Source organism: Pan paniscus, chromosome 5, assembly GCF_029289425.2.
Source record: "Pan paniscus chromosome 5, NHGRI_mPanPan1-v2.0_pri, whole genome shotgun sequence".
In the NCBI taxonomy this organism is placed as follows: Eukaryota; Metazoa; Chordata; class Mammalia; order Primates; family Hominidae; genus Pan; species Pan paniscus.
Genome location: NC_073254.2, coordinates 38,567,023 through 38,639,111, shown reverse-complemented (window position 1 = coordinate 38,639,111; position 72,089 = coordinate 38,567,023). Strand labels below are relative to the sequence as shown.

Below are 72,089 nucleotides of genomic sequence, written 5' to 3'. Positions count from 1 at the left end.
GTCCATTCAACAACTATCAGCTCCAAGGGAACAGGCCTGCTCAGGTCTGGGAAGCAGGCTCTATGATGTGTACATAGAGTCTCAGGTCTCAGGTACTAGGATTGTATCTAGAAGTATTGGCTCCGGTGGGCATGTTCTCCTGGTTCTTTACAGACTATGGATATGGGAAGGGCATGGCTGGAGAAGGAGTAGACTAAGGCCTTTTAAAGGGCAGGGCCTAAAATAAGGAACCCGTTTGCTCAAAGACAGTATTCGTGACAATCAACCAAGCACCAGAATTTGGTTGAAATAATACAGGTGGAGTTAGTTTGAGTTAAATGACTTAATTTACATAAATCATTAAGAAGGGTATCTGGCATGTGTAGGTACTGTATAGGCGTTAGCTATACTGTTATTAGTGTTGAGAAAACCAACCTAGGTTTTGGCTTATGGGATATTTTGAATATACTTTGCAAAAACAGAATGTGATGGTTTGGATATTTGCCCCCTCCAAATCTCATGTTGAAATTTGATCCCACTGTTGGAGCTGAGATCTAGTGGGAGGTGTTTGGGTTATGGGGGCGGATCTCATGACCACCTTGGTGCCATCCTTGCGGTAATGAGTGAGTTCTCTCTCTATTAGTTCCTGCGAAATCTAATTGTTAAAAAGAGCCTAGCACCTTCTTCCCCTCAGTCTTCCTCCTCTCTTGTCATGTGATGCCTACTCCCCTTCACCTTCTGCCATGAATGGAAGCTCCCTGAAGCCCACATACTGACACCATGCTTCTTGTACCACCTCCAGAACAATAGGTGAAATAAACCTCTTTTCTTTCTAAATTACCCAGCTTCAGGTATTTTTTTTATAGCAATGTAAAACAGACCGACACATAGAGATTGCTTGCAAAAAGACAAAGATTAAATAAAATTTTAGTACTGGTTATGTACAGATTTTTGTTCCAATGTCATAATATACCACTTAAATTATGCTGTTTACTTTGAGGTGTGGGCTCCCAGGTTTAGTAGCTTCCTGTCATGCCTGTGGTCTGTCAAATGTGTGTTTTCCCACAAGATGGAGGCACAGCCCATGTCTCTGGGTCAGTGCCTGTGTTGGTCAGTTCTCAGTAGCTAATGTCTTATACTAGGTTTGTTTTACCATCTTACAAATATGTAGCATTGGTCAGGAGAAGAAATTGATGAGAGTGTGGATAAAACAGTCTAAATTCATCAACACTGCTGGAAAAACTACTCAGAAGGCACATGCTTTAAGTGGTTGGTTAGTTTGTTTACTTTTTAAAGATTGGCTATGACTTGACCTTATAGTGTTTACTGATCTATTGTTTAGACTTCATGTCCAGAGGAATGGTTGGCTTACTTATGGTAAAAATAATTTTACTTCTGGTTCCATGAGTTATAATCTTATTACTCTTAATTGATTCTGTTAAGGTAATCTTAATGTAATCTATTTTGGGTATCCTTTAATCATATTGGCATGCTAGCTATCTCAAAAAAACAAATGATGAATTGACATACAAAACTTCAGCAGTGATGTGGCAACATTTTCCCTCTTAATCACCTTGGCATCATTGAGTTCCACATGAATTCAGGGCAGGACTGATGGGATCTCTCTGAGTTAACAAATCAAAGTGCCAAGTTGGGCTCGTTTTTTACTTCTGAATGCCAGGAAGCTTGTCCGAAAATCCTAAAATAGCAAAGGGCTCCAGAATGAATCATCTCAATTTATTTTAGGCTTTCAATTCCCACAGAGTAATCTTACGATTCAGTTCATCTAGTTTGAGAGAAGTCTAGCCAGTGGGGCTGTGACAAATCAGTGTAGGAAACTTGATAATGTTAAGAGAGAGTTGGTAAAAGCAAACTTTTAATTTTAGAACAAGATCCTCTTTATGGATGGGCTAAGCGCGTTGCCATTCAAGCAGTAATAGGCCGAATCTAGGTCCAACACAGGGGGATCCGTAATGAAAAGCTGCAGGATTAATTATGTCATATTGATCCATAGATGGCTGTTTCATTCATAGAAATAAAAAATAGAAGGATAATTGAGTAGCAGCAGAAAATGCATTCAAATTATGAAAATACTTTTCTTCTAAGAAAATAACACAATTTGGGAGGAAAACACCTGGTTTCTTTCTTCTGTCTTTGATTCATTCCTGTTTAAACTGGTGCTGCCTTCCTGCTTCCTCATTAATAAGTCTCCTTGTTTCCGGTGGAGGAGAAAAAACGAACCTTTCCTTTATCATTACAGAAAAGCATACTATTGATGTATGTGTTCTCCCCTCTCATTTGTCATGAATTTGTGATGAGAAAGAAGCTCCCATTGCCCCGTTTGTGTAAACATATGGGAGAATGACCATGGATTTTTAAGACCCTCATTTTGCAAGAATATTAACAGAGTTATCACTCTCGGTCATTCCTCTGGAAAATGTCATTTAAAAAATCCACACATAATATGATGGTGTCCTGAGATAAAAAATTGAACTGAGGCTCTTGATTCAGAATTAAGACCAATTTAGGAAAAGCTGTGAAGTGGATAGAATTTTTCTTTGGGGAGATGCTCTGCTCTTGGGGCACATGACAGTGCCCAGTTCACTTGGGCTAATTTGGCTCCTCTGAAATATCTCAGCCTCCTGAATTTTTCCTTTCCCCTTGTTGCCCCCATGAATACTTGTCCATCTTGTTGTCCATTCCCTCGGCACTGTTTCAAGGAGGCAGCCATTTAAACTGAGAACTTATGCTGATGGAATTCAGATGCAAGGAGGCTCATAAGGAGCCACTCCTTCATTTTATTTATTTATTTATTTTCAAGAGAATTAAATCGTTTATTTATTACACATGATAATGGATGATACACAAGCTTCATTCCCATCTATAATTTTATCTGGTACCATGATTCGATTTAGATATATTGCATAGAATGTGTCAACAATCATTTTTATGACCAATAATTCCATGATTTTGCTTGGGTAATCCATTTTAATGGTGAACTTCAGGTCACAGTAGTAACTATCAATTCAACTACACCAAGGTTTCTGAAGACAATGGCTTCTCCACCCAAGCAGATTGTATATAAATTCCAAATAGAATCTGGCATCACCCTAAAGGAATTCTAATTTCACACTGTTGGGGGAAATTTTCCAAGATGGCTTCAGAGTAGACTAACTTTACACAGCACATTAAAAAAAAAGACATTTATTCAGCGTCATGATGAGACTATTACATTTAGCAATCAACAGCATGGGTGCAAAAAAAAATCTACATTAAAACCCTTTGTTGGAATGCTATACATTTTTCATAGAACAGAAACCAAAATAACCTGTTATACAAGTAGTCACAAATACAGTCCTCAAATTTTTTGCCCATATACATGAGTATTTGTCTAAAACTTGTCTTCTTTGTAGCAGCTAGGCCCTGCCACCACTGTACTTGGCTGAGTTCGCAAATCTGTTGTAACCTGTAGCTTCCCTGTCACTTCTCTTGCTCTCCTCTCCTGCTAAGCTTTGTTTCCTAATTAAAATCTGCAGCTACCGCCATAGCTACTGCTGCTACTGGAACTGCCATAGCCACCTTGGTTATGTGGTTTGGCAAAGTATTGGCCTCCACCACCATAGGGGCCAGAGTTTCTGCCTCCAAAGTTTCCTCCCTTCGTGGGTCCAAAATTTAAAGGCTGGTTGTTGTAATTGCCAAAATCATTGTAGCTTCCACCGCCTCCAAAATTGCTTCAATCATTACCATATCCATTATAGCCATCCCCACTGCCATCATATCCACCACCACCACGGCTGCCACCAAAGGCCCCACAACCACGGAAGTTTCCTCCACGACCAAAGTTGTCATTCCCACCGAAACCACTTCTAAGACCACCAGCAAAGTTTCCAGAACCACTTCGACCTCTTTGGCTGGATGAAGCACTAACCATCTCTTGCTTTGACAGGGCTTTCCTAACTTCACAGCTGTGGCCATTCACAGTGTGGTATTTCTGAATGACAGTCCTATCCATGGAGTCATGGTCCCCAAAGGTTACAAAGGCAAAGCCCCTTTTCTTGCCACTGCTTCAGTCAGTCATGATTTCAATCACTTCAATTTTTCCATACTGTTCAAAACAATCTCTTAGGTGATCATTTTATAGAAGAGAAATTGATTTCAATAGAAGTTAATGTGTGCAAGACTTCACTACTACATAGAGAAAGCCTCGGAGCTGGAGCCTGGGTCTAGCCTATGTTCTCACAGCACCTTTAATCTTTCTGAATTGCAGTGGCTGCTAATCCCTTTCTCAAGGACATTTACATTTTAAGAAGGGCAATTCCGGAGAACACATTCATAGACGATGAAGAAATAATGACTGGAATGGCAGTAACATCAGAGGCATCAAGAAGCTTGTATGGGTGTTCTTTTAGGAAAGAAAAGAGGTTTTGGAGTACAGGCTTTTGGAGGCCTTCAAATCCATACTGCTTGGTGACTGTAAGATCTTCCTGACCCACCGCTGGCCGCAGGTAGAAGCTCCCTAGTCCTTGCCATTTGTCCTCAAGAAGCACCTTGGGACCAGTTCGCTCATCCTTCTTCTAATTAAAATGACAATCTCGTACCTTACTTTCCAGACAATTAAAATTGAATAAGGCAACATTTTCTTTCTAAATTTCCATTGCTCCTCAAAGTTTTGTTAACTAAAATACTTGTTCTTTGGAGAAAATTTGAAAATTACATAAGAGTTGAAAGAAAAAACAAAAAGACATCACCCACATACCTGTCAAAGCAAATCACCATGGCTAGGCACAGTGGCTCATGCCTGTAATCCCAAACACTTTGAGAAGCGGAGGCAGAAGGATTGCTTGAGGCCAGAAGTTCAAGACCAGCCTGGGCAACATAATGAGACTCCATCTCTACAAAAAATTTAAAAATTTGTCAGGCTTAGAAGCATGTGCCTAAAGTCTCAGCTACCTGGGGGGCTGAGGCAGGAGGCTGAGCCCAGGAATTCGAGGCTGCGGTGAGGTATGATTGTGCCATTGCACTCCAGCTTTGGTGATAGAATGAGGCCCTGTTTAAAATAAAATAAAATAAAATAAAATAAAATAAAATAGATAAAGAGGTGGTGCTGGAGCAATTGAACATTCATAAAGCAAAAAAAAAAAAAAAAAAAAAAAAAAGAAAAAAAAGAAAAAAGAAAAAAGCCAACAATAACCAGTAACTGTATTTTGCCTTTTTAAAATTACTTTTGCAAGTTAAAGACTAATAGTAATATTTTTCTTTCTTTTTCTTTTTTTGACAACTTTTTTGAATATAAAAGTAACATATGCCCATTGAAGAAAAACTGAAGAAAGCAGAGACGTATAAAGAATAAAATATATCATTAATAAGTTTGCACCTAGCACTAGCCTGAGTGACCTGTTTCTTTCTAGTCTCTTAACAAAAAATTTGTATTTCCCCATTTCACTTCTTCATCATAAGTTAACCAGCATAAAGCTAGAAGGAGTTACTAATGTCTTTCACTAGGGTGAAATAAAAACCTTTCAATGAGTTGTTAAATCTGTTTCAATTTGAGGCAAGGCTGGAAACAGGTGAGCTCTCTTTCAAAAGGAGACTTCTGCCCAGACTTTCTCCTGTAATAGTTCTTATTTAAAGCCTGTGACAGAATATTCTGAACATGGCAAAGTTGCGTTCTAAAATGTCAAGAATAATTGTAGCTTCTTTCAGCTGGGTCTCTTTTTGTCCTTTTCAGAATGCCTAGAGATGTGGCAAGCAGAGTCTGTGGTCATAGGTGGGACACTCGGTGACATATAACCTGAGGGACTCTCTTATAGAAATGATGCTCATGGCTTGAGTGCACTCCAAGGACCCAAGCCAATTACCGCTCACCATTTCTGAGCACATTCTATTGTTAATCCTGGAACACCAGTGGCTTAAGTGCTCCTTCCTTTTTTTTTTGCCTGCATCTCTTCCTTCTGAGGGACAAAGTGCAGTCTGAGAACACAGCATCTCTAATGGGGCAGCCTGATCACTCTTTTCGAAATGTACCTTCTGCACAATTTATGCTCTCAAACTGGGGTACACTTGTTTATCTAATGGAATCATTTATAATCTTCATTTCCTGCTCATGGCAGCTCACAGGGGATGCTCTCTCAGAGCTCAGTGGCAATTGCTTTGTCTACTCTTTGGCACTGATTTTTACTGAAGGAAATAATAAAGCTTAAGACATGTGGCCATTGTCCCTACACCTGCATGGTCTCCATGGAAAATCACATATCCTCCATGTATTTCCCCCACCTTCTTAAATTTCCAAGGAGTGCATTGCAATGGAGAGGAATCTCTATTTTCTCTCCACTCAGTGCCATAGGGAATTTTGCAAAATTTAACCCAACTCAGTGGCAATCAAAACTCCCGTTCGCCTTCTGCAGATAGCTTGCTGGCATCAGCTTTCAGGCCACAGAAATGAACAGATGTTCATTCAGACATCAGCAGACTCCTGAGTGGCCACAGCCGGGTGTGTCTACCTTGGATGGAATGTCAGATGCTTTCACCTTGTTTCCATGTTAGTGGCAGGAGTGAGCCCTCTCTGAATCATGCTAGGATAATAATAACCTGTCCCAAGTGTTCTGAACAGGGAGTACTTGGACTCAGTTGGGACAATCCATCATTTTCAAAAAGTGTATCATTTCTGATCGTTCCCCTGACAGCCCCACCTCCTCCACTAAGTTGACTTTCTCTTTTCTCTGGTGAAGAATGAAAAAACACTATGGTAAAGTGTCAGTGACAGATAAAGTGAAGGGCAATAATTTCTGACATTTGCTGCCAGGATCACCAGCCAAGTGACTTAGTCTAGGCCAATGCTGAATATTCTCTTCTTGCTAAGAAAGGAGTGATGGGTCCCAGTACATTTGACATGTACGGGCTTTGACACACATCTCTTCTCCCCAAGAGCCAGTGACATGAGCAGCCCTGGTTTTGGATGGTTGACTCTCAACGAATCTTGCATTTCACTCTCGCTATGCTTTCTACAAACTTTTATTTATTAATTTATTTATGTCTCTTGTCTGTCTCTCCATCTATTTTAAAATCTACCATTGGATTTATATAAATTCACCCAAATAATTAAAGTATGGTGAACATGTAGGCGTGATCTGAATGCTTTGTAAAATTGCCTTCTTGTTAAATGAAGTCAGACAGGAGCCTTCATTTCTTGTTTCATAGAACTGTAAATTCATCTCTCATGCCCTCTGTGGCCTGGCTTCCCTAACTCTTTAACGAAACAGATGATGCCTGTAAAATTTGTCAAGAGGAATGAAACTGACTTCGGTGAGCTGCTCCCTGTCACCTGTGGCCTAGGTTGGATTGGAGACAGGGTGTCCCTGGGTGAGTAAAACCAGCTCCTGGCTTTGCTCATGAGTACTTAATATAATTTTATTTTGTATTTTCAAAACATGATTCTCTGCCATAAATATCAGCCATGTTAATTTTTTCAGGTTTATTTCAGTTGTGTATTAAATTGTAAATCTCTCTTTTCAGAAATACAAAGAGGGGGGCAGATAGAGTGTCCAACACATGCCTGGATGTGTTGTTAGCATATTGACAAGTGTCTGAGGGTCTAGAAACAAAGTGATATTTAGGAGCAAATAGAGCTAGCCAGTAAAGTGAGCAGTAGCTTGGTGGTTCTGATCAATCTGAAATGGACAATCTGATCAAATGGATAATCTGCTTAATGCAGATGCTAAATTGTTTTTTTCCCTTGGTGACAGCAGATCCATAGTCCTTCTCAATGGAATAGGGAGATACTTGCCCTGGTGATTTAGATAATTGCATCCACTATTCAGTTTCACCTTCCCTGGGACAGTACGTAAGATATTCACCCCCTTTGTAAAACATAAAGTCTAAGTATTAGAAATTATTATCTGTGTGACTAATCCAGGAATATTTCAAAAGAAAATCCATTGACTATTATTATTAAGGGTCCTGATACAAGGCATTTTTAATCCTTATTTATAGCAGAAATTAGCATTCCAAAGCTCATGTTTTGTTAATATGATAGCTTTATTGTTGTGTAATTCACATACTTTACAATTCAACATTTAAAATGTACAATTCAACGGCTTTTAGTAAATTTGCTGAATTAGGCAATAATTATCACAATCAATTGTAGAGCATTCTCAACATCCTAAAAAGAAACCCCCTACCCAGGTTATTCCCTGTTCTCCCCACATTGCTTCTACCCCTGAAGCCCCTGCTCCTGGCTCAGCCCCTGGCAACACTAATTTACTTTCCGTGTCTGTGGATTTGCCTAATCTGAATATTTCATATGTGGTTGATTCTTGAGCAATGTGGAGGTTATGGGTGTCAATCTCCTATGCAGTTGAAAATCTGTATATAACTTTTGACTCACCCAAAACTTAAGTACTAATAGCCTACTGTTGACTGGAAGCTCTACTGATAACATAAACATATTTGTATGTTACATTGTTATATAATATGTTCTTACAATAAAGCAAGCTAGAAAAAAATGTTATTAAGATAAAGAAGAGAAAATATCATTACTGTTCATTAGGTGGAAGTGAATCATCAGAAAGGTCTTCATCCACATTGTCTTCACCTTGAGTAGGCTGAGGAGGAGGAGAAGATGAGGGGTTGGTCTTGCTGTCTCTGGGGTGGCAGAGGTGGAGGAGGGGGAAGGGGAAGCAGGAGGGACAGGTACATTTGTTGTAACTTTTATTGAAAATAACCTGTCTATGAGTTCAAACCTGTGTTGGTCAGCTGTAAATGGAATCATATAGTATGTGCTCTTTTGTTACTGACTTCTTTCACAAAGCATAATGTTTTCAAGGTTCACCTATGTTTAGCATGTATATATACCCTTTATTTAGCCATCACTAGATATTCTTGATTATTTACATTAAGTTTTTAGTTCCACACTGATATGGTTTGGCTGTGTCCCTACCCAAATCTCATCTTGAATTGTAACTCCCACAATTCCTACGTGTTGTGGGAGGAACCCAGTTGGAGGTAATTGAACCATGGGGGCAGATGTTTCCTGGGCTGTTCTCGTGATAGTGAATAAGTCTCATGAGATCTGATGGTTTTAAAAATGGTAGTTTCTCTGCACAAGCTCTCTCTTTGCCTGTCACCATCCATGTAAGACGTGACTTGCTCCTCCTTGCCTTCTGCCATGTTGTGAGGCCTCCCCAGCCATGTGAAACTGTAAGTCCATTAAACCTCTTTTTCTTCCCAGTCTTGGGTATTTCTTTATCAGCAGCATGAACACAGACTAATACACACACAGTCTCACGTAAATAATCCTGACTATATTGTTCTTCTGTAAGTTTTTTTTTACTTTTTAAATTTTGAAAACATTACTTCTTTTGAGAGATTAAAAACAATATTTTTAAAAATATCAGAATTATACTGGAATTACCCTTAAATATTTACTTAATACAAAAAATATTAATTTCTAAATATTTTTTAGATTTATTCACCCATTGTCTTTTTAAAAACATTGCTATATATTCCTTTTATTTTAATTTTTAAAATTATTTTTTGTTTTGTTTCAGTAGTTTTTGGGGAACAGGTGGTTTTTGGTTATATGGATAACCATAAATAGTTTAAACCATATTAGTTTAATTAGGTCCCATCTGTTTATTTTTGCTTTTTTTTGCATTTGCTTTTGGGTTTTTGGACACGAATTCTTTGCCTAAGCCAACATCTAGAAGAGTTTTTTTGATGTTGTCTTCTAGACTTTTTATAGTTTTAGGTCTTAGGTTTAATTCTTTAGTCCATCTTGAGTTGATTTTTATATAAGGTGAGAGATGAGGATCCAGTTTCATTCTTCTCCATGTGGCTTACCAATTATCCCAGGGTCAATTGTTGAATAGGGTGTCCTTTCCCCACTTCATACTTTTGTTTGCTTTGTTTGCTTAGTGGTGATTTCTGAGATTTTGGTGCACTTGTCACCCAAGTGGTGTACATGGTACTCAATGTGTAGTCCTTTATTCCTCACCCCCCTCCCACCCTTTCCCCCATGTCTCCAAAGTCCATTATATCATTCTTAGGCCTTTGCATCCTCATACCTTAGCTTCCACTTACAAGTTAGAGCACATGATATTTGTTTTTCCATTTCTGAATTACTTCACTTAGAACGATTGTCTCCAGTTCCATCCAGGTTGCTGTAAATGCCATTATTTCATTTGTTTTTATGGCTGAGTAGTATTCCATGGTGTGTGTGTGTGTGTGTGTGTGTGTGTGTGTATACATGCAATATATATGTAATATATATATTTGCAATATATATGTAATATATATTTGCAATATATATGTAATATATATATTTGCAATATATATTTTGCAAATATATATTGTAAATTGTGCTGCTATAAACATGCATGTGCAGTGTCATCTTTATATAATGACTTCTTTTCCTCTGGGTAGATACCCAGTACTGGGATTGCTGGATCAAATGGTAGTTATACTTTTAGTTCTTTAAGAAATATCTGTATTGTTTTCTATAGTGGTTGTACTAGTTTACATTCCCACCAGCAGTGGAATAGTGTTCCCTTTTCACCACATCTTTGCCAATATCTATTATTTTTTTATTATTTATTTATTTATTTATTTATTTATTTTTTTTGAGACGGAGTCTTACTCTGTCGCCCAGGCTGGAGTGCAGTGGCGCGATCTTGGCTCACTATTTTTGCATTTTTAAATCATGGCCATTCTTGCAGGAGTAAGGTGATATCTCAATGTGGTTTTAATTTGCATTTTTCTGATTATTACTGATGTTGAGCATTTTTTTTTCATATGATTCTTGGGCATTTGTATATCTTCTTTTGAGAATTGTCTATTCACGTCCTTTGCCCACTTTTTGATGGGATTGTTTTTTGCTTGCTGATTTGTGTGAGTTCCTCATGGATTCTGGAAATTAGATCTTTGTCAGATGCATAATTTATGAGTATTTTTTGCCTGAGCTGTGGGTCACCTATTTACTCTGCTGATTATTTCTTTTGCTCTGCAGAAACTTTTTAGTTTAATTAGGTCTCATCTATTTATTTTTGGTTTTGTCGCATTTGCTTTTGGGTTTTTGGACATGAATTCTTTGCCTAAGCCAACATCTAGAAGAATTTTTTTGATATTGTCTTCTAGACTTTTTATCGTTTTAGGTCTTAGATTTAATTCTTTGGTCCATCTTGAGTTGATTTTTATATAAGGTGAGAGATGAGGATCCAGTTTCATTCTTCTCCATGTGGCTTGCCAGTTATCCCAGGGTCAATTTTTGAATAGGGTGTCCTTTCCCCACTTCATACTTTTCTTACTTTGTCGAAGATAGTTGGCTGTAAGTATTCGGCTTTATTTCTCTATTCTGTTCCATTGGTCTACGTGCCTATTTTTATACCAGTACCATGCTGTTTTGGTAACTATAGCCTTGCGGTATAGTTTGAAGTCACGTAATGTGATGCCTCCAGATTTCTTCCTTTTGCTTAGCCTTGCTTTGGCTATGTGGGCTCTTTTTTGGTTACATGTGAATTTTAGGATTGTTTTTTCTAGTTTTGTGAAGAATGATGATGATATTTTGGTGGGAATTGCATTTGCATTGAATCTGTAGATTACTTTTGTCAGTATGGCCATTTTCACAATATTGATTCTACCCATCCATGAGCATGAGATGTGTTTCTATTTGTCTGTGTCATCTATGATTTCCCTCAGCAATGTTTTATAGTTTTTCATGTAGAGATCTCCACTTCCTTGGTTACATATATTCCTAAGTATTTTATTTATTTATTTATTTATTTATTTATTTCACAGTCGTTGTAAAAGGGATTGAATTCTTGATTTGACTCCCAGCTTGGTCAATGTTGATGTATAGCAGTGCTACTAATTTGCATACATGGATTTTGTATCCTGAAACCTTATGGAATTCATTTATCAGACCTAGGAGCTTTTTGGATGAGTCTTTAGAGTTTTCTAGGTATATGATCATATCATTGATGAACTGCAACAGTTTGACTTCCTGTTTACTAATCTGGATGCCCTTTAATTCTTTCTCTTGTCTGATTACTCTGGCTAGTATATTCTTTATAAATCTGAAGTTCGAATTAGAAACATTTAACTTCTCAGGAGAGTGTTTATATGCTTTGGTTACTTCAAAAACTTCACTGGTTTAGGTAAAACTTAGTAGTTTCCCAAATTTGGAGAGGTTATCCCAGCAGAACAGACTCCCCAAAGAATTTGTAGCCTACTCATCTAAAAGTTTGTGGAGGCTCTTTTTTTCTATAAGAAGTAAATAAAAAGAGGTATACCAAAATTATAGTTTGGAGATTAGAATAATTTCCTTTTCTATTGGCATATTTTTCTTTTTGTGCCTTCTCTGATGTTCACTTCTGGTTAATACAATGACCATTGGTACACAGAAGCCATGATAATTGTAACCATAGACTTCAGGCTTCACAGAAAGACCAAAGCTGTTTGAAGGTACTGACTTCCTGGTCCACTTATCAAATTTTAGAAGACTATATGTTACATTCAACAGTGCAATTAAATGACTACAAAGAACAAATGACCAACACACTGAAGCTGAAATTTCATGCAAACAAATCCAGTCTGTTTATCCTTATTTGCATCTGCTTTTATTTGAGTCCTTCCCAGGCATCTTTTTGAACAAACAGTGAATAAGTGGGATGAGAGGAGAATAAACACCCTCCAACCAGATCCATACCTGATTATAGCTAAGTCTAATATTAGACCTGTAAAGATCAGGCCAGTTAAAATGAAAATCATAGAATTGGAATAGAAAATTCTGATTATGAAACCAGGTGAGCTCAAAAAGGCTTTCTTTAACATTATTACAGGATGTAGAACTGTAATTAAAATAAGGAGCCAATGTAATAGGGCCAGTACTTAATTATGTTAGCACTGGATAAGTAATTAATAGGAAAATATGCACACTGTGCATGTTATCTTTTATGTGAAGATTTGTGGGACCATCTAATTCATGGTGAACCAAAGAGTTCATGGATCCACAGAAGGCTACATTGTATTGCTTGGTATAAAATCTAACTGGGCAGTTTAAAATTTATGACTGCCAGCACGATATGCTTCTAGGAAATGAAAGTGGTGTGTATTGTTACACAAAGATTGTTTTATAAGATACCTGGTGTATCCTCCATATGTAGAGTGACTTTCTTTCCTATGTTTTCTTTTTTACTTCAATATAGAATAGAGAGAATAAATACATTATTGTAATTTTTTGAACTCTACAATAAACGTTTAAGTTTAGTATAGATTAAGAAGTAAAAAGTGTGTCTCTATTTCCTTCAGTTCTGCCCTGATCTTAGTTATTTCTTGCCTTCTGCTAGCTTTTGAATGTGCTTGCTCTTGCTTCTCTAGTTCTTTTAATTGTGATGTTAGGGTGTCAATTTTAGATCTTTCCTGCTTTCTCTTGTGGGCATTTAGTGCTATAAATTTCCCTCTACACACTGCTTTGAATGTGTCCCAGGGATTCTGGTATGTTGTGTCTTTGTTCTCGTTGGTTTCAAAGAACATCTTTATTTCTGCCTTCATTTTGTTATGTACCCAGTAGTCATTCAGGAGCAGGTTGTTCAGTTTCCATGTAGTTGAGCGGTTTTGAGTGAGTTTCTTAATCCTAAGTTCTAGTTTGATTGCACTGTGGTCTGAGAGACAGTTTGTTATAATTTCTGATCTTTTACATTTGCTGAGGAGTGCTTTACTTCCAACCATGTGGTCAGTTTTGGAATAGGTGTGGTGTGGTGCTGAAAAGAATGTATATTCTGTTGATCTGGGGTGGAGAGTTCTGTAGATGTCTATTAGGTCCCCTTGGTGCAGAGCCAAGTTCAATTCTTGGATATCTTTGTTAACTTTCTGTCTCGTTGATCTGTCTAATGTTGACAGTGGAGTGTTAAAGTCTCCCATTATTATTGTGTGGGAGTCTAAGTCTCTTTGTAGGTCTCTAAGGACTTGCTTTATGAATCTGGCTAGTCATATGTAGAAAGATGAAACTGGATCCCTTCCTTACACCTTATACAAAAATTAATTCAAGATGGATTAAAGACTTAAACGTTAGACCTAAAACCATAAAACCCTAGAAGAAAACCTAGGCAATACCATTCAGGACATAGGCATGGGCAAGGACTTCATGTCTAAAACACAAAAAGCAATGGCAACAAAAGCCAAAATTGACAAATGGGATCTAATTAAACTAAAGAGCTTCTGCACAGCAAAAGAAACTACCATCAGAGTGAACAGGCAACCTACAGAATGGGAGAAAATTTTCGCAATCTACTCATCTGACAAAGGGCTAGTATCCAGAATCTACAACGAACTCAAACAAATTTACAAGAAAAAAAACAAACAACCCCATCAAAAAGTGGGCAAAGGATATGAACAGACCCTTCTCGCAAGAAGACATTTATGCAGCCCAAAGACACATGAAAAAATGCTCATCATCACTGGCTATCAGAGAAATGCAAATCAAAACCACAATGAAATACCATCTCACACCAGTGAGAATGGCGATCATTAAAAAGTCAGGAAACAACAGGTGCTGGAGAGGATGTGGAGAAATAGGAACACTTTTACACTGTTGGTAGGACTGTATACTAGTTCAACCATTGTGGAAGTCAGTGTGGCGATTCCTCAGGGATCTAGAACAGAAATACCATTTGACCCAGCAATCCCATTACTGGGTATATACCCAAAGGACTATAAATCATGCTGCTATAAAGACACATGCACACGTATGTTTATTGCAGCACTATTCACAATACAAAGACTTGGAACCAACCCAAATGTCCAACAATGATAGACTGGATTAAGAAAATGTGGCACATATACACCATGGAATACTATGCAGCCATAAAAAATGATGAGTTCATGTCCTTTGTAGGGACATGTATGAAGCTGAAAACCATCATTCTCAGCAAACTATCACAAGGACAAAAAACCAAACATCGCATGTTCTCACTCATAGGTGGGAATTGAACAATGAGATCACATGGACACAGGAAGGGGAACATCACGCACTGGGGCCTGTTGTGGGGTGGGGGGAGGGGGGAGGGATAGCATTAGGAGATATACCTAATGCTAAATGACGAGTTACTGGGTGCAGCACACCAACATGGCACAAGTGTACATATGTAACTAACCTGCACGTTGTGTACATGTACCCTAAAACTTAAAGTATATATAAAAAAAAAGTAAAAAGTGAATGAATAGCATTTTTGGTATGAAATCTTTAAAATGTCCATTTATTCATTTGAGAACCAAAGAACTTTTACCATAGAAAGAATGTTTTCCCCTATATTCTTATCATATCAAAGGCTTTTGATATTAGGAAATATAGTTTTTTTATTGTCTTCTTGGTTACTAGAAAGGCGATATAATTGGAATCTTGGATTAGATAGGAATGTTGATTGGGGGTTTGATTTTGATGCATGTTTTATTTTGTTGTACATCAGTAACCATTGCAAAAATATTCTCCTGGCAGTAAGAGCATTAAATCTCAAGGAGCATAAGATGCAATTTGTGTCAACTGCCTCACTCTGGATGCTGTGCTAAGACAACATTGCCCTAAGTGCTTTGAGCAATCATCCTTAACTGAAAAGGCTATGCTAACCACACTGTAAAATGAGTTGGTTCAAACTGAGCAAGCTAGAATAAGAGATGATTTAGTTCCATGATCCACTTGGAACCTGGGGTATATTCAAAATCACCTATGGACTGTTGGATGTTGTTAGAAGCATGAAGCTCACTAGGTTAAACCTGCAGTCATATTTTCACAAATGAGCCTGCTGGGAGTGAGTGGCCATTAGTGGCTCAGTGATGCTACAAATGGCTTTTCAGCTGCGAGTCACTTCCTGTGCTATTTCCAAAATAGTGTAAAAAGGTATAAAGAGCAGGAAGCGAGGGGCTACTTTTATCTTCTTTAAAAGCTATTATATGAAAGACAGAGTTTGCTTTGAAGCATCTCTAGTCTGTGGGCCTCCTGAGAGGACAGGGGCTGCCTTTCTCCTCTCTTCATAACTGCAAGGACAGCCTTGTGGAATTCACTAGTGATTGAACTGTTATTTGTTTCCTGTACTTCTTTTTTTAAAAAAACTTATATTCTGAGTCTGTCATCTATTTTTGAGTGTCCTTTCTTTATCTACATTGTATTAGCTACTAATGGGGTTGGGGAAAACTAAAAAAAAAAAAAAAAGAAGTCATGGTCACTGACCTCAGGAGGCTTATGATGTGTTTCTCTTAGTCAAGAAAAACTGAGATCAAATAGTTTCAAATGATACTGATTTTTTTGGAACCTAGTGTGTAGTTGTTTACCCAGAACTCTAGTCAGTGCGGAGGACTGATTGGGAATCCAGAGTGTGCCATGAAGGTGAAATAAAAGACAGAACCTATTTCCTCCCTTTCTGTCATCTGCTACCATAGGTTTTGGTTGATTCTATGAGAATAATACTTTTTGTCATAATGCTTCCACTGTAATAGGTGTGAACAGATTAATCAGAAATACCTCTAGAGCTACGGCAGATTGATGTTTCTTGGAGTTACACAGGAAATGTTAAAGTTTTTGTGTTCTGCCAAATTATGGTGCTGGTGATGGGAGAATTAATTTTCATGTTGGATGCCAGTAAAGAGGGGTATTCTTTTTTTGGATGATATATGCCTTTCCTTTAATTTGTGTATTCATAAATGTTTATTGTGCACCTAATATTACCTGATGAACTAGATGAGGCAGTTCCTTTTCATGGAGCTTATGTTCTGAATATGCAGAACATGATTGATAAAAAAGAACATGGATATAAAATTAGAGAGAAACCACTTTCAGTTGAACAGCAGGTAGCCTACTTTGCATAGCATGTGGGAAAGAATAAATCTCTATATACATGAATCAATATTGTCTTGGTATGGAAGAGAAAAGTAGTCTCGACAAAAATTCTAGTCACATATTATAAAAGTTAAAACCTCAACCAACAAAGAGAACCTCCGTGTTTTACTCCTGTGAACAAACATTGTGGGTTCTTTCTGTATCTGCAATGTTTTCACTTCTCAAGATAACACTGTGGCAACTTTAGAGATGTATACCATTTATTGGATACAGACTGCAACCTCTTTCAAATATATGTCATCAGTAGCCTTTTCAAATAGCCTTTATAGAGCTTGATCACTATGACTACATGATCTCATTTCTCAGGCTGACCACAAAGCAATTTTTAGTGGGGACGGCTTGAGTTATACTTATGTATAAAAGAAATCTTGCTATTTTGATACAGCAAGGGAGTGGGTCCCAGCCTCTGGCTCATAGCCATCTGCTCCTTCTCACCTGCAATGTGGTTCTTTTTTTTTTTTTTTTTTTTTTGAGACTGAGTCTCGCTCTATTGCCTAGGCTGGAGTGCAGTGGCACCATCTCAGCTCACCGCAACCTCTGCCTCCCAGGTTCAAGCAATTCTCCTGCCTCAGCCTCCCGAGTAGCTGGGATTACAGGCACCCACCACCATGCCCAGCTAATTTTTGTATTTTTAGTAGAGATGGAGTTTCACCATGTTGGCCAGGCTGGTCTTGAACTCCTGACCTCAAGTGATCCGCCTGCCTTGGCCTCTCAAAGTGCTGGGATTACAGGTGTGAGCCACCATGCCCGGCTGCAATGTGGTTCTTATACATAAAAAGCCTTATTTTAAAATCCCGTGTCTGTGGTCAGTCTCTGTTCTCACAAAGGGAACTCTAAACTATTACACTAGCAAATAAGACAGACTGTCAAATATAAAGGGCCCAAATCAAGTGATGAAAACACAGTGTAAGACTGACATAGCACAGAAGAAGATGAGAAGGTCCTGCAAGAAGAGAATGGAAAATGGATTGCATCAGAGGCCATTCCTTTAAGTAAATGGGCTGTGAATATCTACCAAATCCAGCTGTAAAGCATATTCAGACTGTGCTCTACAACACTGCTTGAGGTATTTCTAAAGTAAAATGAATATAAAAGACCTGTCTTTCTCAATGGACACTTTTATTTTATTCATAAAATCTCCAGTAAAGGATCTCTTCAGGTATTGTAGCTACTCTGATTAGAGATAACTGTACCTTGTCTAGTGTCTCTAATGGATCCACCAGCTGAGCCACATCAATTACAGAACCATGTCATAAAATTTATCCTGAGTAAGCTGCAGAAATCATTATTACCACTGCATTGAAAGGGTGGTGACAACAATCATTTGCAATTCTTTATGAAAGCCTTGCTCCTTTTAATTTTATATTCTTCCCCAAACAGTATCTACACATGTATCAGTGATAAATTCCAAGCCTTGTTCAAATCAACCAGCACTGGTCTTCAACATGATAGAAAGAGTCGCAGAGGCTGGGCAAAAATGACTTATTCCAATTATTGTTTTGTGAGCTGATGCCAATTTCTATGAATTATTTTTATCATGGCATATAGAGTACTGCATACCAGGGTAAACTGGAAGGGATCTGATGTTTAATGGGGGTTTGATTAAGAAACGTCATTATACTTCCTTTATATCATATTTTATTATGGAATAGAAACAAAATCACAGTTATTGAATTTGGATAAAATTTTCCAAATTGAATTTGCATATAATTTCCACTCAAAATTTTTAGTGATACATTTGAGCTTGCTTATGTGAACATTACCATTTCATATCAGGTTCTGTATTTGAAATGGCTAAGGAAACTACTGACTGAGACTCTTTAATAATAATCTTTTTCAATTCTTAAGAGTTATCATGTATAAGTTTTTTTTTGCACAAGTAGGTGATATAAAATTTAAAGCCCCTCTTACAGTCATTCAAAAATGTATAACGTTCAACATATGTTGAGTCCAAAATTCTTCCTATTTCATTAATAAATATAATGATGAAATTTCTTGCAAGAATGTGAATGGATTGTGAATTTTATCACAGTATTTTTATATCAAGTTTTTCAAAATAAAGATCAAACTTAATTTGCAGAAAACCCATGTGATTGTTAAAGCAGTCACTTTAGAGCTGGCTTGGATGTCACTAAAAGGTCATACCCATTGCAAAAGGATAGATATGATTAGTGTATGTGAACACAGAGATTTGGGGCTCCTTCCTTGACCTGCAGGGAGAGCCTGCCTTTATTTCCCACTTACCTAAGCCATGTTTTCTGATCCTCAAGAACCTAGAAAATTAACTCCTTCATGGCTCCGTGTCCACAGTGGCAGCAGTGTGATATCAGCTGGCTGCCGAACTGCATGTTCACATGGTCATCTTGGCCAGTGCTATCGTTTAAATGATGGAGTCCCTTCCAAAAATTATGTTAAAGCTTAATCCCTGATGCAACAGTATTAGGAGACATGGCCTTTAGGTGGTGATTAAGTTGTTAGGGCTCTGCCCTCATTAGTGTAATTAGCACCCTTCAAAAAGTGTGAGATTGAAGGGAGCACTTTCTCTGTCCCTTAAGCCATGTGAGGACACAGCATCCCTTCTCTCTGGAAGATGCAGCAATAGGCCCCATCTTCGAAGCAGAGTGCAGCCCTCCACTAATATCATCTTGCCAGAGCCTTGATCTTGGGCTTCCCAGCCTCCAGAATCATGAGAGACAAATTTTTGTTTGTTATAAATTTCCCAGTTTCATACATTTTTGTCACAGTAGTACAAATAGAATAAGTCAGCCAGAATCAGAACACTGTGGAGCGAGCAGCACGTGTTAGCTGCCCTCATTGTGAGTGCTGGCTATGGGCACCAGCTTAGCACCATCAGATGCCCCTAACTTCAGGATGTCTTCTGAGCAGCCCCAGGCAAGACCTCCCACTGCTGCAGAAGTTTGGTGTAGGGGCTCCCACAACTCATGCCCTGGTTGTTCACCTTGAGAGCTGATGGAATCAATAGCCCCCATTTAGCTGTAATCTTTCCAAGTCCACGATTAGGATGGCACTTGAAATACTCTGCTCTGAGCAGGGATTTTCAAGTGTTTAAAATCGTGACCTACAGACCTCCTCAGGACCTACCTCCCCACTGATGTATACATCCGAAATAAAAGTTTTAGACCCTATGCTTACTCATATTTTCAATTCTATTCTCTTCTATTTCAAATTGTAAAATGCTAGTTGTGATGCACTAAATCAATTTTACAATCTGAAATCTAAAGGGTCATAATCTGGAATTTGAAAAATACACACTAAACAAATAATGAAAAGTGGATTTTATCTCATGTAATAACTTGGATGGATCTCAGACATCTCAGAGTAGGAGGGATATTTTCCAAAATAGTGGCTATAATAGAGCCATGGCTGATTTTTATTGCTTTTCTTTCAGATTTTCAGTATTTTTCCACACCTTCTAACATAAATATTTGGTTATTTAACAATCAGTGTACTTTATACAGTATGTCAATTAATTTTCTTGTCTCTGTTCGGTGAGTTTAAACTTTATTTCTGATTTTTTTCTCTCTTGAAAATTCTTCAAGTGTTATCTAATTCCATGAAAATTATTTTTTCCCATTAAATGCTTTAATATTTATTCACTTGTTTTTATTCCAATGATATAAAATTGAACTTACAGGGAAAATTACCTTTGAGCTACAAAACAGGACTTATCTCAACAAAGGCCAAATGTGAGCTGATGGTTGTTATGGTCATTCTACTGGATGGCATCCCAGCGCAAGGCAGTGTGGAAGAAATTAAATCCGCGTGCCATTAAAAGTAGAAATCTTTTGTCTTTAGGAAGTAAAACAAGTGATCCATTTGGAGCTAGTTATTTTATTTATTTATTTAATTTTATTATTATTTTAAATTGTAAGGTTCTAGTTCTTTTTTTTGTATGTTCATTTATTTATTTTTTTATTATTATACTTTAAGTTTTAGGGTACCTGTGCACAATGTGCAGGTTAGTTACATATGTATACATATGCCATGCTGGTGGAACTAGTTATTTTAAATCTACAGTGGCTTTGCCAAATAAGCTGCCCTCACAGAATACTTGCCGAGTAGGACATCATAGTTAATGAAGCATTTTGGTTATTCCTTAATATTGAAAAAATGGATACTCCATTGCCAGCTTGAAAATTTTTCTCTTTTTCTTTCTGATTTGGAGAAGCTAAATTTGATTTTCTCACAGTCAACATTCATAATCAATTATTACATAAAATAATTATGACCTAAAACATGTATTACTAATGGTGGCAATTTTGAAAAACAAGTACAAATGAAAAGAAAAATGACCAGGAGGGACATTTACCAAAATAATGACTGCAGTAGAGTCATGGTGATTTTTATTCTTTTTCTTTGGTCTATCCAGTATTTTCCACACCTTCTACCATAAACATTTAGTTATTTAATAATCCAAAGCAATTATCAAAAGATTAAAATAAATTCAGCTTCTGACAAGTTTTAAACAATAATTTGCTTATTCTTTTGACAATATATAATAAAAATCACCACAACTATAGCATGAGATAATACCTTACAAATATCTTTGAAAAAGCTCAAAAGATTTTATTTCTTTGCCTTTAAGTTGCAAGCAATATATAGTTTGAAACTAAGAGAAAGGTGCACTGTTATTTCAATATGTGTAAGCATTTCCAACTGTCCATGGACTCTTCACAGTAATTGGGCCAATAATCTCAAACATAACTTGAAATCAGGATTTTATTAATTTCTACTCTTCACACATTCTTTAGTTGAACAGTAAATACGAAGTTTGGATTGAAAGAAGTTAAGACTAATTTTTAAACACGCTTATCCAACTGTATGCATACAAGAGGGTTTATACTCTAAGTAATTATTTGTATTGCTGTAATTCACATCTATAAATTCTATCTTAGACACTCCCTGAGAGCCAGTTTATGATGTCTGCTTGGGCTCAAATGGTTTTTGCCAACATTTTATCTACTACTTTGTTTATCAGACTTGGCTTTCAAAGATATCTGACAAGTCCCTGCCCCAACAAAAATCAGATTTGTTTTCAAGGCATGAAGATTAGCCCCAGCATCCTTGCCTGCCCTCAAGTTTGCCATGTGTACTGCATGCTCCGAAATGCCCTTCCCATTCTCTCTCTCTGTAAAGCTCTCACTTGTCCTTTGACCTCTAGAACCTCCTGGTGAGAACTGGTTGTGTTCTGTGCTGCTGTAACGATTGCTTAACACCTCAGTGACAGCACATATCTCTTCTACTCCCTTTTCATGTGTCTTTATTCTTCATATGGTTTATAGGTTTCTTGATATTTTGGTGCTTTGACTCTTCAGTCTCTATCAAAATTCCTGGTTTGTGATAACTTTTGACAATTACTTTTCAGCAAATTAAAAATATTGTAAAGATAATAAAACAGGAGGATTAGTATGCATGCATTGAGTACTAGAGGTATCTTTGAATAAGTGTAGTATAACATTCGTTTACTACTTCCAAGGGACACGATATTTATAAGAATATTTGCATTTTAAATTTTAGTTTAGAAAAACAATTGTTTTGCCTGCAACTCCAGCACTTTGGGAGGCTGAGGTGGGTGCATCACCTGAGGTCAGGAGTTCCAGACCAGCCTGGCCAACATGGTGAAACCCCATCTCTACTAAAAATACAAAAAATTAGCCAGGTGTGGTGGTGGGCACCTGTAATCCCAGCTACTCAGGAGGCTGAGGCAGGAGAATCACTTGAAACCAGGAAGCAGAGGTTGCAGTGAGCCGAGATTGCACCACTGCACTCCAGCCTGGGTGACAGAGCTAGACTCAGTCTCAAAAAAAAAAAAAATTTAAAAAATAAAAATTGTTTCATGTTTAATCTTATTCTTCCCCAGTGTCTGTTCAGGGCAAGGCAGTATCTTGAGTGCCAAAAGACAACGTCTAGTTCCTATTCCCAAGGAATTTATAGTGTAAAGAGTTAATAATTGTTTGCTTGAAAATATTATTGTATATGTTAAGTGCCAAAGAATGTAAATAATAAATGCTGTAATTTGATCGGAGGATGGAAAGCCCACTAAGGGATAGGTAAGTCAGGGAAACATTCTCCAAAACAGGAGGATGCAATTTGACTCTGAAAGCCTGGAAAATGCATGAGATTTGACGTGTGTGTGCGCACGTGTGCATAAGGCATAAGGGACCAACAGCCAATGTGTCTTTCTGGATTTTGAGAAAGCTAAACTCCTTTATGGCACAATTCTGGCATGCATAAGAGGGAAGAGGCCAGGTCTTTTGCTGACACGTACATGTTACATCAGTTCTTTCTAAACCATTATAACCCATAGTGGTGACTAAAGGGAGATTCTTAATGTGTAGTGAGAGAAATATAGAAAATGTAACATCTTTCCTGGAGAAAACCTGAAGTTCAGAAGATGTTTTGTGAAAAGAAAGGAAGGCAGATACCTGAGACGTGCAGAGTGGAAACGCTGTGCAGAGGACTTTTATTTGAGATGGACTCGTCGCTAAGAAAAGAGACACATCTGGAGAAAAGTGAATGCTTTGGGCAGTAGACTCTTTTTTACCTCCTGCTTTCCTAAAATAGTGACTTTCAAAGAAGATTTCATGCTTCAAACACATAGCTGGTTCAAAGGAAGTTGGGCTTCAGAAAAGCTGAGGGGGTGTGGATGACATAGAAAGGGTCCTGGCTAGAAGATAGCTCTTCATTCTGAAAGTGAGAGTGGTGAATGTTTCAAGACACAAGAGAGGTGATGGATGAGATGCAGAAAATGACTTGCTCTTTGCCAAGTGACTGTGAGTGAGCTGCAAAGATGTTCAGTGCAGGAAGCTGAGAGATTGTGCTACCCACCGGTACCATTTGTAGACTTCAAATACATTTGATGCTACTTTGGTTTGTCAATCTTTGTCAATCATTTTGGAAATTATTCCAACCTGAGTATTTATTTATTTATTTATTTATTTATTTATTTATTTATTTATTTTCTTGAGACGGAGTTTCACTCTTGTTGCTCAGGCTGAAGTGCAAGGGCACAATCTTGGCTCACAGCAACCTCTGCCTCTCCGGTTCAAGCGAGTCTCCTGCCTCAGCCTCCAGAGTAGCTGGAATTACAGGCATGCACCACCATGCACCGCTGATTTTGTATTTTTAGTAGAGACAGGGTTTCCCCATGTTGATCAGGCTGGTCTTGAACTCCCAAACTCAGGTGATCCACCTGCCTTGGCCTCCCAAAGTTCTGGGATTACAGGCGTGAGCCACCGCGCCTGGCCCAACCTGAGTATTTATAAAGAGGTCCTGTTGCATAAAGAGTCAGAATGCCCTGAGTTCTCATTCACTTCTAACACATGATCTTGGTAGGTCACCTATTTTTTCTGCACCTCAGTTTCTTCATTTTGAAAATTAGAGATTATGCTTACCCTCTAGGGTCATTGTGACAATTAGAGCAAATGTATGCAAAATGCCCGCTGTTGTGGTTGGCACATAGAGACACACAATAATAGGGAGTAATGACATTGAAGATTGCACTAATACTGTAAAGTGGGTAATGTAAGGCTTTCCTTGATGGCCTATTTTTCTAGGGCTGTGGCCTTTGAGTTAGGGAAATGTGCTCTCCCCACAAAGAATCTCAGGTCCTATGTGTCAGAGGTCCCTCAGCTTTGGGGTCTCACCCTGTGCTTTCTCTTCTGGTGTGGCCATGGCCCCTGAATGGCAGCAGCAGGGTGGGCATTCAGGAGTTGCTCAGTAGCACTCTTGTGCCTCCTTCTACTCCAAAGCACTGGTTCAGTGGTTACAGGGCATGTGCCCACATCCAAGAGCAAGTGTAGACGTCTCTTCTCACTCATCCAGTTTCTCCATGGCCTCTCCCAGATTAAGGAAGAAGTTAAGTAGTCATGTGTACATGCCCTCCCAGTGGCTGCCTCCCACACAAGGAGCTCAGAACTGAAGGAGACAATTCTGCTCCACCTTTCCCTGAAGTTGAGTCATCCTCTTACATGTATTCATGAAAATGTAGAGGCTCTGCAGGCTTTGCAAATTACTTCCCTTCACTTCAAAAGCAATTTGAATCCCAGATGAAATGAAGGTTCCTATCCGAAGTAAAACAGGCTCACCATTTAAGTAAAACAAGCTCTACTGCCGGCAGAAGAAGACATATTCCTTCCCTATGCTCTTTGTTCATGCTCTTTGTAAATCTTGAAGGAATCTGGGAAGCTGGGGTATAAAAATATTTCTTTAAAATACTGAAATCAAAATAAACATTGAATAGACTATTAGGTATAACATATGTATGCATCAGAGTTCTGAGATTTACTAACATTTTCAGATTAATGAAATTATAATATTTTATATTTACCAGAAATTTATCTATAAAATACGTGCCAGCAGATGTTTGGGAATAGGGCTAAGCAACTGGGGAGTGTGGGTATAATACCACCAGTTAATTTTGATTCTAAACTAGCAGGGTTAGAGGTCTCTTTAAAAAACATCTATTCTGTTTATTACTTTAAAATTACATTTATATCTTCAATAAGGAAAACATTCACATGGTTTAATATTCAAGACATATGAAAGTTACACAGGGAAAACGTTTCCTTCATAACTCTTTTCCCCAGGCTCCAAGCACCCTTCACAGAGATAACTCATCTGGTCAGTTTCTTGTCTATCTTTGTAGACATGTTTTATGTGAATACAAGCAAGTATGTGTGTGTTTACGTGTGTGATTTTGCTGGATGTTGCCAAAGAACTCTCTATAGAGATTGTACCAATTTACAATACCACCAGCAAAGTATAAAAGTCTTATTTCTCTACATCGTTGCCAAATTTACTCCTTGGCTGATCAGCATGCAATTCTGCCTTTGTCCTTCCCTCACGGGCACACCACTCAACCCCCACAAAACAAATTTTACCCTGTTCTCCTTCCGGAAGTCCTATATCTTTTCTGTCATTTTCGCTCATTTAGGATATTTTGCTTAGTAGAAACATAGTGTTTTTTTGAGATCAGAACTATTTAAAAATTCTAAACAGTTCTGTGCATTCATGAACTTGGGTTATGCAGGCAGGTTGCCTGGATTTGAATCTTACTGGTTGTGTGAGTTTAGGAGAGTTATTTAATCTCTTAGAACCTCAGTTTCCTCATGTGAAATGGAGTATATAATTTGTCTTGCTGACATGATGGTTGAAACAAATGTAATAATGTATATAAAATGTCTGGAGCTTGAAAGATGCATAAAAGATAGTAAAGATAGTTGCTATTGTTGTTGGTGCTATTATTAATATAAACTGTGTCATGTGCCATTCAGTGGAGTATGTGCTGTACATAAATATACTTGAACTAAATGTTAGTGGCAACAAGTAAATCTCACATTTTAAAGGAGAACTCTGATCCATGCATATAAAAAAATCCTATGACAAAGAATCAGGTAATTTAGAAGATAAACACTGATGTTGGGGTCACTTTGTGTTTGTTGACTGTGAAAAAGATCATGAGAAAAACGTGTTGATCAACAAAAGTAAGTTTATTAGACTTGTTGCAGTAAGGGAAGACACTAAGATAGTGACTTTACAATGTCTCAGTAGGAGCAAGTCAGGGGAGGCTATTTCTAGGGATTTGGGGGGCCTGGGCTGGGTACTTTTAAGTGGATTTTGTAAGGTTGGTAACTTACTGGTGGAACTGGACAGAATTTCCGACAAATGGCTTTGGACTGGTGGGCATAGGCAAGGCTAGGTGTCTTGAAGCAAGCACTGTGTGTCAACTGTTAGCTTCATAAGTTAAAATCAGTTTAATTCGTTTACACTTACCAACCAGGAGCAAGTATTTCCTGGAGCAAAGAGCTGTTGTTTTTGCCTAGTCCCACTGTTGTTTAAAAATTTAAAAATTGGAAATTGTTTAGGAAATTAGGAAACGGGAAATTATGTTTGGTCTTGGAATTGTTTCACACAGGAACAGGAAAGCTGGTTTTGTCTCAGAATTGTTTAGCACTGGAAAGTATGCTGGTTTCAGTTATCAGTTCCGATTTTGCTACAGAAAAGACAGACCATGTTGGGGCAGATACTCAATGTGCCACATACCTGCTTCTTGCTCAATGCCCGCAAACCTCATTGGAAGCTCCGTCTTGGGAGGAAGATGGACACTTAGGGCAGGGAGACCAAATGCAGAGTATTCAGGGCCCCAGAGTAAGTGAGAAGAGTAGATGAGGCTGTGTAACTTGAGTGGCGATCCAGAAGTAGTGCCAAGCATAAAACTGGAGATTCTCAAAAGGATAAAAGTGAAGAAATGAGGAGCCAATTGACAGCCTGAAGTGTCAGAAACAAGATGGATTCAGATGAGGGGAACAGACTGGGAAGAACTGTTCAGACCCAAAGACTGAATGAGGAGTATGCACTGGACCAACCTTCTTTATGCTGCCATTCTGGAGGTTGGTTTGGTGGTTGAGGGGCTGTTCAGCCTGGATACAACCTCTTTAAGTCTTATGTCACTCATCTGAACAATGGGTACAAAGGACTTGACCTGCCTAACTAGTAGTGATTGAAGAGATTATATGAGATAATATATGGCACACATTTTATATAGTATAATGCTCTCTTAAGATGTGGATACTAACATTTAAATTTTACTACATCACATTAAAAAGGAGAGGTTTCAGAATTGGGGACTTTGTTTTGTATGCATCAGGCAACATTACACAGGCATCTTCCTTTCCTAATTGTATATAAGACTGACCCAGATTGTAGGATGGAGTATAAACATGGACAAAGATAAAAATTAGGCAGTGCGCAATTGCGAGAACATGCAGGCAGGTAGCCACACTATTTCCTGAAATGCACACACTTAATTGGATTAAATACATTTCATTACATTGTAATTCAAACCATTTATTGAAAATCTGTGCATGTTATTGCACTGTGCTCATTCACATCCATCATCTCATTAAATTCTCACAACTGCCTATGGGGTAGGCATGGTTGTCATTTTTCTGTAACAGTATCTTGAAGTGTTTCCTTGGACAACGATATTTCAATTGTTAAGATTCACTGCCAGAAACTGTATGTGATGTTTTATTCTGTCTTAAAACATTTTTTCTCATGTTATATAGTCACAGGCTTAATGTCATGCCCTGGACTTGGTTCATAGAGCAGCAAATGGCAGAGCTGAACTGAGATCAACTGTGTATAGATTTGACAATCTACTTTAAAATAATGATCTCAGACTCTAAAGGGAAATGGTCTCAGATATAAACAATTTTGCTTGGTGAAGGCTAAGGACAAGATAATGTTTATTCAGTTACTTTTGGTCCTCCTGAGTCTAAAGATAGATGATCAAGAGAAAGAAAAGAGACATTCAGACAGGTCAGCATTCCCTAGATCCTGGCAAGAGAGTGTACGTGTGGTTTCAAAATTTTTTTTTTTCATATCTCTAGCAGTACTTAAATAAATACAAGTCTATTTAGTTAGAGTGCTCTAGTTAATTGCCCTAAGAAAATTCAATAAAAAAGGAGACCCATATTGACAGAGATACATACAGGAATTTGGTAATATTAATGGATTTTAAATGTGGCCAGTTTTAGGGATGGTTTAATACTGTAGCCTTTTTGTGGTCTAAAGAAAGAATAATGTTGCACCCCTCGTACCCCGCTCCAAAGCGTGTATGTGTGGAACTGAAAGAGAAAAAAGCTTTTATGATTCTTCTCTTTCATTAATAGGGCATTAACCACACTATGTTTTTGGAAAGCAGCACTTTGGAAATGCAAATGGATGAGAATTTTAACTCTGTTTTTTTTTGAGAGAGTCGTGTAATTTCACTACTATTAAGGGCTGGTGCTTTGAACTTTGGTTGTTCTCTCTATATTAATTATGAACCTATCTGTAAGTTATCACATTGATTCCTATGTGTGTTTTCTGTTTTATGTTCTAAAGTTCTAGGAAATGCCACTCCAGTAGTGTTTCTCAAAGCACATTCCATGACCCCAAATAGATGCTGCATGGAAAATAAAGTGGGTCTGTGATTAAGTAACATTGAAACATTGGGTTAAACAAAGATTAACAGGTATCTTTATTGCAAAATTTCTCAAAACGTTATGTTTATTTGCATTTTAAATCTCTAAGAGTAGGGAATTGTGAGCAGTCTTTTCTATATATTTTGATTGAAACAGCCTGCCCTCCACTTCCCTTGCAGAATTTCTTGAGGAATCATTGTCTGCAAGTCACTTCTTTAGAAAATGTTGCTTTAGTCCAGGGGTGGTGGTTCATGCCTGCAATCCCAGCACTTTGAGGGGCCGAAGTGGGCAAATCACCTGAGGTCAGGAGTTCGAGACCAGCCTTGCCAACATGGTGAAACCTTGTCTCTACTAAAAATAGAAAACTATTTTTCTATTTAGCTACTTAGGAGGCTGAGGCAGGGGAATCACTGGAACCTGGGAGACAGAGGTTGCAGTGAGCTGAGATCGTGCCACTGCACTCCAACCTGGGCGACACAGCGACTTTGTCTCCAAAAAAAAAAAAAAAAAAAAAAAAAGGAAAATATTGCTTTAAAACAAAAGTCAGGTGTGATGGGTCCTGCCTATAATCTCAGCACTTTGGGGCCAAGGTGGAAGGATCTCTTGAAGCCAGGAGTTTGAACCCAACCCAGGTAACATAGTTAGACCTTGTCTCTATTAAAAAAAAATTAGCCAGGCGTGTGGTGTGCACCTGTAGCCCCAGTTACTTGGGAGGCTGAGGTGGGAAGATCACTCAGACCCAGGAGTTCTATGCTGCAAGGCTGCAGTGAGCTGTGATGGCACTGCTGCGCTCCAGCCTGAGTAACAGAGTGAGACCCTGTCTCAAAAGAAGAAAAAAAATAGAAACAACAACAACAAAAAAACGAAAGTCAACTCAATAATTTCAATTTTGGGTGCTCTGTTTAATTTGTAAAACAGTTGCTTGTTTTCTGAGCTTTTGAAAAGTAATTATCGATGACCTTTATTCACTTTGTATTATAGGCTTAGAATTTAGATACTGCTGTTCCAAAAGGTATTGCTTTCTATGTCCTGGAATTATCACAGCTTCCTCCAGTTGGAGGTGGTCCCTTGGTTATTTCTTCATGACTAATGGTATTGGAAAAGAAAAGAAAGTATCACATTTTTTCTACCCAGTGATTTTTTCCCCCTACAATTAAGAATGTTTATTGAAATGTTTGCTTATCAAAGCTTATATTTATACAATATTGTGCAAGCAGATAATACATAGATTGTGATATAACAAAGACCGACAACCAAAAAAGATAAATATTGTTCATTAAAACATAACAAACTCTACTTAAACTCATCAAATTTTGATTCCTAGCCTTGGAGGGTTGTATCAGTTGTTTTCGCTGTACCTTTCAAAATCAATGCATGTTTGATGATTCAATGATTGATTAGATGGAATAATGACTTAATGAGAAGTCTAGCCTACATTTGTCTTTCCTGACTGAAAAGAGTCCAATTAGATAAGACAGTATACAAATCATGAGAGTACTAGAAACATATAACATAAATTTATGAACAAATTTGAAAGCTTGGATACATGGTCACTTAAAAAATAAATATATACATTATTACCTGAACTAACTCAAGAAGAAATTTTAAAATCTCTGAATGAATCAATTAAAAGTGAAGAAATTAATTTCCTAGTCAAGAATCTCCCCCATAAAAAAAAGAGTCCTGGTTCAGAATGTTTTATAAGTGAATTTTGCTGAAATTTTACTAAGTAGATATTTCCTGTTTTAGAAAAGGGAAAAATATGAGAGAGATATAGCTTATTTTATTAGCTTAGTATAAACTTAGTGACATAATTTATTATAATACATGAAAATAAGATAGTCTAATTTTATGTATGAATGTACATGTAAAAAATCATAAATAGCAAAATGTAGACATTTAAAATAAATGAATAAATAAGAAGTAAAATGGGACCTATCCTAGGAATAGAAGGCTGGCTGACATTCACAAAAATTTATGAATCTAATCCACCACATTTACAGAATAAAGAAAAGCATAATCAATTCCTACAGTTGTAGAATAAGCAACAATCAATACAATTCAGCATGTATTTATGATAAAATCTTTTGCAAATTAGGACTAGAAGGAGATGTTCAGGAAACTATGGTGTGGTATTTAATGGAAGAAACTTCAGAAGCATTCCTATTAAATCTAGCAGCATGATAAGTATTTCTGCCCTAATATTGTGCCAGAGCCAGTCTGCTAATAAATCTACATAAATACATTTGTCTGAGAATAAATAGAGCAGCTAGAGAGCACTTAGCTAGACCTAAGCCTGCATGGGACCATAGCCCATTTCAAACACCGAGTTCAATCTATTTGATTTTCCATAACAAAAAATAAAATAACACAAAAATTAGAATAAAACATAGTAAAATATCATAACCACAGGATAGGGAAGGATCTCTTAAACCAGACACCTTCAGAACTTATAAAGAAAGAAAAAATTGTATAAAATATATGTGTTCTAAATATACATCAAATACTGTAATATACATTAAAATTCCAAATGTTCAAAAATATATTATTTCATGTAAACTACATTAATAGGTAATATTTAATTTATAAGATTTACAAATAAATTTAATGTCATTTGTGAAATTCAATTTATGTAAATGGATACATTCATACAATTTTAAAAAGTCCTAGATATGCATTAGAGTCTTAAACATTCAAAATGTTAGAATAAAATATATTTGGTATATGTATGGCCACAGGGTGGAAAGGATTTCTTAAGTCAGACAGAGCAAGAAGTTATAAAGAAAGACAAACTTTGATGTTTTATAAAGTTTAAAACCTTCTGCTAAAAAAAAAGACATTAAGTTAAAAGATGAACTATGGAAGACATTTGCAATATACAACGCAGATCAATAATCACTAGACACAAAAATATTACTGTATGTTGCAAATCTTAAAGAGCTCAATAGAAAAATGAACCCTGTGTTAGTTTGCTGAAGATAATGGCTTCCAGCTCCATCCATGTTTCTGCAAAGGACATGCTCTCATTCCTTTTTATGGCTGCATAGTATTCCATGATGTATAAGTACCGCATTTTCTTTACCCAGCCTATCATTGATGGGCATTCGGGTTGATAAAATGTCTTTGCTATTGTGAATAGTGCTGCAATGAACATAGATGTGCATGTATCTTTATAATAGAATGATTTATATTCCTTTGAGTATATACACAGTAATGGGATTGTTGGGTCAAATGATATTTCTGTTTGTAGATCTTTAAGGAATTGCCATACCATCTTCCAAAATGGTTGAACTGATTTACATTCCCACCAACAATGTAAAAGCATTTCCTTTTTCTCTGCATCCTTACCAGCATCTGTTGTTTCTTGACTTTTTAATAATCGCCATTCTGACTTGTGTGAGATGGTATCTCACTGTGGTTTTGGTTTGCATTTCTCTAATGATCAGTGATGTTCAGCTTTTTCTCAGATGTTTGTTGGCCACATGAATGTCTTCTTTTGAGAAGTGTCTGTTCATATCCTTTGACCACTTTTTAATGTTTTTTTTTCCTGTTAATTTGCTTAAGTTCCTTGTAGACTCTGGATATTAGACCTTTGTCAGATGGATAGATTGCAAAAATTCTCTCCCATTCTGGAGTTTGTCTGTTCACTCTGATGATAGTTTATTTTGCTGTGCAGAAGCTCTTTAGTTTAATTCGATCCCATTTGTAAATTTTCTTTTTGTTGCAATTACTTTAGCTGTTAATTATTCAAGACCAAAAGGCATAAAAAGAGACATATGTCCACCCAAATGATAAGGCAATTTGGGAAACTACATTTCCTAGCATGCCCTGCCCCTTGAAAGTTAAAAATCTTGACTGGCACAGAGCACCCTGGGGCACCTGTGGCTAGCACCATTTAGAAGTAAATGGTGTAGGGCTGTGTTCTCATGTGAAGGCTTCCTGTTTCCATGGGACACTTAACCAGACACAGGACACAACTCCAGAGGTGAAATTTCAGTGGATATTAAGCCTGGGGTAGAGCTTCTCTCCCCCCACAATTCTAGCTTCCAAAGATGTGGAGTTGATGGAGCTGTCCATTGGTCTGCTGCCCTGTTTCTCCTGGGCACTGCCTCTGCCTCCCCACATCACCAGCGTCCCCACTGCTGCTAGTCTTTAGGGGGATTCTGGACTTCAACCAACTTGTACAGCTCCCTGGTGGCCTGGGCATTTTCCACAGAGGAATATCTGCTCTTCCTAACCTGGATATCCCAGTTTAGCAGCTTTTTGGAGAGATGCTTCAGAGACATGGTGGCATTCTCTGGGTGGTCATGTGGGGGGATATGGGATCATTCCAGTTGAGGAGGTGGGGATATGGGTGGTGTCACGGGTGAGGGACTTGGGGTGAAAGTACTAAAGGGCTTTGAGGTCGTTGTGGATGGCATGCCCCACCACTATCTTCCCTGTGAGTATCTTCAAGATCTGGCCTCGAGCAATCTTGAAGGGTGTGACATTCACCATGTGCTGCTTCTGGATACCACTCCATCTGGTCCAGTAGTCCACAGTGTGGCAGGGGGGAAGGATGTACTCATCATAAAGCACATCTCTGTTGTAGTTGACAATGCTACATTGAGCCAAGAAACTAACATGCCCCTTGGGTCCTGTGCCCACCATCTCAGAGTCAATTGCCACCATCATCTTCCTTGGCAACTTCTGGGATGCTCTGGAGCATTTATTCTCAGAATGAGCTTGGGTGGAGTTCTGTGGTGCATTCTTCTGAGGATGGTTCTTCTTAGAGGATTTCTTCTGGGAGCCCTTCTTCTGGGAGTGGGTTGGGTGGCTATTAATCTTTGGAAGGGCACTCCAGATCTCCCCCAACAAATCTAGTTTAGCAGCAACAGAATCGGCCTTCTTCAAACAGGCAGGAATCAGTCAAAACACTGCAGCTTTCTTGTCCAGGGACTGTCCTGACCCATTGCTGGAGGCAGTGGTCTTCTTCTTTTTTAGGAAGGGAGGGGTCTTCCAAGTGCCATCCACCCTAGGAGTTTCCCCCTTTTCTGGAGGTTCAGAGTGCAACTTAGGTGACTTGCAAGGGGGCTGTTTCTTTTTACTCAGAAAGTCCCTCCATTCCAGGAGCCTCCACTTCTTGACAAAATTTCAGTGCTAGGCATCTCCTTCTAATGTTTTTTTGGGAGGAGAGTCCACCAAATCCAGATTGAGCAGTAAAGTAGACCTAAGAACAGTGGGAGGTGGAAGAGGATTTGGGAAAGGATGGATGAAAGGAGGATGTGGGACTCATTCCCTGCTGAATCCTACTGTTCAACATGTGAAGGTCTGTAGTACACCCTCCCAAAAGGGCCCAGCTAAGACTGGAAGTGTCCAGAGCCGGATGCAGAAATCGATGCAGTGCTGACAGATATTTTATTCTTTTTGTAGCAGCTGTGAATGGGAGTTCATTCATGATTTGGCTTTCTGCTTGCCTGTTGTTGGTGCATATGAATGCTAGTGATTTCTGCACATTGATTTTGTATCCTGAGACTTTGCTGAAGTTGCTTATCAGCTTAAGAAGCTTTTGGGCTGAGACGGGAGGGTTTTCTAGATTTAGGATCATGTCATCTGCAAACAAAGATAATTTCACTTCCTCTCTTCCTATTTGAATACCCTTTACTTATTTGTCTTGACTGATTGCCCTGGCCAGAACTTCCAACACTATGTTAAATAGGAGTGGTGAGAGAGGGCAGCCTTATCTTGTGCTGGTTTTCAAGGGGGGGTCCTTTCAGATTTTCCCCATTCAGTATGATATTGGCTGTGGGTTTGTCATACATGGCTCTTATTTTGAGGTATGTTCCTTCAATACCTAGTCTATTGAGAGTTTTTAACATGAGGGGATGTTGAATTTTATCGAAGGCCTTTTCTGCATCTTAAAATACATTAATAACTGAAGAAATTAAGTACCTTTCAAATATTTTTTAAGATTTGGAAACATGCAAAAAACAAGGTCAGAAGGAGCCAAGTCAGAACTGTAAGGTTAATGCCTAGCGATTTCCCATCAAAACTCTTGCAAAATTGTCCTTGTTTGATGAGGAATTGGCAGAAGCATTGTTGTGGTGGAGGAGGACTCTCTGGTGAAGCTCTCCCAGGATTTTTTTCTGCTAAAGTTTTGGCTAACTTCTCAAAACCACTCTCATAATAAGATTTTATTGTTCTTTGGCCCTCCAGAAAATCAACAAGCAAAATTCCCTGAGTATCCCAAAAACCTGTTGCCATGACATTTGCTCTTGACTGGGCCAATTCCATCTCTTGGTAGCCATTGCTTGCTTAGATCATGCTTTGTCTTCAGGTGTGTAGTGGTAAAGCCATATTTCATCTTCTGTTATAATTCTTCAAAAAAATAATACTTCAGGATCTTGATCCCACTTGTTTAAAATTTCTGTCTAAATCTGTGCTCTTGTCTGCAGCTGAAATGGGTGCAATGTTTCTGGCAACTTTAATTTTTGTTCAACTTTAAATTTTCAATTAAAATTGTGCACACTGAACCAGCTGAAATGTCCATGATGTTGACTACTGTTTCTGCTCTTAAATGTTGGCCGTCTTCAATTAGGGTGCAATATTTCTGGCAACTTTAATTTTTGTTCAACTTTAAATTTTCAATTAAAATTGTGCACACTGAACCAGATGAAATGTCCATGATGTTGACTACTGTTTCTGCTCTTAAATGTTGGCCGTCTTCAATTAGGGCACAAGGAAGATACATTTTTCCTTGCAAATTGACGTGGATGGTCTGCCGCTATGAGCTTCAACATTGTCGTGTCTCTTAAAATGAGCTATTTATTTGTAAACTGCTGATTTCTTTGGGGGCATTATTCCCAGAAACATTTTCTAAAGCATCAATATTTCACCATTATTTTCTTTTTTCTTTTTTTTAGACCGAGTCTGGCTCTATTGCCCAGGCTGGAGTGCAGTGGCGTGATCTTGGCTCACTGCAACCTCCGCCTCCCGGGTTCAAGAGATTCTCCTGCCTCAGCCTCCCAAACAGCTGGGACTACAGGCAAGTGCCACCACACCCAGCTAATGATGTCACCATTCTTCTACCCATGCTTTATCATAAGTTTGACGTGTGTTCTTACTTCAATTTTAGCAGAATTCATGTTGCTCTGCTGGGGGCTCTTTTCAATCCGGTATCTTATCCTTCCTAGTGCCGCAAATTAGATGCTGTTTAGACGTATTATAACAAGTTAATATGAGTTTATTTTGGTGCAAAAAATTTGAAACCTATGCATAGATTTTTCATAGTACGCATTTTTCATGAACTTTTTGAAGACCCCTTGTACACCATGTTCTGACAATTCCAGTTGTGGATATATGTCTTGGAGAATTCTAGGGTATGTAATTGTGCAAATGATAGTATTATTTGTAAGAGAGAGAGAAAAAAGCTCAAATGCTCACGTGGAGAAAAATTGATAAGCCAGTTATTTATTCAGGATATAATACATCACTTAAATTGAATGGACTATATTGAATACATATGGATAGATTTCAAAACATTTAAGTTAAAGTAAAAACAAAAAGCAAATTGTAGAAAGTTGCATAGACTTTAATAACATTTCTGTAAACTGAAAAATCTCTATAATTCTGTATATATGCACTTATTTATTATCTTTAAATATACATTGATTACAAATACCTTAAAATATATATTGCATACTCAGCTAATATAGGACAGTGATTAATGCTGGAGATAGAAAGGTATTAGGTTGGGGAGGGGTTCAGAGAAGTGTGAAATTTTATCTGTAGATTTTAGATCTTTCACAAAAATGAAAATCTGAATCAAACATGACAGAATGTTGATATTAATTCTGGGTGGTGGGTATATAGTTATTATATTAGCTTTGATAATATTCCAGGAAAAAGTTTCAAAAATTTACAAAGAAGAGGCATTCATGTATCAACACAATTACACAGCTGGTTGACCCTTTTTTTAAAAAATTGCCCTTTCCACTATTCTTCAGTACATGTTGGCATATAGGTCTTTTAAAATGAGGCTTGCGGTCATTACTAATTTAGAATCAATGATTAAATTTATATATTCAACACTCCTCTAGTCACTTCCAACAAGAATGGTTCCAGTTATCTTCCAAATGCCATCGATTTCTCAAGTCTGCATGTATCTCTGCATGCTTTTTCTTATAATCGGTATTATTAGAACATAGTTTTAGAAATGTATTTCAGAAGGGAATTAGATTTTGAGGCAGAAATGCAAAAGTTTTTAAATAGAAGTACATATCAAAGAAACTGTAAAAACCTTGCTTTGAGTGACTCAAAACAAAGTTGGAAAATATTGCTTGGGTGTTGTGAAAAGAAAAAGGATTTATATTGATTGTTCAGTATGGTTGTTCAAATTTCCTGTGAAGGCCAAAGAATGACATATCCCAACACTCAGAAATTTAACATGTATGAGGGGGCTTGAGAGTGTATGGCTTTGAAGTGAAATGGATCAGGGTTGGTTTTTTTTTTTTTCTGGGCTGTAATTTATAAAATTCCACAGTATGAATAATTCTGCCTTTCTCACTCCAAAGAATGCACCTGGATGGCAAGCAGAGTTTCAGAAGAAAAGGGGTTATTCCTGCATCAAAAACTAGAACTCCTCTATTCTTGAATAAATAAATGATGTTACTTCTTTTTGTCAGTTTCATTCAGTGAGTTTCTGAAGCTTGGTTTCTATTTCTGTCTCATTTATGTCAACCAGTTTTTGTAGATTATCTGGTATGTGCAAAGCACTGTGCATTGATTTGGAGGTGAAACTATTTTCTGCATTTCAGAAATAAAAGTAGTTAGTAATTGTTAAAAAAAAGATTAGTTTTGGGGATATTGGTAAAGGAGAGACAGTGGTAAACCAAGGGACTTCAAAGTCTTGGATCTTTTATAGCAAATAAACTTTTTAATCTAACTTAATATTAATAAAACGATCCCTCACACAAAAGATGGTAGCAAAAAAGTAACATTTCCTTTCTTAGTATCTGTTTTATAGGAATCTTCTCCAAATTTCCTTGTGTTGGCTAGCCATAGAATTATATGGGAAGAAAGTCTACAGAGTCCTATCAAATTTCTAATTGTAATTCTGGGAATCATAATATAATTTACTATTTCATTCTCTTGAAATGCTTTATAAGTGAACCTGTCCACCTTGCTACAAGGAACACAGGGAATAATGGTGCACTGAGGAATGTTGCCCAGGAAAGCACTGTAGATTTGACCTTACTGTTTTTTTTTAAGTCAACACTTAGCCTTTTCTGATATTTTGTAACAGTAAAGCCCTAAGTTTTGTATTAGGAAAGGACCTTCAGGTCTGTACCACCTGGGGTTCCATCTTTTCACTCCCTATTCTGATGAGAGACTGCAGCTCGACTTACTGTGCTAGGCTAAACAAAAGGTATTTCTCCTATCACCAACTATAGAAAACTGAGCCACATAAAAAAAAATCCACCTGACTGAAAGCAACAATAAGCGTTTGAGATTTCTACTGTAATAAGCCAACAGCTATTTACATTCTTCCACATCCAAATCTAGGCCAGCAGTCCATTTGTATCTGGAATCCTTTTACCAAGAGTTGAAAAGCCTCCTGAAGGGAGAGGGCACACGCCCCAGGCTTCATTCTTGATTTGGAGCCTTTGTGGACTTCATTCAAACCGATAGTGCATTTTGGAAATATATCTTTATGGTTTAATTTTCCTGAGGTTTTATTGATAAAGATAAATTATTTTAAGAGGTATATTAGTGCAGCTGATTTTCTTTCCAAGAAGTACTTCAAAAACCATGATGCAGGAGAAAAGGGGAGAAATGTCTGCAGAGTCTCTGTTAACTTTATAGTAGAAAGTGTCTTCTGACCATTGTAGACCCAGAGACACCCATCTTGAGGCCATTTGGAGCCTTGAGAAGCACTGTGTTTGTAAGTCATAGAACAAGAAGAGCATCTGGAGTGGGTTGAATAGGTTCCTCCCAAAATTCATGTGCACATGGAAGTTCAGAATGTGACATTACTTGGACATAGGGTTTTTGCAGATGTCATCAGTTAAGGATCTTGAGTTGAACCCATCCTGGATTTAGGGTGATCTTGTAAAACCTCTGGTGTCCTTGGAAGAAGAAGGGAGGACACAGAGACACAGAAGAAGGTGAAGGAAAGATTGAGATAGGGATTGGAGTGGTGTGTCTACAAGCAAAGGAATGTCAGAGATTGCTGGCAACCACCAAAAGCTGGGAGAGAGGCTTAGGACAACTTTTCCTTCAGAGCCCTCAGAAGGAATTGACCTTGCTAATGCCTTGGTTTTAGATTTCTGGTCTTCTTAACTTAAAAGTAATTAATTTTTATTGTTCAAAGCTACCACGTTTATAATATTTTGTTATAGCATCCATAGAAAGCAAATGCAGCATCCCACACCCACACCTGCTCTTATAAGGAAACTCTTACTCCTCTATTCCCATATTGCTATAATATTTAAGTCTTCTGGGATATGTTAGCCTATAGTAACCAAAACAGCATGGTACTGGTATAAAAGTAGACACACAGACCAATGGAACAGAAAAGTGAACCCAGAAGTAAAGCCAAATACTGACAACCAACTAATCTTCCACAAAGCAGACAAAAACATATCCTGGGGAAAAGACTCCCTATTTAATAAATGGTACTGGGAAAATTGGACAGCCACATGCAGAAGAGTGAAACTGGATCCCTATCTCTCACCACATAGAAAAATTAACTCGAGATAGGTTAAAGACTTAAATCTAAGATGGGAAACAGTAACAATTCTAGAAGAAAACCCTAAGAGAAACCTCTTCTGGACATTGGCCTATGCAAAGAATTTATGACTAATACCCCCCAAAACAAATGCAACAAAAACAAAAATAAATAAATGGAATCTAATTAAACTGAAAAGTTTCTGGACAGCAAAAGAGACTATCAACAGAGTAAACAGACAACCTACAGAATGGGAGGAAATATTTGCAAACTATGCATCTGACAAAGGACTAATATCCAAAATCTACAAGAAGCTCAAACGAATCAGCATGAAAACAACAAATAATCCCATTTAAAAGTGGGAAATGACATGAACATACATTTCTCAAAGGAAGATATACAAATGGCCAACAAACATGAAAAAATGCTCAGTATCACTAATCATCAGGGAAATGCAGATTAAAACCACACAATGAGATGTCACCAATGAGATGTCACCTTACCCCAGCCAGATGGCCATTATCAAAAAGTCAGAAAACAATAGACATTGGCACAGATGTGCTGAAAAGGGAATGCTACACACTGCTGGTGGGAATTTAAATGAGCACAACCTCTATGGAAAACAGTGTGGAGATTTCTCAAAGAACTAAAAGTAGATCTACTAGCCAATCCAGCAATTCCACTACTGGGTATCTACCCAAGGGAAAAAAGTCATTATATAAAAAATACACCTGCGCACATGTGTTTATTGCAGTACCATTCACAATTGCAAAGATATGGAATCAACCTAAGGGCCCATTAACCAATGAGTGGATAAAGAAAATGTGGTATATATACACATGGAATACTACTGAGACTCAAAAATGAATGAAATAATGTATTTCGCAGCAAGTTGGATGGAACTGGAGGTCATTATGCTAAGCGAAGTAACTCAGCAACAGAAAACCAAATACCACACGTTCTCACTTATAAGTAGGAGCTAAGCTATGGGTATGCAGAGGCATACAGAGTAGGATAGCGAACATTGGAGACTCAGAAGTAGAGAAGGTGGGAGAGAGGTGAAGGATAAAAAGACTACCTATTGTGTGCAGTGTACACTATCTGGGTTATGGGTACACTAAAATCCCAGAGTTCAGTGATACAATTCATTCTTTGTAATAAACAAACAAAAAAACCAAAAACAAACAACAACAACAAAAAAGTTGCATCCCTAAAGCTATTGAAATAAAAAGTAAGTAACTGCAGATGTGGTGAAAACAGGAAGAAAACCAGAATTAAAAGTGGAGCCTGAAAATGTGATTAAATTGCTGAAATCTCATGATAAAACTTCAACGGATAAGGAGTTGCTTCTTATGAATGAGCAAAGAAAGTGGTTTGTTGAGCTGGAATATCCTCCTGGTGAAGATGCTGTGAACGTTGTTGAAATGACAACATAGTATTTAGAATATTGCGTAACCTTAGTTGATAAAGCAGTGGCAGGGTTCCAGAGGATTGTCTGAAGTTTGAAAGAAACTCTAGTGTGGGTAAAGTGCTATGAAACAGCATTGCATGCTACAGAGGAACATCGCAAGGAAAAGTCAATCAATGCAGTAAACTTCATTGTTGTCTTAAGAAATTGCCACAGCCATCCCAACCTTTACCAACCACCACTCTGATCAGTCAGCAGCCATCAACATGGATGCAAGACCGTGTACTGGCAAAAAGTGTGAGTTGCTAAAGGCTCAGATGATTGTTAGCATTTTTTTTCTTTCTTTCTTTCTTTTTTTTTTGAGACGGAGTCTCTCTCTGTCGCCCAGGCTGGAGTGCAGTGGCGAGATCTCGGCTCACTGCAAGCTCCACCTCCCCGGTTCACGCCATTCTCCTGCCTCAGCCTCCCGAGTAAGCTGGGACTACAGGCGCCCGCCAACAAGCCCGGCTAATTTTGTTTTGTATTTTTAGTAGAGATGGGGTTTCACTGTGTTAGCCAGATGGTCTCGATCTCCTGACCTCGTGATCCGCCTGCCTCGGCCTCCCAAAATGCTGGGATTACAGGCGTGAGCCACCATGCCCGGCAGATTGTTAGCATTTTTAATCAATAAAGTATTTTTAATTAAACAATTAACGATTATTTTTGGTGTGGTATCACCATTGTCAATTAGCCATTCAATCAACAAACAACTAATGAGTATCTTCTGTGTGCCAGGTGCTGCTCCACCTGTTGAAGCTACAATAGTGGGTAAAGGTAAAGTTTCTGTTCACAATGAATTTTTCTAGAAGAGGAGTGTGGTAGGAAGAATAGTGGTTCCCTCAGAGACATCCATTCATTAATCCCCAGAACCTGTGAATATGTTAGTTTACAAGGCAAGGAGGGCAGTATGATTGCAGGTGAAATTAAAGTTGCTAATTGGCTTACCTTAAATTAGGTAAATTAGCCTGGATTATCCAGGTGGGCCCAATTGTAGCCACAGAAAAAATCTTAAAAGTAGAATAGGGAGGCAGAAGAACAGAATTAGTTAGACAATGCTATGACTACAGAAAAAGGTACAGAAAGATGTGTGATGCCATTTTTGAGGACGGAGGGAAGGGGTCATGAGCCAGGGAATGTGGATGGCCTCTAGAAGCTGGAAAAGGTAAGGACACAGATTCTCCCCCTTCTCAGAAGGAATGGTTTTCTGATGACTTGGTTTTAGCCTATTGAATCCATTTTGTATTTTTGACCTCCAAAACTGTAAGATAAAACAATTGTGTTGTTTAAGCTGCTAAACTTGCAGTAATTTGTTATAGTAGCAACAGAAAACAGTTATAGGGAAGGAAGAAAATAAACATATAAACAGATGAATAGGTAATAAACAAGATAGGATTACTTTAGCTTTAATAAGATCTTTGATAAGAAGATAAAATAAACAACAGTATGTTAGAATTTCTTCTTCTCAGGTATTCCTTCATTCCTTGCTTCCCTCCTCTAGGGGAAGTGCAATTCCTGTGTGTTTCCATTGCATCCTGTAATCCTCTGTCATTGTGCTCACTGTGCTGTTTGTTTCGGTCTCTCAGTAGCCTGTGAGTTCCTGAAGACAGACAGTTTTTTACATCTGGATCTTCCTGGCATTGCTCTGCTCATCTTTAGCACCTGATTGTTGAATGAATGAGTCATAAGACAGTTTCTCAATGAATTCGAGTGTATGATCAAGGAAGGAGTATGCCAAGCACTTTCTGGGCAATGTTTATTTCCTTTTTCTGTGTCTTTGTTGGGAAAGAGGACTTAGGATGATGAATAAATAGGTGAAGGAGGTGTGGCATAGCATTCCAGCATTTAAAGGAAAGGACCAGTATCTCCATCTAGTTATTTGGGCTCCAGCACAGTTATTTGCATGCATTTTGCTCCCGAACTTATACACTAATATACTACACTAGTATTCACTCTTGTTTCCCAGGTGCCTAGTAGAGTACCATATGTTTGTTTGAATGATGTTGAATTCAACTCCTTTATTATGCAGATAAGGAAACAGGCTTCCTGAGGTTAGATGACTTGCACAAAATTGCACAAGAAATCAATGGCAGGGCCAGTATCAGAACTCAGATATCTTGAATCCAGACTACCTTTTTTTTTGTTGAGATGGAGTCTCACTCTGTCACCCAGGCTGGAGTGCAATGGTGCGATCTTGGCTCACTGCAACCTGCGCCTCCCTGGTTCAAGCGATTCTCCTGCCTCAGCCTCCTGAGTAGCTGGGATTACAGGTGCGCGTCACCACGCCCAGCTAATTTTTGTATTTTTAGTAGAGACAGGGTTTCATGATGTTGGTCAGGCTGGCAGACTACAATTTTTATTTCTTGGATACTAAATAATAACTTAGAAATAAATCCTGAAACCTGTCAGAATCATTATTTATAGTTGTCCCCTGAGTGTTCCTGAGAGGTTAACAAGGTTTAATAATTTGAGCATCATCAAAGTGTGTCCCAGACTGCTCAGCTGTTTGTACATCATAAAGCACTGACCTCATGCACTTACCTGGGAAGGCGGGTTATGAACTGATGCTTATCTCAGCATCAGTGACCTCTGTGATAATTTTTCTTAAGTTTTAAAAATAGCCTCTCCCACAGTGAATTCCTAACTAGCTTCTTAATTTACTGAAATTAAATGAAAGTCCTAACAACTGTGAGGAAGGTAAGAGCAGGTTGTCAAATGCTCCCACTGCACCTGGCTCAGTGTCAAGGATTGACAAAGTAATGGAGCAGGTGTAACTAATAATTGACGCTATTCTCACTGCAGCAACTTCTGTTTTCTCCAGCAGATATGGAAGCTTTGATTTCTGTTCCTGAATGGACACGGATGTACTTTCTTAATTTCCAGTTCACTAAGAAATCTACATAGAAGTAGACAAGTGGGATATTAAAGATGACCCAACCCAATCCTTTCATACAGATGAAGAAAGTGAGGCCCAAAGAATTTAAGCAACTTTTCTACGGGAAAGTAATTAGTAAAATAGTGATATGGTTAGGCTTTCCATCCCCACCCAAGTCTCACCTTGAATTGTAAACCTCAAGTCCCTATTATCCCCATGCCAAAGGAGAGACCAGGTGGAGGCAGTTGAATCATGGGGGCAGTTCCCTCATGCTGTTCTCGTGATAGTGAGTGAGTTCTCACGAGATCTGATGGTTTCATAAGGGGCTTTTCCCCCTGTGCTCAGCACTCCTTCTTCCTGCTGCCTTGTGGAGAAGGTGTCTTGCTTCCTCTTCACCTTCTGCCATGATCGTAAGTTTCCTGAAGGCCTCCGCAGCCATGCTGAACTGTGAGTCAATTAAACGTCTTTCCTTTATAAACTACCCAGTTTCGGGCAGTTCTTTATAGCAGTATGAAAACAGACTAATACAAAGAGAAAGCTGTGTTTAGAACTTACAGCAGAGAAACCACTGGACTTAGAGTGGTTTCTCTGCTCTATTTCTTTGTCCTATGAATATCATTCTTTCTCCTTTCACGCTTTACCTCATTGCTCATCCCATCCAATAGAAGAGCTAAGAACTGCATTGAAATTGGGTTGTTTGATTTAGAAAGAAGTTATCCATTTAAGTGAACTATAGGAGCTGTCAAGGTGTCTCCAAAAACCTCATGTTTGAAGGCTGGGATGGGAAAAAAAGCCATTTGAATTCAGCACATTCAATAAATAGATTCTACTAATGTTCTTTGGGAGGGCATCGTTTATTTACCCTGCCTCTGTGGCTGTTGTGAAGGTATCTGTGGACAATGAAGGGTGGGGTAATTTGCATTTTAATTTAGAATTTACTGAGTTTATTGATCTCTTGTTCTTATTGTGCTTTCCTTGTACTTTTCTGTTAATCAAAAGCACATCTAATCTGTTTTTTTATCTGAAAAATTAGAATGATAATAGGCTTTACTTCACAGGCTTACTAGAGATTAATGAATTAATGTATCAAAATGCTTAGGATGGTGCCTAGTAGATGGTTAGCTCTATATAGTTAACTGTTATTTGCATCCTCATCTTCATCTTCATAGTCATTTTTATCATAATTGTGATCCTACAATATCTAGCTCAAATCTCTTTTACTGTGGCTAGTTTTCCTGAGCACCCTGGTGGGAAGTAATATTTCTCCTCAACTACCATGCTAGGTATCATTTATGCTTATTTGTGATAGTGTTATTTTTATCAGGTGTGTATTATTTCATTCAAATGTTAATTGAGCCTCTACTATGAGCTAAACATTATGCCAAGTTAATGAGCAAATCCACATGGTCCCTGCTCTCAAAGAATTTACAGTTTACTGGCCTGATTTGCTTTTGGACAGTGTGTGCGAATACTGATCTTACCTGCAAGGAATGACCTGTCTGAAACAGATTACTTGGGTACAGTGTAGGGTGGGTCAGAAAATAGTAGCTTTTTGTTTGTGTTCCATTAGTTGGGTGGCTTTTTAAATATAGTCACATAACCTGAGAACAATTGTAGGTTTTGCCTGATGATTATTAGAACACCTCACTTTTCTGCAGTGAACGGAAAGTGTAAACTTTGATATTCCTTGAGCAGAGGACTCTAGAAGCAGGCATCCGGTGTCTTGCATAGTTCATCTCCTTTTCCTGCCCCAAGAATTCCCAAGCTTGCGACTGCATCCTTGGTCTGACTTTCTGCAGCTGTGTGTGTAGCCCAGCAATATCCTAAACATTTTGCTGGCCGTTCCTTGATCTAGACAAGTGAACAAACTTTTGACTTGGGCTGACACTTTGTGTAGGTTGGCACAGTTGCTTTTGCACCAACCTAATATTTATTTTTGCTCATAGCAGCCTTTGATATTATTTTATGGGGGCACTAAGAGTTTGTTTCAAAGGGCATTCGCTTCTCAATACAATTTTCTGTGAAATCTGTTGCAAAGACCAAGTGTATAGATTTAATAAACTTTCCTTTTTCTCTTGGGAAGTTTCCTTTAAGGTATGGCTCAATATATCACTTCTGATGCTCTTTGTACTTTACCATTCTTTCTTTCTTTAAGCAGAACTACTTGTTCTTGTGTTACTACTTACTAGGTTGTACCAAAATCTCACTCTTTCCGTTGGTTTAGAATTAAATTCTTTCCTCGACTGTGGAGATCTATAAGGTCTATTGCCTACTTTGCCTTCTCATCCCTCTTTCATAGTTCTCTCACCATTGCTTGCTAAGTTCCAGCTCTTTTATCCTCCTCTGATGCTTTTCACCAGAAGCGGCTCTTCCCGGCCTTTTGCACTGGCTCTTCCTGTGCCTGGTGCACATTTTTTGTTGGCACCATCTCATTCCTGATGCATCAGCTTCCCATTATTTAAAGCAGTCCTTTAACATTACAATGATAAAATCTTGCTTATTTGTCTCTTAATATTTATTACAATCTTTATTAGATGATTACATCTAACATTAGCATATAGTTGCATGGAATAGAAACTCCGTCTTCATTATTGTATTCCAAACACTTAGCATGGCACGTGATAAGCAAGCCCATTTGATGTTGCTGTTGACAAGTAGAGAAGATGGATGTGCACCAGAAATTTCCACAAATACATGGTTACCTACTGTGATGCATGCTACAAGGCAAGTATCTCAGAGCTTTGAGGACATCTTATCGGGGATTAGAGATGGCTTTGCTGAGAAAGCAGTGTTTAATGTGACACCTGAAGAATGAACAGTGTGTACCATGGTAAAGGCAGACAGAGTTTCCCAAGTGAGAGGGAAGAGTATGCTCAGGCTTTGGGATAGGAAGTAGCGTGATACCTTCAAAGACCTAAAAGAGTTCCATTGTGGCTAGAGCACACAAGCAGAATTCCAGTACAAAAGCAGATGATGGAAACTAAAGGAAAAGGACAGTGTATGTAGCTTTTCTCTCCCGGGGGATTGCAAACCCTCTGTATGGGAGGTTGAGAGAGAGAAAGTGTGTGTGTGTGTGTGTGTGTGTGTGTGTGTGTTTGTTTGTGTCAGAAAGGGGAGATGGGATGAGCAATGTCTTTTTTCTTGTGTCTCCAGTACAATGGCTAGCAGATAGAAGGAGCTCAATTAATGACAGTTACTTAGGCAAAAGGGGCTTGAAATTAGTGCATCTTCCCAAAGTTTACTCATATGTGGCATCTGGTATTAAACAGCATGGTAAAGAGCTATTTCTATAGGGAGTGTGACTTCCACCACTGTTGAACAGTCATTGGATGTGTCTGGAATTCCTTCTTCAGCAAATCTTCATTAATCACATTCTTTTCCTTATGTCTCAATCTTAGCTTCTAGAAAATACCTATGTCCAAAGGGCTGAATGGGATAATTTGACTAACAAATAGAATTTCATGAAAATTAGACTTTGCTTTACACTATAGAAGAATTATCTATAGATGTCTATTTTCAAAAGCAAAACAAACTCTGGTTTTTGCTTTGGTTAAAGGAAAATGCTCAAACTACCACCAAAATACTTTTCTCCAAATTTCATTTATTTCTGTTAGAAAAAAATCTCAAATAGTCAAAGGAATTTGTTTACAATGAAACAAAATGAAAATGAAAGGCTTTCCTCTTAAATCACGCGTTGAATTTTCTTTGAGTTTAGAGTTCTTTGAGCATGTTCTTGGCTAAGATTCAAGAAGATCAAGATCCAAGATAAAGATGAAAGAAAAATGGAGAAATCCAATAGGCATAGGTACCAATAACTAGTAGGAATATGCAGTTGATTATTTGAATGATAATAAGACTAAAGCATTTTGTAAGAAGCTTTGCTCTAAAAGTTATTTACTAGTGATTTGTAAGCAGAATATATTAAAATTCACCAAATAAAGGCTTGTTTTCCATTATCCACTTATTTTAAAACTTGCTTCACTTGGTCCTGGCTATGAAGGTCAAATTGACTATAGTCAAGAAATGCATTCTAAGAAGACAAAAGTGGAATTACTCCTTATATTGCCATATTTAATTTGTATTTTACACCTTAACATTCAATAAGATAGAATGTTATTGTACTATGAAGCTGGCATTGATGAGGTTGCCCTGTTCCTATACCAGGCTTTTGTGTAGCATTTATTGATTTGAGTGGCTTTAAAGATTATGCCCTGAATAATAATTTAAGTAAAAGGGAGAAGTAGATAGAAATGTCCTTATTATTTATCTTGAATGTGAAGTTTCAAGGGTTTAAAATAGTCTTTTTTCTTATTTCCATTTTAAACTAGTTGTAAAAAAAATTCCACTCCAAGTGCTCATGGAGAATTTTAAACACATTTTCAGTTTATTTTGTGGTGTTATTTTATTATGCATATTTTATTTTTAAAGTGCTGATAATGATAGCAAAAAGAGTAATTAGAATATATTATACAATTCTTATTAAAAATTTACTTATAACTAATGATAGTTACTGATACTGAAATTTGGATTAATGCCAGAATAAGGAATCTCAAAAAATGATACTTTTATTATGAACTTAATTTTCTGACCCATCACTTCATTCCCCTGTGTTCTTTTTATTTTGGTATGACAAATCCTTTGGCATATAAATCTTGGAGGGTAGGGCAGAGTACATTATTCACCGACCAAAGCATATTAATAGATACAAAAATCTGTTTATTAAGTAGTGTGACCAGAATTGATTCCAATCATATGTATGTAAGTGCAAATATATTTTTTTTGCCTAGGAGAATGTCTTAGTACTTGTCAACCTTTTAGAACTGAATGGCAATATTCATGACTGGCTTAGAAATGTGGCTTTTATATCTGGATAGAAAGATGAGTGCTTTTCACTGAAGTAAATGCCATAGGTACATAGTGGCTGACACGTCGTGAGTGCCCAGTTAATCAGCTCGCTCTCCTTTTGCTATAGCAGCAGCTCTCAGTATGTAGTCTTCTGGCCAGCAGCATCCACATCACCTAGGAGCTTGTTAGAAATGCAAATTCTCAGCCCTCTACCCCATACCTATTGAATCAGACACTGCCAGGATGTGGGGGTGGGTAAAAATTCAACAAGCTCTCCAGGTGATTCTCATGAATGCTAGAGTTTGAGAATCTCTACTCGAGAGGTTTTAAATGTATTACAATTTTGTCATTTTTTAAAGGATATCCCTTAAGAAAAACAGACCTTAGTTCTCTGCTCATTTTCTCTTTAACACTTTCCTAACATAAGCTAACATTTGGTGACAATGTGTTTTGTACAGTGCTAAGCTGTTAAGAGATTATCTCACTGAATCATTGCTAACATGTACTGTTATTATGCCCATTTTAGAGATGAAAACACTGGAGTTTTAAGAAGCCAGGAAGGGCTGGGTGTGGGGGCACATGCCTGTAATCCCAGTACTTTGGGAGGCTGAGGCGGGTGGATCACCTGGGGTCAGGAGTTCGAGACCAGCCTGGCCAACATGGTGAAACCCCGTTTGTACTAAAAATACAAAAATTAGTCAGGCATGGTGGTGGGCACCTGTAATCCGAGCTCCTCGGAAGGCTGGGGCAGGAGAATTGCTTCAGCCCAGGAGGTGGAGGTTGCCGTGAGCCAAGATTGAGACACTGGGTTACAGAGCGAGACTCCATCCAAAAAAGAAGCTGGGAAGTTGCTGAAGGTCACCTAGCTCGCAAAGCTAGGTAGTATTCAAATTCAAGCAGTCTGATATTTGACCTTCATCAGTGTTCTAAAAAGCTCTTCGTTATTAATTGTAGCATGGCCTGTGCTGACAAATCTATTAGAGTCCCCTTTACACACTGATCTTTGCAATGATAATCTAAAATGAATAGTTCAATGTAAAATTCCAACACATACTCCTGGGAATAAGAATACCAAGCACAATGTCCTTTTTGGGAGGTGGAATTCATGACTAGAGTTCCCAGTTGAAAGGTTCCAGGTGAACCATATTAGTATTCTGAATCATTAGCCCCTGATTTTTATTTAGTGGCTCAAATGTGAGAAAACTATAGAATGAGAGGCTTCAGCTGAGTAAGAGTGCACTAAGGAAAACAAGAGGTGATTGCAAGGTTAATGTGAGGGAAAGTCTCTGCTGTTCATCTCTCTTTACCTTCCCTGACTGTTCATATTTAGAATCCATTTTCCTTAATTTAGTGTCGTGTCCTTGGAATTTCTGTGCAATGCTGAGTGTGTCCTCTATTTGTCACTTGTCAGTGACTAGCAATGATGTTGGAATTCAGATGGGGAAAAATATCCAATTATATTTGGGGGCACTTCAGGTCTGTAATAAGCAGCAGAATTAGGCTGTTATCACACTGTAATGAAGCTATCCCCTGCCATCAGCAGCTTGGCTTGTAGAACCTCATCAGATATCCCTAGTAGGTCAACTCCTCAATTGCACATTTAAAGCAAAGGACCCTACAGGGCACAAGAAAAGGCTTTGAACGATTGACTGTAATCTTCTTTTTAACGTTACATTTTCCCCAGGATAACACCTAATTGCTTTGTAAATGGTCTTTTTTTTTTTTTTGCCTTTAATAATCTTGCACAAAAGGCAATTACAGATTTTTTATGTGTAAAATACATTCTTAGGCCTGTTTCTCTCAATTTTTATTTATGCTGCCAAGTCATACAACTTGTATACTTTGCAGTTACTATTCCTCATCATCTTCCAAGTTATGTCTTTTATTCCTTAAGAATTTTCGTGTGCTTTGAAGAGGTGAATTACTGGGTGACCACATCAACTGCATGAATGTGGCTTGCTATCAAGGTAGGAAAGAAAGACTCACTTTGAATGCAATTGATGCAAATCTCAATATGTAGATTTCTAAGACTAAAGAGCAGCCTTGGGTAGAGAATTTGGAAATGGAAAAGACAGGTTCTTTTTGGGAAGAAAAGCAAGATGCCAAAGTAACCTTCCTAGAAGTTATTCTTAACTGCCGCTCAAATTTCAGAACTGGGGTTACTCTTTAAATGCAAAGTGCACCTTTCCTCTCAGCAGCATGACAATCTGTAGTGGCGTGTGGGCTCTGCACATGAAACCCACAGGAAGACAGCCTTACTCTTAGGTCTCAGTCCTCTCTCTCTCCCAGGGCACTGTTCGTATTTTTTCATGATTACATTATTAGTTCTCACTGTGAAAGCCCAGCTTCCTTCTTAGCTCTTTATAGTCATGAATCTTAATTATTCTGCTGCCTTTGGCTTGTGAGCCTATCTTTTATTATTTGAAGAGTTCATGAAAAGGGGATTTGGGGTCTTTTCCTTTGTAATTAAAAAAATTCTGAGATTATGCAAGTCATATTACTTTGCCCTTCAGTAAAATGTAATTGTTACATGAAACAATATTTGTCTTCTTTGCATTACCTTTTACTGGTGACTGAATAGCACTATGAATATTTGTGACCTTCAAAGATAAGAACAAAACTATTATCTGTGTAAAAACTGCATTATAAGAGATTTTGCTTTTTGATTTTTTTGTTTTGTTTTGTTTTTTCGGTACTGTATTTTGTTTCCATTTGAACAGCCAAGAAAAGCAACCTTGATGATGTGTTGAAATTATTCTGAATTTCACTACCTTGTTTTTGATACTTAGGCGAAACCTATATTCTTTCTCTCATTAACATACGGTTAAGGCAGTTTTGGCCAGATACGTCGTCATACTTCCACTTTGACATCAGAATGTCGAGGGGAAATCAGGGGTCTGTAAATGGCAAGACTTAGACTCTTAACCAGGCTGTGCTTACAGCCAGATGCTTGACTTTGGCCTGTCACATAACTGCTCTGGGCTTGTATTTTTTTCAAGCATACATTGTGGGAGTCCTATGAGGTGCTGTTAAAGCTATGTTTTAGATCTCAGGTTCTGATTTCTTGTTTTTGTATGTCTGAACATGACAGAAGTACTAATAGGCTACAAGCTAATGAAGAACCCACTTGAGTAGGACAGTATTCTTGTAGTGCAAAGCTCTTTGTGGAGTTCACTAATTCAGCACACGTCCTTTAAGCAATGCTCAGGCTAGATTAGCTCATTCCCTGTTGTACAGAATTTTCATTGGTTAAGTAAACAAGATGATTCACCAAAAGGCTCGTTTCTGGCAAGGCCAGTGAAATAGTGTCAGTATTCATCAATATATTAATAATTTCATCACACAAAAAAGTGAATGCTGCAAATACTTTGAAGTGTCTTTGCAATCATTTTATCAAATATTTTTATTTTTTATAAACAAATTAATGTTGAATGTTGAGTTGTATATCCTGCTTTGTTCTGTCAACATTGCCTTTTTACAATTCCTCTAATACTGCTTTTGAGCCCGTTTTACAAGTGTTATAATGTATAATTCAGGCTTTTTGTAGCCCATCTTAGAAGATCTTGTTCTTACTAGCTGAGTTTGAGTACTTAGTACTTGCTGATTACTTTAAATGTGTGATTTCATTTTATGTTTACAATAATGCTATGAAGTAGAAATTATTGCTGTTTTACAGAACTGACAACTAAACATTAGAAAACTTAAGTAATTTGCCAAAAGTCATCCAACATATTAAATGTGAGGAAGCCAGGATCCACATGGAGGGTATATGACTGGTTCATTGGTCCATAGCAACTACTCTAAGGAATTAATTTGTGTCATATAAAGAATAAAATCTATTTAAGCTGTGTTAGAGACTCCTCATTTTTATCAATTTTATCTGAAATATTTGCATAATTAAAGAACATGACCATTTGACCTCATGTAAGTCACTTAATTTTTCTGAGTCTTGATTTTTTCTCTTCTATAAATTGGGCGGTATGTTCATCATCATTCTTAAAGGATTGTTGTTGAAGATTAAAATAATAAATGTGAAAATACTTGGAAACTGTAACACCAGTGCACTTTGCCCTCCAAGCAGGAATTTCAAATACGTGGCTTTTAAATGATTCTGAACTCTGAGATACTTTGCCAAAAAAATCCAGGCAGTTAAGATCAATTTTTTTCCTCTTGAATTCTTCAGGTTTTTCCTTTACGTCTAGATTTTTATTTGAAAATGAAAAGACAAACTAAATTTTAACAAGGAACGAACTAAATTATGAAAGTTCATGTGTCCCAAAGGATTCAAGCATTCATGTAGAAAAGGTTGCTAAGTTGAAATGTGTGCCAAGTCCTCAGAATGCCCAGGCCCTGGCAGATGCTTGGACCACCTCAACAAAGAGGGGTTTCAGCCCTGACAAAGCTAACCTGTGACAATTTGTAATAAAAGTTGGCTAAAAGGTCCTTAAATAGGTATGAGGAACATCACTGAGGCTCAGGGATATAAAGAGACTTGATGAGGGTTGACCAGCTGGCCAGTGGCAGAGTTAGCACTAACTAAAGCCAGCCTCTACACCTCACTATTCCTTTAATACCAGCTAGCAGGTTATCCACAGATCACAGATGAATTACACGAAGAAGCCAGTGCCTTTATGCTTGGAAGGTATTAAGTGGGTGTTTGTGTACAAGTTGCAGTGGGTTTTCTCTTCCATCCTCATCTTCTCAGAAATATTTCTGGGTTTCCTAGAAGCTCGTCTTGGGTGTGACAAGCCTGTGTTTCCTTCCTGTCCTGATCATTATGCCGCAGCATGGTTTCCCTGATCTTGAATTCACTTTCTATATTTCTTGGCCACTGGGTATATTATTTGACATTTGTTTACACTTATCTGCATTTTCCATCTTCTGAGCTCACATATAGCACACAATGTAAATCCTCAGCTGCTGCTTGGCATTTGGGCACCTTATTATTTACTGTGCCATACCTCCCTCACTGTTTAATGTAATCTGCAAATCTTGCTCTCACTACCAAGCCATTTGTCTACATAATTAAAATATGCAGTCCCTTCCAACACTGATCCTTGTCATATGCCTCACTAGTAATCTCTTTTCCAGACAGTGAATATTTTGCTTTTATTTATTTTGCTTCTTGGAAGGAGACGGTGCAGAGCAGGCTCAGAGATGTTCCAGAAGCCTAATTTGCTTTTTTTAAAGTTCTAAAGAACCACAGCATTCTTAGTGTTTACTTATTTGCTCAGTGATTTCTGACTTGTTTCTAATGAAAAAAATTCTGACCAGTAATTGCAGTAAAAAAAAAAAAAAAAAAAAAAAAAGATCAATGGCAACTTGATGATGGGGAACCATTTCATCTACTTGGAAGTCTTAAAACTGAAGATAAGATTTTTGAATACATTATCACTATGTGCCAGGGTTCTTATTGTTCTCCTTTCTAATGTCACATAGGGACCATTTCTGGATAACAGATATTGCACTAGACAACTAATTGTGAATTTTTAATGGCCGTGAAGCTGTTAACTAGGGGCCTGATTGCATAGGGACCTAGAGTGTGTTAACTCTCATAGACATCTGGCAAATTGCTTCCCAAACAGCCATTGCATGGCTGGGAAATTCTCTGATGTTTGAAACTTTCTGCTAGTTGCGTAGGAGTACTTAATGGGGCTGTCCTCATTTTTAAGTAAAAATGTCCATGTGCAGTTGTTTATAATGCCCACACCCATGCGAGCATTCCCCAATTTCTTAAACTTCTCTCACCAGCTTAGATGCTTCACAGGCATCATATATCTGACATTTGTAATTGTTCTAAAACAAGCGTGCCTTTGGGGTAGGTAATACATTGATTTAAACGAGTACTGATATGTACGAGAATTGGTTTCCAAAGTGGAGCACTGTCAGGGCTTGGAGGAGAAAGGTTCTGTGCATAGCAAAAAAAAAAAAAAAGCCAGAGGGGTAGGGTGGGGAAGGGGCAAGATAAACCACACATATTATGTGACAGATTTTCCTAGATGCAGCCTTCATTGTTAAGGAATTTTAAGGCTCTATATAAACCACTGCATTACCCACAATGCTATTTCAGATTTAACCTTCTACCTTTGCAAAATTCACCTTCGCATTGAAAGTCATAAGGTCAGCCTACTGAGAGTGTAAACTTGTCCAGAGATTCTGGTCTCCAAAGGGTAAGTGTGAAAGGCAGGAAATTAAGATTAAAAGATAGATGAGGTTCCATTTTCCCCAGCATCCCCCCAATCCCCTACCCCATATTTGCTCTCTGCAAAGAGAAAAGCCATGCGTCTTTGAATGTCTAGGGACAAGAGATGTTACTTTTACAGTCAATGCAGGCACTGTGGGTCTTCCTAAAGATTTAACTTAGGATTTCCATCAACACCCTTGGTTCTACCTAAGGGGTTATCACCCAGGAGGTTTGTGTTGAGGTAGTGCTTTGTATTTCTCTGGTGAGGAGCTCAATTCATTTCTAAAATTTCTCCTAAAATTGTCAAGGCCTCAAAGAGAACAAGCCAGTTAAGAAGCTAAGTCCTCTCACGCTTGTAATCCCAGCACTTTGGGAGGCCGAGGCAGGTGGATCACCTGAGGTCGAGAGTTCGAGACCATCCTGGTCAACATGGAGAAATCCTATCTGTACTTAAAATACAAAATTAGCTGGGCATAGGGGTGCATGCCTGTAATCCCAGCTACTCAGAAGGCTGAGGCAGGAGAATCGCTTAAACCTGGGAGGCAGAAGTTGCCGTGAGCCGAGATCGCGCCATTGCACTCCAGCCTGGGCAACAAGAGTGAAACTCTGTCTCAAAAACAAAACAAAACAAAAAAGCTAAGTGCTTTACTGAACAAATAAAAGTCTTAGAAACATAGTTTGATCATTTAAAAGATTTTATTGTGGGCAGTGTCTTACTCAGCTGGTGCATGTCCATGTGGCCATGCCAGTAGTTTAAAAATATTGTTTTTTATTTTTAAATTTACATATACAAAAAATCCAATCTTTTTAGAGCTGTCAGTTTTGACAGATACGTAGTCATGTAACCAAGCTCACAATCAAGATAAAGATCTGTTCATGATTCGAAAAATCTCCCTCATTTTGCCCCTTTGTTCTGAAGCCCTCTCCTGACCCTTAATACCTGACAACCACTGACCCACTCTCTTGTAGTACTTGGCCTTCTGTGCCTGCCTTATTTTACTTAACATAATGACCCTCAAGTTCATCTATGTTGTATAGCTCACAAATGGTAGGATTTCATTTTAAGGCAGAGTAGTATTCCATTGTATGTATGTACCACATTTTCTTTATTCATCCATTGATGAACATTTATATTCATGCTTCCATGTCTAAGCTATTTTGATAACAGTACAACGAACATGGGAGTACAGATATCTTCCTGAAATCCTGATCTCACTTTTTTTGGATTTATACCCGAAATAGGATTGCTAGGTCATTTGGTAGTTCTATTTTGAATGTTTTAAGAAATTTTCATACAGTTTCCCTTAGTGGCTGTATCAATTTTTTATTCTCACCAACAGTGTGCAAGCTTTCCATTTCTTCACATAATTACCAACATTTGTTACCTCGTTTGTGTGTGTGTTTTTTTTAAGCCATCCTATCATATCACTCAGTGAGGTTCTGCCTCATTGTGGTTTTGTTTGGGTTTCTCTGAGGAATGGCAATGTTGAGTACCTGCTCATCTACCTCTTGGGCATTTTTGTGTCTTCTTTGGTAAATGTCTATTTGGTACTTTGCCCATTTCTTAATCAGTATTTTTTTTTTTTTTTTTTTTTTTGCTATTGAGTTGTAGGCATTCCTTATGTATTTTGGATATTAACCCACTAATCTATTTTTGCTCTTGTTGCCTGTGTCTTTGGCGTCATATCCAAGAAGTCACTGTGAAGGCAGAATAATATCAAGAAGCTTTTTTTTTTTTTTTTTTTGACAGGGTCTTGCTTTGTCACCCAGGCTGGAGTGTAGTGACGTGATCTTGGCTCACTGCAACCTTCGCCTCCCGGGTTCAAGCAATTCTTCTGCCTCAGCCTCCCGACAAGCTGGGACTAAAGGCTTGCACCACTATGCCCTGCTAATTTTTGTGTTTTTAGGAGAGACGGGGTTTCACCATTTTGGCCAGGCTGGTGTCAAACTCTTGACCTCGTGATCTATCCATCTCAGCCTCCCAAAGTGCTGGGATTATAGGCGTGAGCCACCGGGCCTGGCCAGCTTTCTCTTTCCAGAAGCTTTATGGTTTCAGCTCTTACATTTAATTCTTTAATCCATTTTGAATTAATGTTTTTGTATGGTGTATAATAAAAGTCCAATTTTATTCTTCTGCATGTGGATATCCAGTTTTCCTAATGCTGTTCCTTGAAAAGACTATTCTTTCCCCAGTGTGTATTTTTGACACCCTGTGGAAGATCAGATGACTGTAGGGGAATAGATTTACTTCTGGGCTTTCTATTCTGTTCCATTTGGTTGATGTATCTGTTTTGATGCCAGAACCTTACACTTCTGATTACTGTAACTTCATAATATATTTTGAAACTGGAAAAATATGCCTCTAGCTTTGTTCTTGCTCAAGATTTCTTTGGCTATTCAGGAAAATTTTGTGGTTCCATACGGACTTCCGGATCTTTTTTATTTAGGTGAAAAATGTCATTGGAATTTTAATGGGAATTGCATTGAATTTGTAAATTGCTTTGGTTGTATGAACATTTTAGCAATAATTCTTCCAATTTATGAACATAGCATGTCTTTCCACTTATTTGTGTCTGCTTTACTTTTTTATCAGCATTTTAGAATTTTCAGTGGGTATGTCTTTACCCCCTTGGTTAAGTTTATTCCTAAGTATTTACAAAATTTTTGACACTATTATAAATGAGATTTTCTTGATTTCCTTATCAGGTAATTTGTTAGTATATGGAAATATCACTGATTTTGGTATGTTGATTTTGCTGAATTCATTTTTAACAGTTTTTTTTTTTTTGGAGTTTTTAGGGTTTTTGATGTATGAGATCATGTCATCTGCAAACAGCAAATTCTACTTCTCGATTTCTGACTTGGATGGCTTTATTTGTTTACTTTTGGTTTCAGGTTAGTGCAGAAATGTGTTGGAAAGTGTTACTCCTGTTCTTTTTTTCTGGAAGACTTTAAAGATTGATATAATTTCTTTCTTAAATATTCGGTAGTGTACTCCTTCAAGTAAACTGTAGAGCTCTTACAATTACATACTTTCCAACTTCAGTTTCACTTGGTTAAAAGGAAGTTTCTGCCCTTGACTCTTTCTTTTCTTTCTCTGAGAGCTCGAGCATGGATATGCCTTTGATTCATTTTGAAACATGCAGAAATAGACACACTCTATGGCATGGTGGGGCAATAAGAAGGAAGAAACCCGTATCCCTGGATGGCCATCTGGGGAAGAGCTACCCTGTCAACTTAGACTCCTTTTTTTTGTATGAACAAACCACTACACTTTTGGGTCTTTTTGTCAAAGTGACTTAGCCTTTACCATATTTATCCTAATTAGAAATGAAGGTCTGAACTTTGCTGGGATTCACCTGCAAGAGGCCTGATGGGATTAAACCAACACTGGAAGAGGCTGTGAGTAGATATAGTTTCTGCTATGGAAAACGTTATAAAATAGTGTAAGGGCAACCCTGCACCAGCATATCACATTTCCCACACATTGACATTTCTTGCAGCATTGAATCAGAGACCTGGATTGCTTAGACTACACTTAACTGTAGGCAATGAGCAGAGAGGAAAGTGCTATTTTGGGCGTGTTTGACAAAGAATAAAAGGATATCTCAAAATCTTTGGTAGGTATCTTTCATAGTGTCCTAAACTTTGTATTTCATCACAATTAAGGAAATTAAATTGTGAACAAAGCCAGAGACATGAGTTTTCCTTGATTTTAGACAAATCCCTAAAACAAGATGCTTGTATAACATTTAGGTAGGATTACAAAAATTAGAGATTATATACTTTTGTGCCTTGGGCCTGAAGTGTTTAAATTGCAACAGACTAAATAAATAAATCCAGTAAACATCAATAGATTTGAACCTCTCAACTGATGGAGGCAGTCCAGTTATAGGAGGTGCTGCTATAATTTGGAGGCCTAATAACAGGCAGTTTTTAAAAAAATGCCAATCCATGAAACAAAACAGAAAAAAGTTGTTTTTTTAACCAAACTGAGTTTCATTACCAGAAAATATAACTAGCTCCTCCCATTCTCCTTTTCCTCTCTTGCACCCTCTATATTCACTCTGATATTGATACTACTACTACAGAAAACAGAAAGCCTATGGCATTTTATAATACCCAGAAGATAAGCACATCCTATAACCTGGCCATTCCACAAATAACTAGATGTGTGAACAGGTGCATTAGGATACTTACACATGCACATCAATCTTGATAACATCATTGTTGTAATAGCCCTTAGCCGAAAACGATCCAAATGTCCAAGGGTAGGATGGGTAAAAGGTTGTGTTACATTCACACAGAAGAAAATTACAGAGCAATGAAAATGAATAAATCTTAGGTACATACAACAACTTGAATTTATCTGGAAAACATAATGTTGACCAAAAGAAACAAAAGTTAAAAGTGATAACAGTAATATTCAAAGAACATTCCAAAACCTAACCAAATAAAATTATTTGGGAATGCACGCATAAGTAGGTATCAAGAAAACAATAATAGAAGTGATTATTTCATAAGTGGAGATGGTGATTGTCTCTGGAAGGGATATGGAGGCTTAAGGAACAAAGATGGGGCTTTTGGGGTGCTGCCTGGTCCTATTTCTTGACTTGCTTCTGGTTAGTTGGTGCATTAATTGTCTATTGCTGTATAACAAGTTATTCCAAAACTTAATGGCTTAAAATGACACAAATTTTTCATCTTATAGTTTCGGTGAGTCAGAAACCCAGGCACAGACTGAGTCTCCTGCTTCAGGGTCTTTCACAGGCTGCAAACAAGGTGTTTGCCTGGGGTTTCTTACGAGGCCGAAATCAAGGTGTTGCCGGGGGTTGCAGTTATCTCAAGGTTCAACTGGGACAGGATCCACTTCCAAGTTTGTATAGTAATTATTGAAGATTTATATCCTTGGTGGCTGTTGGCCAGATACCACCCCCAGGTGGCCCTGTCTACCAGAGAAAGCATGCAACAAGAGCTAGAGAGAGAATAATACAAGACGGAAGTCACATTTCTTATAATCTAATTCTAGAATGACATCACATCACTTCTGTGACATTCTATTCATTAGAAGCAAGTCAGTAGGTCTAGCTCACACTCAAGATGAGAGGATTACTCAAGGGGTTGAACACATGGAGTTAGGGATCATTGGAAGCTATTTTTAAAAGTTGCTTGTCACACTGTGTGTTGGCTTCATAATAATTTGTGAAATGATACTTTCATGTTTTATGCAATTTTTGTTGGTGTTTCACTTCATAATAAAGGAAACCTGGGGGATAGGCAGCTATAGAAACTCTAATGGCATGTTTCTTGTGAACATATCCTTCTCCTTCCTTGTCTGCAAATAATATACATGGCATTTGGCCACTAAAAATCATTTGCTGATAATGAGCTAAATTTTCGCACCCTTGAGAACAGATAATTTTTATTGAACCCATCACAAAACAATTCTAGGAATCATAAAATTTTAAAGGCGAGGATGTAGAAAGATGCTTGACTAATAAAATTCTCCACAAAAGGAGAATAAATGTGTGTTAAATATTAGAGGGGGGGGAAGTTCCAAATAAGAAAATACAGACTGAACACGAACAATGATTTAAGTTGGGTAGAATTGGGATAGCACTTTGGGGATGTATCCCTACAGAATGACTTAAGTCCTGAAAATGTATATCTCGTTATTCTTGGGTTATTCATGATCTAGTTTACATTATCCCTGTAGTTCTAGTTCTGGGAACATGTTCTGGCTTAGATATTTGCAAGCCTCAGAACGTTGGCTTCAAACTGTTTGACTCCATCACAGACATGTGTATGAAGTTCCCGTCTGTATCCTTTTCAGAATGTATCTCTCAGTAGGATGTGGAATGCAACTCAACGACTCAGGTTCACTATCATAAGGCCATGGAACAAGGGGCTCAGAGGTTAGATTGAATTGTGATGCATTGAGAGAGGCAGGTGGTAGAGAGGAACTTGCAGATGTCTGTGGGAACACCTAGGGAAAGGGTGCTTATTACTGTCCTGGTTTCAGTGATGAGAACTAGAAGGATGATGTCTCAGGGGTCCTGTCCAGGGTCCTCTGTTTCTCAGAGCCTTGAAGCTTTGTGAAGGAGCATCTGGAGAGCAGGGAAAGTCATGTGTACATATTAAACTCAGAGTTTAGATCCTGGCATGGACTTTAGAGATCCCTGATTCTGGTCACTTCATTTATAAAGGCAGAATTCGAGTCCTAGGAAAATCAAGACTAAAAGTCAAATGGGCCAGTTAGTATCTTTATCAAGCCATGATATGTTACATTAGCTTTAATATTTTATTTAAGCAATAAGTTATTTGCTGCAGGTTTTGTTTACATTTGATATAGATACTTTGAAAATACCTACCTTAAGTCCTGAAATGGGCTCTATTAAAGCAGTTTCATAGCAACAGATCTGGGGAAAATGCTTAGTTGTTTCAATGACACACTGCTTTATGGAAGGTGTGAAAAGTGGGATGGAAATGGATCATGAGAATTTTTCTAAAGTGGGATGGGAATGGACCTAAAGTGGGATGAAAATGGACCACGAGAATCTTTTCAGGGGTAGATTCTAGTCATTTTGATCTCTTCTACACTTTGATGTTTAGGAGCCTTCTTTTGTTTTTGGGATCTGGTCTCAGTTGAAATTCCTTAGTTCTGAATGCAAACTCAAGGCAGGTTAGAGTTTACCTACTACAAACTACTTTTGTTTCCTTACAAGTCTTATTTTGCACAACCAAATTCTACACAACACAGTTAGCCTCCCAACAGTTCTTGATTTCTTGCTGCCATGTGCGCTGACCTCTGGTTCTTTTCCAAGATAACCTGTGTTTGCAGTCCTGCTCCAGAGTTTTCTATTTTCACTTTCTCAGACTCAAGTCAAACTACTGGATGGTGAAACTGCTCCTCAGGTGCATTCCTGCAGGAACTTGTCTTCCAATAGGAAAGCTTAGTCAGAGTACAGCCTCTGTCCATTTACATTTTAGGGGCCCTGATGTTCTTGGCAACACAAAAAATAGCTCCCAAGAAAAAACATCCAAGGTTATAATCCATATTTTACTTGCTAAGGTGAGTATTACTATTCTGCTATAAACTTGGTATTCTTTTGCAGGCTCTTACACTTACAGTGGAGAAGAGAGCTTAGATAATGAATATGAGTTTACTAAATACTACAGATCACTTCTCTACCCTTCTGCCCAGACTTAACATCTCTCCACCCAGTCAGTAAGAATAAAATGATGATGATGAAATAACATAGTAGTAATAACAAAATGTAGTGTTTACTATATTTCAGCACCTTCCATCATTATTTTATTATTCCTTACAATAAACCAATAAATTAGTCTGATAGATATTAGGGGAAGAATACATCTTTTACCTCTGTTTTCTAAAGCAATTGAAAGCCTCAGAATTGTCTTTTTTTTTTTTTTCTTTAAGACAGTCTCTCTGGGCTCAAACAATCCTCAGTTTCATGAGTAGCCAGGACTACAGGCATGCACCACCACGCCTGGCTAATTTTTTAAATTTTTTGTAGAAATGCGATCTCACTTTGTTGCCCGGGTTGATCTCAAACTCCTGGGCTCAAGAGATCCACCTGCCTCAGCCTCTCAAAGTAAATAATTATAGGTGGGATTATAGGTGGGAGCCACCACACCTGGTGTAATTGTATTTTCTTGTTCCACTGTTTATTCCTCCTTATGGAGGTAAAATTATTTGTTTATATGCTAAGCAACAGATATTGGTACACGTTTTTCTCCTTGACTGATTTAATCTCTCAAACATTATTCTCTAGATCACTCAAACCCAGACCAGAGTGAAACAAAGATGGGAGTGTGTCTGTTCCCAAGACAGAGTCTTGGGGTGAGCTGATACATGGCACATACTTCTAGGGGAAGGGTGAACACATGTGGTGAACCTGACCGCTGGAAGCTCACATACAGCTGTTGCCTTATTCTTTTGATTTCTCAATTGTCTCACATCTTAGGGTGTTATTTACTGGGTGGACCTCCTCATAACTAAATAGTGCATTTTGTGAATCTTGAAGAGTAGAAAAGGACTGGGATTTAGAGAGCGCAATGATCTTAGAGATTGAAATTTTGGTTTTCAATAAAGCTGGTTTTTGCAGCTGGGCGCGGTGGCTCACACCTGTAATCCCAGCACTTTGGGAGGCTGAGGCGGGTGGGTCACGAGGTCAGGAGATAGGAACTATCCTGGCTAGCATGGTGAAACCCCATCTCTACTAAAAATAGAAAAAATTAGCCGGGCATGGTGGCACGTGCCTGTAGTCCCAGCTACTCAGGAGGCTGAGGCAGGAGAATCGCTTGAACCTGGGCAGTGGGAGATGTAGTGAGCTGAGATCATGCCACTGCACTCCAGCCTGGCGACAGAGTGAGATTCCATCTCAAAACAAGCAAGCTGGTTTTTGCATTTCCTCCATTTGGCCTTTTATGGATATAGCCTGACAGAGACTGAACATCTCATACCATGCTGCATCTTACTTGAGTGGTGACTGCAGCTTAGGACAGCTGAATTCCCAGGTGGGCATCTCTTTTTATGTGGTCCTTGAGAAAGTACTCAAGGGACCTATACAAATGCACAGAGTTCCGGAGGTGGTGGCAGCTGTCTATGAGCACAGGGCCCTCAGCCAACATCATGGCTGGGCTATGTGATCATGCTGGCTCAACCAAGGGACGAGAATTGAGCCTATAGACTCTTAGCTGAATGCTGGTGCCTTAGCCGAACGCTGGTGTCTTAGCCTTAATGTGTAGGATGCTAGAGTTGACCTTGGAACCCACAACAAGGATGGCTGCTATTGGAGGAGGAACTGAGAGGGTAATAATAGGGACTCACCTTAAAGCAGGTGAAGCTCCAATATCCATGTTTAGATTTTTTTCCCCTGTGTTTATCATTATGTTTCTCTGTCAAGAAAGCAACGGTAGCCAAGTGCCATAAGGTCAAAGAACAGGAGCTCTACTTTCTAATGCCAGACTTAGGTGTAGGCAGTGTTAGGTAAACAATCCAAAATAATTTTCCCTTTTTGATCTTGTATCAAAATGATATTAAGGCCAAGAGGGAGAACTGAGAAGAGCCTAGCATTAAATTCATGTGGCCTGACTGCCAAAGTCACCACCATACTCCTGCCCAGCAGTGTTCAATTTGGCCCTGGATTTGTCACTTAAGCCCTGACATGGTTTTCAGAGGCTAAACTGAAGTGGACTTCATAAAATAGTCAAAAAATTGTTTATCTAAAATTCAAATTTAACTGGGCATCCCGGATTGTATTTTTATTTGCTAAATCTGGCAACTTACTTAGGTGAGCTTATCAAACATGGAAAACTGATAGTGGAAAACGTTCCTTTGAAGAGTTGACATTTTAATATTCCCAGAACTTACAGATAATCTTCATTATGGCAGATGACATAAAATATAGTTAGGAGATTACATTAAGAAAACAAATGGCTCAGGAAGGGATTAGATACAGGCAAAAGGAAGAAATATATAACAAACGATGTTAGCCCTATGTGTGTTAGAAGGAAAAATACTCAATTTAAGGAATAGGTTATACATTCTAGTTAGCTTTTCTGATAAGACCAGGAGATCAGCAATATAAATTGAAATATTACAGATAAAGTTGTAGCAAAAGGAAATGCTACTCAAGGCAGTATACTAATATTCAAGGCAGAAACTTTCAGAAAGATACAAGAGCAAGGCAGAAGTGTTAGTGCTTGTTAGCCCCAGGGGTACAAAATAAAGAAAATTGGAAGTTTACTTGAAACAATTCTCCATCTGAAAATAATGTAGGCAAAAAGAACAGACTTCATAGGCTAAAGCAAAGTCATAGTAAGGAGCATTAGAAGTAGTCTCTGTGGCAAAGAGCTAAAAATGGCTGCTTATGAGACTTTGAGAGCCTGGGTTGCTAAACAGAGTCAACCTCACTGCATTCCTGGGATACCAGAATATGGAACCCAGAAGCAAAGTGCACATTAGAAAGGTTTGGTATCAGGATGATGGCGGCCTCATAGAATGAGTTGGGGAGGAGTCCCTCCTCCTCAATTTTTTTGGAATAGTTTCAGTAGGAATTGTACCAGCTCTTTTTTATACATCTGATAGAATTCAGCTGTGAATCTCTCTGGTCTTGGGCTTTTTTGTTTGGCAGGCTTTTTCTTACCGATTCAATTTCGGAACTAACTATTGGTCTGTTCATAGATTCAGTTTCTTCCTAGTTCAGTCTTGAGAGGATGTATATGTCCAGGAATTTGTCCATTTCTTCTAGATTTTCTAGTTTGTATACATAGAGGTGTTCATCATAGTATCTAATGGCTTATTGTATTTGTGTGGGGTCAGTGGTAACATCCTCTTTGCCATTTCGATTTGTGTTTATTTGGATCTTCTCTCTTGTTTTTATTAGTCTAGTTAGTGGTCTTGTTAATGCTTTGAAAGAAACAACTCATGGATTTGTTGATCTTATATATGATTTTTCGTGTCTCAACTTTTATCAGTTCATCTCTGATTTTGGTTATTGTCTTCTGCTAGTTTGGGATTGGTTTGCTCTTCTCTAGCTCTAGCTGTGATGTTAGGTTGTTAATTTGAGATCTTTCTAACTTTTTGATGTGGGTGTTTAGAGCTATAAACATCCCTTTCAACACTGCGTTGGCTGTGTTCCAGAGATTCTGGTATGTTGTATCTTTGTTCTAATTACTTTCAAAGAATTTCTTGATTTCTGCCTTAATTTCATTGTTTACCCTAAAGTCATTCAGGAGTAGGTTGTTTAATTTCCATGTAATAGTATGGTTTTGAGTGACTTTTCATATTAAGGATTTCTATTTTTAAGTGTGGTCTGAGTGTGGTTGGTATGATTTTGGTGTTTTTAAAATTGGTAAGTATTGTTTTATGTCTGATCATGTGGTCGATTTTGGAGTATGTGCAATGAGAATAATGGACATTCTGTTCTTGGATGGAGACCTCTGCAGATATGTACTAGGTCCTTTTGGTCAAGTGTTTGGGTTCAGGTCCTGAGTACAGTTTTCTGTATGAAAACTGAAATTATCAATAAATCTGTAGATTGAGTAACCCCAATAATATATAAATAAGATTTTAATAACCTTCTAAAATAATCCTGAATTCAATTGGAAGATAACATAGATACTAATAGATCAACATTTTTGAAAAATAAATGTAACATTTATTTTTCAAATAAACAAAATGGCAATAATTGAGTTTTCAATAATCCAGTGTTCACAGTGACTTTATAGGACATAACTACTGTGAATAATGAAAATCAACTGTATATAAAAAGGGTCAGATTCAATAGTTCAAGGATATTCATGCAACAATATTGTAATTCTTTTAACCTTTACATTAAAATGGATCATAATGATTATGCTCATAGTACTGTGATTTGGACATTTTCATATAGTGTTATTTTAAATTAAGAGCATTTAAAATATTTTTACTATTTGACACAATAATTCCATTTCTAGGAATCTGTTCTGAGGAAATAATCAGAATGCTATCAAATATAGAGAGCTGTTCATGATTTAGTATTAAGAATTTTAAAATGCAAAACATCGAACTGTAAATAGCATGATCCCAACTACTTAAAATATGTATACAACAGAAGGCACAGTGAAAAAAATTCAGAAGCTTGATAACACTAGAATTTTTTCTCTTTTAAAAATTGATTTTATTTCTTATCATTCCCAACTTTAGTGTACCCCCCACTATAAATCTATGCATGTATATATTTTATATAACTTTGCTTATATATGCTCTTGCAAAATATATGCATGGCATATATATGACTTACGTAAATAGTATTGCATTAGCTCATTCTGTTCCTGTCTTCACTACTGCCTTGATTTTTGACCTCCCTTCCATGCTAGAGTACATCTAATAACTCCTCCTGATTACTGAGTTATACTGGTCATATGTAACTATCTGTTGATAGTTCCCTGTTCACTTTCCCAATAATAGACAACCAGGTTGCCTGCAACTTTCTGCCCTCTAAGTGATGCTGAAATAAGCATTCTCGTAGATATTCTCCCATCTGTCAAATCGTGGACTGTAACATGTTTATGCTTGAATTGACTCGGTAAGTAACCCGTCCTTCAGAATGTCACTGGCACATTTGACTTGGGGGATCATGGCTATTTGTGTTTTCCTCAATTTGTGTGCATGATCTTTATACAAATAAAACTAATATACTTCAAATGTGTTCAAAAGGAAGATCTTTGAATAGATCCCAGGTCTTCCTGTATCATTCATTTTGCTAGTTTAGTTTTTTTAATCTTGCATGCACTCCTCCTGTGGTCGACAGAATAATGGTCCCCAAAAGATGTCTAATTCCTAATCCCTGGAACCTGTGAATACGTTAGCTCAGATAGCAAAAGGGACTTTGCAAGTGTAATTAAGTTAAAGACCTTGAAATGAAACGATTATCTGGGATCATTCCAGTGGACCCAGTCCAATCACATGAATCCTTAAAAGTGGAAGAGGGAGGCATAGAAGTGGGTCAATTACTAAACTATTTGTATATTTGTATTCACTAGGACACATCAAAAGCACCTACTAATAGATGTGTCTCCCTTGCCAGAGTCATCTCTAAGCAGGCAGGACAATGACTGACACATAGCAGACCCTTGATAAACACTTTCGACTTCTTTATGTGGTCACTCTTGAAATAGTACGTGGAGCTCTACTATTGAATAAAAGGGCTTCTGGGGACAGCAATATGGAGGGGAGCTCTTTGCCAGATTTTATTTTGGAATTCATAATTTGTATTTGCAGAATCCTAGGGATTTGTGAATGTTACCCCATGTGGCAAAAGGGACTCTGAAGATGTACTTAAATGAAGGATTATGAAACGAAGACATGATCCTGGGTTATTCAAGTGGGCTCATTGTAATCGCAGGAATTTTTATGAGAGACACAGAAAGAGGCAGAGTCAGAGGACAAGGCAATGTGGTAACAGATAGAGACCAGAGTGAGTCTTGGAGATGGAGAGATATCACAAGGCAAGGCCCACAGGCAGCCTATAGAAACCAGCAGTTCCATACTGACTCTCCTTCAAGAAAATACTTCTCCCTTTAGAGAGCACAGGCCTTCACCACTGCTGCTACATTCCTGTGTTTTAAGAGTCTAATTACGTCTTCCATGCTGGTGGCTGTCACCTTCAGTGGCTCAACGCACAAAGTTGTCACCACTTGCATACTGTGAGTCACTGCTGTGAATAACCCTTAAGCTCCTGGACTTGGTAAATTATTTAATTTAAAAAAATTCAAGCTTATCCCCATAATACATTGCCTTCTTAGTGATCATTCTTCTGCATTTTGCTATGCTTTCTTAAATAAGACAGGGATGGCTGTATAATTAGGGACCCTAGAATTTGTATATAACCATATTTTCCTATTGAGGATGTTACAAAGGAAGATGTCATCATGTAGCTTAAAATGAAAACCCATCAACTGGGTGGGTGGATATAAAGCTGAAGTAGAGGAATGAATCATTAGCAATTTTAAGCTTCTGAGACTTGGTTCCTGAAAGGTATGGGAATTGTTCAGGGGAACATTTTTTGGTAGTGGAAGGGTGTGTGTGTATGTGTGTGTGTGTGTGTGTGTGTGTGTGTGTTTGAATTATTTATGTGTTTGAGGCAAATAAAAGTCCTGCAGATATCTGCCAGTATGAAATTGAAGATTGAAAGAGTACAAGAGAACAAACAGGGATATTTAGGGGTCCACGGATAATACCATTGAGTATTAGAAAAAAGTTTTTTTATTTGTTATTAAATTATACAAGAGAAAAGTGCTAAGGAATAAGTATTTGGGAATCCGAAAAAATACCTGCTGTCAGTCTGTGGAAAAAGGTAACGGGGGCAGAAAAGTCATTTATGGAAGTTGTAGGAAAGAAGTCATTATTATACAGTATCACAGACATCAAAAAAAGAGAGCATTTCTTAAGGGGTATTCAACAGTGTAATTCCCATAGTATTCTTTGAGTATCAAGAAAGAAAGACTTTGCTTGATCATGTCAGGGCTGTTGCAGAACATAGTTTCAGCGGATGCCATTAGTAATTTTGTGCTGTGAATGTTTTCCTCTGGAGTTGTGCATTGCACAGCCTGTGTAGCTGCTGTTCGGGAAAGATCAATCACGTTATCAAGAGCATTTAGGGAGAGATGCATAGCTAGAGGCAAAATGGAGGAGGAGAGAAGAATTAACACTGATACACATCAGGAGGAAGGAGAGAGTCAGAGTTGGAAAAGGTGCAGAAAGTAAAGACAAGTGCTACAAAGAAAACTTTACTGAATACTTCTTTTTTTTTCTGTTTCTTTCCTTAATTTGGACTGCCACTTCTGACTGGCAGGCTCTCATCTATTGTTCCAGACTAGGCAAACTTCATCTCTCTGAAACCTTCTCCCATCACTGCAAAAAGAACTAATAGCTTTTTAAAAGATATGTAAATTTATAAGACTTGCTATAAATCTGTCAACAATCTCAGCAACATTGTATTATAATTGTGTGTCTGCTCTCCTGATAAACTCTGCTCTTGTCTTTGGGCACAGAAGTCTTAGGTCCAAGTAGGAGGCAAAAAGATAGTCTCAGGAAAAGACAGATGGACTTTCTGCAGGTGCATGTGCCTTGGCTGTGAAGTGCCCACAAGCTCTATTAATCCATGATTAGTGAAATTTCACCTCTATGGCTCCTCCTTGTAGTAGACCTCTATAGCAGTGCTTCTCAAATTATAATCCAGATTTTGCTGAATAAAGATTCTGATTTAGTAGGTCTGGGGTGGCATGATGAGATGCTGTATTGTTAAGATGTGCTTAGGTGAGGCCGGTGCTGTTGGTCTGAGGACCACACTTCCGAGTGCAAGGCACCAGGCTAGATTGAATAACCTTAGCTCTGTGGCTCTGTCCTAACACCAAGGGTCTGAAACTGGCTTACATTTGTTGCAAAGAGATAGAAGATCTGACCATATGATTTGGGAACTGGAACTTCAGGATCCTCTTTTCCTACTGATTTCTCTTTTTTGAGGCTTTTATTTAATTTTAACTTGACAAACAAAAATTGTGTATGTTTGTTACATGCAACATGCTGTTTTGAAATATGCATACATTGTGGAATGGCTAAATTGAGAAAACTAACATATGCATTATCTCACACACACCTTTTTGTGGTGAAAACGCTTAAAATCTACCCTTAGCAATTTTCAAGAACATGATATATTGTTGTTAATGACAGTCATGATGTTGTACAGTAGGCCTCTTGAACTGGTTCTTCCTATCTGACATTTTGTATCCTTTGACTAACATACCCCCACTCCCATCCCTGGGCTCTGGTAACCACCATTCTACTCTTGACTTCAATGAATTTAATGTTTTATAGATTCCACATATATGTAAGGTCATATGATACTTGCTTTCTTCTTCCTGGCCTATTTCACTTAACACAGTGTCATTTAGGTTCATCCATGTTCTCAAATGACAAGATTTTCTTTTTTTTCTTTTTTTAAGGCTGAACTGTAGTTAATTGTCTATATGTACTACAATTTTTTTTCATTCATCCATTGATGGACACCTAGGTTGATTCCATATCTTGGCTATTGTGAATAATGCTGCAGTGAACATGGCAGTGCAGATATCTCTTCAACATATGGATTTCATTTCCTTTGGATATATACCAATTGGTGGGATTGCCGGATCATGCAGTAGTCCTATGTTTAATTTTTTGAGAAGCCTCCTAATATAGTTCAAATACTTGTCCCTACCCAAATCTCATGTTGAATTGTAAAGCCCAATGCTGGAGGTAAGGCCTGATGGGAGGTGTTTGGGTCATGGGAGTGGATGCCTTCCTCATGGCTTGGTGCTGTTTCACCAGAGTGAGTGAGTTCCCTTGAGATCTGGTCAAGTCCCTGCTCCTGCTTTGCCTTCACCATGATTGTAAGCTTCCTGAGCCCTCCCCAGAAGCTGATGCCAGAGCTATGATTCCTGTACAGCCTATAGAACTGTGAGCTAATTAAGCCTTTTTTCTTTATAAATTACCCAATCTCAGGAATTTATTTATAGCAATGCAAGAGTAGCCTAACACATCTCCACATTTTCCATAATGGCTATACGAATTCACATTCCAACAGTGTACAAGGGTTCTCTTTTCTCCGTATCCTTGTCAACACTTACCATTTTTCTTTTTGATAATAGGCATTCTTACAGATGTGAGGGGATACCTTGTTGTGGTTTTGACTTGCATTTCTCTGATTATTTTGAGTATTTTTCCCTATGCTAGTTGGACAATTGTATATCCTCTTTTGAGAAATGTCTATTCAGATTTTTTTGTCCATTTTTAATTGAGTTCTTTTATTACTGTTGTTTTAGTTATGTATTTTGGATAATCTTTATCAGTCGTATGGTCTACAAGTCATTTCTTCCATTCCATAGGATGTTTCTTCACTCTGTGTATTGTTTCCTTGGCTGTGCAGAGCTTTTTATTATGTAATTTCACTTACTAATTTTTGTTTTTTGTTGCCTTTACTTTTGGGTTTATATTCAAAAATTATCACTCATACCAATGTCATGGAACTTTTCCACATGTTTTCTTCTATTAGTTTTACAGTTTAAGATCTTACATATAAATCCTTAATCCATTTTGAGCTGATTTTAGTATATGGTGTGAATAAGCATTTAATTTCATTCTTCTGCTTGTGGATATCCAGTTGTCCCTACTCTGTTTATTGAAGAGACTTCTTTTTCTATTATGTGCTCTTGGCAATCAATTGACTGTAAATGCATGAATTTAGTTCTGGGCTTTATATTCTGCTTCACTGATCTGTATATCTGTTTTTATTCCAGTACCATGCTGTTTTGATTACTATTGCTTTGTAGTATATTTTGAAGTCAGGTAGTGTGATGCCTCCAGCTTTGTCCTTTTTGCTCAAGATTGCTTTGGCTATTTGGAGTCTTTTGTAGTTCCACACAAATTTTAGAATGTTTTTCTATTTCTGTGGAAAATGTCATTGAAATTTTGATAGGGTTTGCAGTGAATCCATAGATCACTTTGGGTAGTATGGATATTTTAGCAATGTTATTTTTTTTCAGTTTATGAACATGGGATATCTTCCCATTTGTATCTTCAATTTTGTTAATATTTTGTAGTATTCAGTATACAGATCTTTTACATTCTTATTAA

The 72,089-nt window shown here is 37.9% G+C and overlaps 1 protein-coding gene and 1 pseudogene across 1 annotated transcript; both read right to left on the bottom strand.

Moving 5' to 3' along the window:
* Window positions 1–3,671: 3,671 nt before the first annotated feature.
* Window positions 3,672–4,000, bottom strand: LOC106634850 (heterogeneous nuclear ribonucleoprotein A1-like 3). Its single transcript, XM_034963335.2, has one exon. The coding sequence runs from the start codon at window positions 3,989–3,991 to the stop codon at window positions 3,713–3,715; it is 279 nt and encodes a 92-aa protein (XP_034819226.1). The 5' UTR covers window positions 3,992–4,000; the 3' UTR covers window positions 3,672–3,712.
* Window positions 4,001–32,996: 28,996 nt separating this feature from the next.
* LOC100988385 (interferon-stimulated 20 kDa exonuclease-like 2) lies at window positions 32,997–63,790 on the bottom strand (annotated as a pseudogene).
* Between the last annotated feature and the right edge of the window lie 8,299 nt (window positions 63,791–72,089).

Coding starts and splice junctions, on each gene's coding strand:
- LOC106634850 (XM_034963335.2), bottom strand. CDS start 3,991: ATGGATAGGACTGTCATTCAGAAATACCACACTGTGAATGGCCACAGC.